This window comes from Puma concolor, chromosome A3 (assembly GCF_028749965.1).
Source record: "Puma concolor isolate L17-30 chromosome A3, mPumCon1.1.hap2, whole genome shotgun sequence".
Taxonomy (NCBI): Eukaryota; Metazoa; Chordata; class Mammalia; order Carnivora; family Felidae; genus Puma; species Puma concolor.
The window spans coordinates 35,720,118-35,784,700 of NC_141669.1; the positions used below are offsets into that span (position 1 = coordinate 35,720,118).

At 45.9% G+C, this 64,583-nt stretch overlaps 1 protein-coding gene and 1 long non-coding RNA gene across 3 annotated transcripts; one reads left to right on the plus strand and one right to left on the minus strand.

Annotated features, from left to right (window-relative positions):
* Nucleotides 1-2,349: 2,349 nt before the first annotated feature.
* LOC147582364 (uncharacterized) lies at nt 2,350-8,339 on the minus strand. The gene is made up of 3 exons (XR_015249024.1): nt 8,203-8,339; nt 6,957-7,214; nt 2,350-5,252 (listed from the first exon to the last, which is right to left on the minus strand). It is a non-coding gene; the product is annotated as an uncharacterized LOC147582364 (long non-coding RNA).
* STARD7 (StAR related lipid transfer domain containing 7) lies at nt 8,126-35,871 on the plus strand. Of its 2 annotated transcripts, none has more exons than XM_025927367.2 (8): nt 8,126-8,953; nt 19,414-19,622; nt 20,190-20,239; nt 21,714-21,824; nt 21,905-21,987; nt 22,430-22,529; nt 31,494-31,578; nt 32,432-35,871. In XM_025927367.2, the coding sequence occupies exons 1-8, from the start codon at nt 8,634-8,636 to the stop codon at nt 32,614-32,616; spliced, it is 1,143 nt and encodes a 380-aa protein (XP_025783152.1). In that variant the 5' UTR covers nt 8,126-8,633; the 3' UTR covers nt 32,617-35,871. The 2 variants fall into 2 exon arrangements, with proteins under 2 accessions (XP_025783152.1, XP_086556612.1); XM_086700486.1 differs by lacking the exon at nt 8,126-8,953 and adding an exon at nt 18,039-18,513 and having other exon boundaries at nt 19,328-19,622.
* The last annotated feature ends 28,712 nt before the right edge of the window (nt 35,872-64,583 follow it).

Genomic DNA, 64,583 nt, shown 5'->3' on the forward strand with positions numbered 1-64,583 from the left:
GATCCTGCCTTTAGTGTCCACGCCTCACGTGGCCACCCATCTTCCCTTCGTTCAGCCGACACACTAGGCCAAATGTATATCATGGCAGAAGGGTTTAGGGCTCCCTTTGAGGAGCAGCCTGTTTAGGTGTTCTTTTTTTTTTTCCCCCTTTGGAAGAATACACATCTTTCCTGAAAGCTAGGATGTGCTCTGTCTCATTTCATTTCAGATCTTTACAAATGGCCCGTGTTGTATACGAGGCGCCCTTAGGCACCATGAGAAGCAACAAGATGACCAGTGGCCCCCGTCTCCAAGAATTTTGTATTCTTAGTTCAGGAGATGGTCTTGTTCACAAACAGGCAGTGAAGTAAGTGGTCTAATGGACAGTTGGGGAAAGTGCTGTGTCAAGAGGGGAGGCTGGTTATGACTTGAGCGATTACAAAAGGCTTCACGGAGGAGGGCAGCTTGAACCAGGCTTACCGTGAGAATTTGGAGGTAGGGTGTGGGGAGTTGCCACTGAAGGAATGGCGAGCAGGAGCACAACTGGAGGCCCGGATGTAGTGAGAGAAGAGGTTAGAAAGGTGAGAGGCCCATTGAAGGCACTAAAAGCAGTGGGGAATCCTGGAAAGGTTTTGAGAAGAGACAGGAGGGATCCAGGTTTCTTTTAATGACTGGTGACAGTGTGACGGAGGCCCAACTCCTGTTAAGTGTCAGAGCCTGAGGGTGTGGGAAATGGGAAGTGGTGTGGGGGCCTGGAAGCTTGCGGAAGGGGAAGAGAGCAATCTCATGGCATGGAGGCAGAGTCAGCAGTGTGGGCTTAGAAGGGCTCACAGATGAGAAGATGCAGGATGTGAAGGGCAGCAAGGAGAGAACCTTGGAGAACAGAGGAAGAGGTGGTTGGGTCTTGGGGAAGAGCAGTTTTCTTAAAACAACTAGAGAATCTTCAGCTGACATCTCACCCACAGATGTCTACACCATCAGCCACTAAACTCATAGGTCACAAGGTTCTGTGGGGAGATAAAGGAACTAAAAAACTTTTTGGCCCTTGTTTCCAAAATCTTCTCCCCTGCATTTTTTTCTGGGAGTGGCATTTTAGTTACGTTTGGGAGGCACATGGAGGGGAGAAAATGACTCTTTGAATGGTGTACCTAAAGTGAAGGCACTCTATTAGGTGCCCACTTTGAGAATTAATGTAACAGTTCCTCACTTTGGGGAAAACGCTTGGCTTTGCTGCTGTGGGCAGGGGAAGTTTCCTCAGGAGAGATTTCAGCGGTTTCTTAAAGCTCAAGGATTTATGTTGGCCTGGTCTGCCCACTCAGCTGAGTGGGAAAAAAAAAAAACCCACAGTGAATGGTGAGGGGCTTTGTAACATGAGTTCAAGAAGACATAGAGGCCCCTCAGCCCTTTGGACAACCGTGTCTCTGGAGAGTTTGGTGATGTAAAACTTTCAAAGAGACATCTGTGGTTCCATCTTACTTGAGGGCTTGGAAGGCTCTGAGAATGGGGCTGGAGTTACTGGGCCTGCAGGCAGCCCTGTTTGGAAGCTTCCAGTTCTCTTGGTCTCTGTAGCAAAAATGGCAGCTAGCCTTGTAAAGGACCTTCCCTTAATGGCGAGGTCTGACAAGACCCTGTAACTCGGTTCTCCACCTTGGTGTTACCTTCCTCTTGGGGTTCTCTCACCCAGATTTCTGGTGCCCCAACTATTGGCAGAGAGGTTCCTTGTGGAATAACACTGGGGTGGTGGGTGGGTTTCGTTTTCAAAAGGGAAGGCCATCCCTTATTCATGCTTTCCCACCTGTTTGCTTCCTTGTGCTCTAGTAAGAGTGGTGAGAGAAATTTGTGCATATGTTCACTTGAACACACAGACTATTAGGTTGCACAGGCCTTATGTCTTGTTTTTTTTACATTAGTTAGGGGCAGGGAGGCTTGCTTTCTTATGCAATGTTCACTCACCAAATGAACATAGTGTGCTTTGTGAAGGATGCAAATATATGAATTCATACAATCCTCGTTCTTGAGGGCCTTCTAGTCCAGCTGTCAGGAAAGAGGAAATCTACAAGACCTGCAGAGACCTGACAAAAGCAGTTTGATGCCCCTTGAGACTAATGGTCTCGGAAGGCTTCATGAAGGAGAGACTTAATACAGGCATTGAAGAATGGGCAGGTTCTCATGAGAATAATGTAATCAATGGTGTGACGGTAAGAAAGGGACAGGCTTTTGCGGGGGGGGGAGCAATGAGTCAGTGTTTTGAAGTGATAACCCACAGGAGGAGAGTAATAAGGTGGAGGGACCCAGCCCGTGAGGGCCTGGAAAGCAAAGGTTTTGTCAGAATACTTACAGCTCCGAGATACAGAACTCTTACCACAGAACTATCTTAATTAAATGGAATTTATTGGTTTGCATAACTGAAACAGTGACTTGGCGGGATCCAAGTACTCAAATGATGATGTCAAGACACTATTTCTCTCTCTCTCTCTGTTCTTCTCATGGGCTCAGGTAATTTCTCCCCAAAGGTGGTGAAGATGGTCAAAGCAGCCCTAGGCTGTTACTAATCTCTTGTTTAAGGACCGGGATGTCTCTTTTGTCGAAGGGATTTTGATCTGGTTCTGGAAGACTTGACCTGAAGTGCTTTGGCCTGGCAGCTCAAGCTGTATCCTTGATGACAAGAACACATGTTTTCCTGAATTGTTTTTAGGTTGTGAATTAGGGGAAACTGCCTGCTATGAAAAGATCTCACATACGGGTGGATGAATAAGTGGATAAATATTGTAAATACTTTCCGTTCTAAATAATAGATGAATAGAGCTTTGGGTTACATACCATTTTGAAGCAAGGAGAAGGCAATTACTGCTGCCTCTTAGCCTGACCGTTGGAACCCAGGGTTTGCATCAGTCTTAGACAACTTACTTTCCAAGTACTGGGGAAAAGGGACCAAGGCATGGGCATCAAATCCTAATTAATTTAGAGTGGGCCCATTTAACTCTCTGGGGAGTGCCTGAGAAGTGATTTTTACAAATGCTGCTAAACCAATAAATTGGTGCTTCCTAACTGCCAGATCCCCAAACCAGGAGAGATTATGTCTAGTCTAGGACCTGGAGCCTGCATGAGGAACCTGCCACGAGGAAGGATGGGTCAGAGGGCAAGGGCATCTGCTAAGGGATACCAGAGAAAGACATCTGGAGAGGGGAGTATTCAGGGCCCCTAGCACTTTCTAGGCAAAGAGAGTCCATGAGCCGACTCCCAATACCAGTTCTCTGGACAGACAGACTCTATTGATCTTGAGGACAGAGTTGGGTTCCCTGGGCAGCAGACTGTGAGATAAAGATTAGCATGTGATGTGGTACTGGGGGTGTTCTCTGGTTCAACACCTATGGAGGAAGGGAAGGAAGCAGTCCTGGTCAGAGGGAGAAAGTGGGGTGCAAAGTCATCTCCACAAAGGCCTGACCCCACAGAGTTCTGAAGCTGGGATGATGGCCTTTTGAGTTGTCCTGAATTGGGGTGGGGGGACCAGGCCTTTATATGCTGGCTTCAGCAAGTCACTGGGTGCATGCCCCAGAGAGGAAGGTGTTACCTCGGGCGAGGAAGCTCCATCACATGAGGGCAATTCCTAGAGGACTGATAACTGAGGGCTGTCAGCCAACAACACTCCAAGTACCTAGGAACAAGAAGCTCTTCAGTCATGAAGGTGGACCTGCAATGGCATATCATGGTGTCCACTATTCCTTCTGTTTACTACTCAGATCCACTTCTTGTGTAAGTTTTGGGAGCAGCTTGATTTTTCTGCAGGAAGCTGATGGTTCATGGGATAAGCCACATTTCCCACAACAGCTGGTCTTGAAGCCCCAACTAGATAACATCATCTTCCTCTTCTATGCATTTTCGATGCTTCTCACCCCCAGGAAGCACTTATGCTGAGTGCCTAGTCACCGTGTTCTTTTCTGGCCATAGTTGCTGCACTTCTCTATTTACTCTCAACATTGAGCAATGGTGTAACAAAGACACAGCCAGCTGGACTGTCTGGGTGCTAACAAAGTATCTTCCTCTTTGCTCCCATTGTGTAACTGTAGCCCTGGCTCTTCCTGATAATCAGGGTCAATTACTGCTGCTAGGATGGTGACGCCTGCTCCTTGCCTGCTGGTCCCTTGGCATAAGGAGCTCAAAGTGTCTGGTGGCACCTGAAGGTTAAAGTTCAATAGGATTTTTGTTATAGCCCCTGATGAAAATACTTCCGTTTTGGGAACCAGGGCCTCAAAACCCTCAAAGTTCACAGGTGCAGTGAGCAATACCCAATGGGATCACTGGGCTTAATGGTACGTGAAGCCACTCCTACTTCCACCACTTGCTTCTGGACCTATCTGTTCTTATTGGGACATAGCACCATACTGACTGTTGACAGAGTGTACATGGTGTCATGGAAGGTGGTACCCTATCCTTAGTTGGTATCATCTCTGTGCTGGGACCTCAGCTATGCCTTTACAGTCTACTCCTTCTGTTCATGCTGGCATCTGGATGGTATAGAATGTGATAAGGCCAGTGGATCCCATGGTCACGTGCCACGGTCATGCCTCCTTTGCTGTGCAATGGGTCCTTTGGTCTGATGCACTGTTTTATGGGATCCTATGTCAATAGGTCAGACATTCAGTAACACTCAAAAGATACTGGTGCTGGCTGAGACCCTGCAGGCAGAAAAGAGCAAACACCCAGAATGTAGCAATTTCAGTCAAAATAAATTGTTGCCTTTTCCAGGATGGAGAGTATCCAACGCAGTCACCTTGTCATCCAGCCTGGTTGCTCTCCTTGAGGAATATTGCCATTTGGGGGGGCTCAGCATTGGATTAATTGCTGGTAGTTTGGGCATTCAGCAGTGGCCTCAGCTTTTGTGAGTGGAGCCTATGTTCTTGGATCCATGTATTACTCCCATTCCTGCTACCATGGCTGCTCCATTCACATACCCATTGTGCTGGTACTGAGGTGGCTGATAGCATCTGGGGGCCATCAACTGGCAAGTTATTCTTCCTACTTGTTCTTTAGGGCCTCTTTCCGGGTAGATACTCTCTGCAGGGCATCTGTACACTTCTTGTCTACTCAGAGTCCACCTATATACTCCCCTCTCTCCCAGACCTTTTGTTTTTTTTAAGTTTATTTTTGACAGAGACAAAGACAGCATGAGTGGGGAGGGGCAGAGAGCAGAGACAGAGAATCCCAAGCAGGCTTCATGCTACCAGTGCAGGGCCCAATGCGGGGCTTGACTCACAAAACCGTGAGATCACGACCTGAACAAAAACCAAGAGTCGGACATGTAATCGACTGAGGCACCCAGGCACCCTTCTCCCAGACCTTCTTGTCTTTTTTTTTCATGTGCACTTATTTTTGAGAGAGAGCAAGTGAGCGCATGTGGGGGTGGGGGGGAGGGTAGAGAAAGATGGCGACACAGAATCTGAAGCAGGCTCTAGACTCTGAGCTGTCAGCACATAGCCTGATGCAGGGCTCAAACTCATGAGCTGTGAGATCATGATCGGATGCTCAGCTGACTGTGCCACCCAGGTGCCCCTTTTTGTCCATCTTTCTTTCTCCTGCCAGGTCCCCAGGTCCCCAGTCAACCAGCCAAATCAACTGCCAGTGCTGTGAGTCCATATATATTTTAACTACTGCTACATTTCCACACAAAGTGAATGGCCAGATGCACCACTGAGGATTTATCCTTTGGGAGAATTTTCCTGGCCACTGTCTTTCAGGATCACCTCAGGGTAGGGCTATAGTACAGACACCATTCATTTTCTACTTGTATCCACGTACCATTCAGACCTATCAGCAAATTAAATTTTGCTTTTTTTCCTTGTTAGCTGATCAAAGGGACCTCACTTCCTATGTAACCATAGGTATGAGTTGAGGGCAGAGGCGCTGGTGCAAAAACGGTAAGTGACATGAATGTCTAGGTCATCTGCTGGTAGAGTTTACTTGTGCCCCTGATCCTGTCCATACCCAATTCTGGATGTACTACTTCTGTCCTGCTATGAATCATTGCTGGGCCTATTTAACTTTATGTTTTAGTAGGTCTAAAGGGCAGAACCTAACTTACACAAGAAAAGCTCACGATGAAGAATTTGGGGCCAACAAAAGTATACAAAGGGAATAGTTTTTCAACTTGTTCTGGGGATACACAAGCAAAAAGTTTGTGGATAATGGATTGGAAGGGAGGTCAGGCTAGAGAATACTGTTAGGGCCTCAACATAAAAGTAGAAGAGAGAATGGTGTAGAAGAAATTGATCTATAAAATTCTAAAGTGGAAGAATTGGTAAGTTGGTACAGAAATGGAGACAGCAAGCATATTTATGCCATCCTTTAAAAAAATTTTTTTTTTAACGTTTATTTATTTTTGAGACAGAGAGAGACAGAGCATGAACGGGGGAGGGGCAGAGAGAGAGGGAGACACAGAATCAGAAACAGGCTCCAGGCTCTGAGCCATCAGCCCAGAGCCTGACGCGGGGCTCGAACTCACGGACCGGGAGATTGTGACCTGGCTGAAGTCGGACGCTTAACCGACTGCGCCACCCAGGCGCCCCATATGCCATCCTTTTAAAAAACAAAATCACAGCTGTGAAAGGAAGGAGAGAGGTGGTCTCTGAAAAGAGGATGAGTTAAAGGTCTCTTTTTCTCAAAGCTTTTTTGAAGATGGACTTATGTTTATGTACTGAAGGAAGAAGCAGTAGAGATGGAGAACAATGGCTAGATTTGAGGGTTAGAGGGGCTCAGCTGAAGTTCTTGAGAACTCATTTTGATAAACAAAACAAAAACAGAAAAGAAAAAAAAAAAAAAAAACAACCAAAAAAGCAGAAGTGCTAAGCTTTTAATCAAGGGAGCAAGACAGTAGGAAGAGTCCAACCTCTCTCCACACAGCCCCCTCCTGGCCATCACTGGGAAAATCCTGACTCAAAGTTTCAAATACTATTTTCTGTTATATACCCATTTCTCCTTACCTGCTTTCTGGGGAAAATAAATATCAATACCGATCCCCGGAGTAAAAGCAGACAGTCTGGACAGGGTAGATCTAAACTTCAGCTTCCAGTAAAGTTTGATTTTTTTTCTCTTTTTAGAGAAACATTTTTTATTAATCTCTACAACGGTTCAAATAGCTACCGTAAGAGTAAAATTTCTAAATGCATTGTCTTGGAATGAGCACAACCCCTTTTGTAGCAAGACGTCCTTTTACATATTTTTTCTCGTCCCTAAGGTACCTGTAAGAAAAAAAAAAGGAAATAATTTAGTGTAAGGCTTTCCTACTGGACATCCAACAGTTGTATTAATGAGATGGGTACAGATTAGTAATTTGATGGCTTTCGAGATCGTTTAGCCAGGGTGTTCACGGGTGGTGCAAAGTAGGTTTTAGGAGACCTGTTTACCTTCTCACGCTAACATCTTTGAGTCAAAGAGAGTGGGACAGCTACTACGCGAACTAGGGCATCTGTCCCAAGTAACTCCATTCTGCTGCCCTTTTACCAAAAGGTTTTTCAATTTCCAGACTGTGACAGGCCACCTGCCCACGTAGCTCTCTGGAAAGTGTCCTAGGCTCTAAGGATGCCACATCGGCCCATTCTAGCGACGTGGGGTTCAGAGAGAAGATGAGTGCTACGACTCCGACCCTCGGAGACCATCCCGGTACCTTTGGTTATTAAAAGCGCTTCCGGGAGAGGCCAGCCGGAGAGATCGAAGAAGGTATTGATGGCAGCTGCTTCTAGGCTTCAGCAAGGTCTCCATTCACCAAAGGAGTCTACACCGTCCCGCCCTCTCCCCACCCGAACCTGGACACCCCCAACGTCCCGCAGAGGCAATACCAAGACCCCATTCCACCCAAGATTCAAAGTAGTGAAACAGGAGACGCTCCCCCGCCTCTCAAACCGATTGAGCACTGCGCAGGACTCTGACACCTGGTCGCGCCCCCCCCGCGGGGTGGGGTCTTTTGGTCGGAATATGGCGGCTGCGGCGGGGTCTACGGGTCACTCTCCGAGGCGCCCTTGACTGGCTCTCCGACGCGCCACCTACCTTGCTAGCTAGGGGCCCGGCGCGCTACGCGAAGGGGCGGGAAGGAGCGCTGACGAGCACTGGGCAGCGCCAATCAGCACCGAGGAGTCCGGACCGCGCCCAATCAGGAGCCGGGTGGCCACGAAGGGGGTAGGTTGCAGGCGAGCAGCGCATGTGGCGGACGCCGAGCGCCCGGGACCTCACCTGCTGCTGCGACTGAGCCGCCCACCTCGCTGCTTCCCGAGCGCTGCACATCAGGGCCCCGGTGCTGGCTTGACGACGCCAAGGAAGCAGGGAGCCAACAACGCTGACCGGCTGTTGGCCTGCCGCGTTCGCGGCCTGAGCCCAGGAAGGCCTCTTGCAGAGGTTGCGGGGCCACCCCCGCGACTGTGCCATGACCGATTCTCTCCGCAAAGGGGACTCTTCCTCAACGTTTACTGCAGAGAGAGATGAAAAGCCTGTTAGACCGTGAGACGAGCTCGGGGCCGACCGACTAGGGGCACTCGCGGCAGGCCGCCCGCGCCTTCCCGGACCCGTTCTTTTTGCCCTGAGAGGGAGGCCTAGTTCGCCTCCGGGCGCGCAGCGGGAGCCGAGGGGTGGGGCAAGAGGGTCTGGGCGGGGCGCGCGTCGGCGGCATGTTCCTGCGGAGGCCGCGGGCCCTGGCCGCCTGGCTAGCGGGCGCGGCGGCGGCGGGACGCGCGGGGGCGCGGGGCGGGGGCCTGCTAGCCCTGCTGGCCAATCAGTGCCGCTTCGTGACGGGCCTGCGTGTGCGGCGCGCGCAGCAGATCGCGCAGCTGTACGGCCGCCTCTACTCGGAGACCTCGCGCCGCGTCCTTCTCGGCCGCCTCTGGCGCCGGCTGCGCGGCCGCCCCGGCCATGCCTCTGCCTTGATGGCGGCGCTCGCTGGCGCGTTCGTGTGGGACGAGGAGAGGATCCAGGAGGAGGAGTTGCAGAGGTGAGTCCGGAGACGAGGTCGTTCGGTCCGGTTCGCTGGCGCGGGTCAGATTGGGAGATCGGCACGTCGATCCTCGGGGCCTGCCTTTTCGGTCAGTGTGTCCGGTTTACCCGGTGGTACTTGAAGTGACGATGCAGTAACTCGATCCTGTTTTAGCACACCATGTTTTTCTTATTGTCTTTCTGTGCTAATTTCATTTGTCTGGCTAGAAATAACGAAATGCAGATTGGTGTAGGTGGGAAGACTTTGAATAGGGAGCATCACGCCGGAGAAATAACGTTGTAAAAAACAAATTAGGTCTTGAAGGCATGTAACCCATTGGTTCACGTAATCTTTAATTCTTCCAAAAAGGTGCAAATTCAATGCAGGTTTCAAATTTAACCTAAGGATATGTAATTTACAAAATTACTGCATTCCAAATGGGATTTCGTGAGAAATGCCAGGAGAGCTCTTTTGCTGCTGTGACAGAATTATGAGGCTGGAAAGGCTTTTGGCTTCTCAAACCAGTAGCCCAGCCATTTTAACCTGCAAAAATTAGGTCAGTTTTTTGCTGCTTTAACTACAACTTAGGGAATAGTGTTTCATTAGGCTCTGAAGTTATGCTGTCATCATCATCAAAATTTCTGGGTGAAAAATGCAGTACCATTGGTTGACTTTGATAATCTGTGGTTCTGAATCTTAATCCTTATAGTTTTCAACTAATTTCATGGGAAGCCTTGATTTAGTTCTTGCTTTACAGTATCTTTGTGTTTTCTTTTTTTAGTAAACTTTTTTTTTAAGTTTATTTATTTTGAGAGACAGCATAAGTGGGAGAGGAACAGAAAAAGGGAGAGAGAGGGAGAGAATCCCAAGCAGGATCCGAAGTGTCAGCGCAGAGCCCACAACCGTGAGATAATGACCTGAGCCGAAATCAGAGTCCAGATGCTTAACCAACTGACCCACGCAGGCGCCCCTCTGTATTTTCCTTTTAACAGATATCCCCTCTCTCCCTCCACCCCCTAAATTTTTGTTTCCCTGTAAATCTTTACAAAATTAGGTGGTTGGCCCTAGGCTATGGTTTTTGATCCCTGCATTACTATGATATACATATAGAAAACTTACTAGTTACTAAATACCACCTTGAGGATATAAATGCAATTGAAAATCTTAATCTTATTCACAAAAATGTTAAGATACCAAAGCATGATAGGTTGCTTGCCTAGTTTCTGTTAGTATTCTTGTGCAACTTCTCAGTCTCAGGTATGGGAAATAAAAAGACTTATGGGAGGAAAACCTTTGTATTAAGAAATTATCAATTAACTGTTTGAATTTTCGTTTTCTTTTTGATGATGAAATACCCATGTTCCCCAGTAGTCAAGTTTGAGAGGAAAATTCCCAGTTGGATCTATTTAGGAAAGACAAGAAAACCAGAAAAGGGCTACCTGGTGCAAAAGAGAGGGAGATGTTTTGGGATGGGAATTGAATAGCATTGGGGGCCTGGGTGGTAGATGACGTTCTTTGGCTTATTTCATGTGTTTTTATGGACAGTCTGTCCTGGAGCCTTTGTTTAGTAGGCCTCCCATTAGCAGGAGCTAGAGAGGAAAACAAGATAAAAAATGCATGTGGTAAACATTTGAGTCCGTAGTCACTACCCACTGTAGCAGAAAGAGACCAGTTGATGGCCAGGCCCTGTATTCGTACCATTTCCCTTCTCTTTGAGCTGTCTGTGAAACCCGGGGGCATTTGAAACACTCTTGGTTCTAATCCAGCTCCTGAAGAGGTATTGCCCTCTGTTAACCCACTTGCGCATTTCATAAGCTTAGATGAAGGCCAGTCAGAACACTTAAGGTCCTTTCTGATTCTCCAGAGTTGTTCTAGTAAAGACCTTCATTTAACAATTTGTTTTCTAGTTCATGCTTGAATTCAGTCATATACCTAAAATTTGATGAAGGTGTCCATTTTGAGAACTAAAAAAAAACGTTTGTTACCTTGCTAGGGAGACGAATAGTAATGCTGTTCAACTATATGCCGATTGTACGGTGGTTCTATAGGTTTCTTATGTTTCTAATATCTTGTCATATATTTTATTTAATAAAATATTCTGGGTTCAGGTGAACATTTTTTGTTTGTCGTTTAAGTATTTTATTTGCTTTAAAGGAGGCACTGCTGAGGTTCTTATAGCTAGTTTGGAACATCTTAGATTTTGTTTGTTCTAGTGAAATGATTTTGGGTGGCTTCCATAATGGAGCGCGGTTGAATGTGCCTCAGGACAAGTGCATTTTTTTCATTGTTAATGGAAGAAGAGCATGATTGTCCCATGGCCCCTAAATCACAGCATTTGGTTCTTCTGTGCTGTTTTTGTACCAACTTGTGCTGGTACTCTTTGAATGTATGCTTTAAACATGGCGTGTGTTTTTTCTTATGTTACTTGAGTCTCCGTTCAGAATGAAAAGGAATAACCTGGCTTTCAATTCTTCTATGCTTGAGAACATCTTAACAAATAGAATCTCATTTATTTAGCAACAGCAAGAAAATTTGAGAAATGGAGTAACGTGTACAAAGTGACTCTGGCACACTGATGGGCACCAGGTGTAGAAATCGGGTCTTTTAATGCTTGGCCTAGTATTCTTACCCAGTGGCTTCAATTAAACAAATCAAACAAAATAATTTTCAATCATTGTTTTTGGTACTAGCTGGCATTCTGTGAGCCCAGGACAGATCTTATGGAAAAATACAGTAGTAATTTTTTATTGCTTTGGAACATTAAAAAAAAAATTACAAGAACAAAAGGAGGAAGGAAGTTAAGAAATATGAAAGGCTAGGGGAAAATGTTCTATTAACCCCTCCTCCTGTTAAAAAAGTTACAGTCCATTGCTCCAGAAATTTGAGTAAATAAGTGCCAGTAAAATTTCATAAAGAAATTGTTTAGTTTCCCGCTTTTATCTCAGGGCATTTAGAATAATTGTAACTTTTGTTACATTGTTTTGTGTATCATTAATTAGATAAATGACCAACGAAAGGTCCTTCATCTTTTTTGCCACTGTCACTTGAAGATTTTTTGCTGGCATACCCTTCTTAGATCATCAGAACTACATTAAACCTGACTTGAAATTTTTTACATTGTCTTCATTATTTTACCGTTAACCAGTTGGCCCAGAATTGCAGTGAGCTAGCTGATGTTTTGTTATTTGTAGATGTGTTGTCTCGTAACAGTTGTACTTGAAAGTTTCTAACTTTGACCGTAATTTGTAATTTAAGGAAGGGATTATGTGAATTGAGGCAGTTGTTTTACTGAAATTACTAATTTCGGGATGGCTAATTTCGGGATGGCTTTATTTGAATCATTTTGGGCCCTTATATCAAACCCTATACTGGGGCAGGACTTACGTGGCCAAACCTGGTTGTACTTATTACTCTGTTTTAATAGTTTTATGTCTTCATTTTCTTTCTATACCTCTCAATCCATATTGAAATGACTTTAGTTTTGGAGAAAGGTAAGCATTGGCTGTCTTTTTCTTAATCCTTTTACTAATCTGCTGGTTCTGTTACTATTTTGGGAATAATCTCTTTTGTCCTTTCTTCTTATTACCTGTTTAACTCTCTTAGATAACAAGGTTTAGGCACTCACCCTGTCCAAACAGGATTTGGCACAGCAGGCTAAAGAGATGTATGGCGAGAGGTTTTCCTTCCTCCACATACAGGATAGTGACTGACTTTGAACACCTGTGTGCTGCTAATGATGTCTGTCATGTCAGCATTTAGAAGTTGAGACTCTTCAGGGGCGCCTAGGTGTCTCAGTCCGTTAAGCGACTGACTTTGGCTCAGGTCATGATCTCACAGTTTGTGGGTTTGGGCCCCACATCGAGCTCTGGCTCAGAGCCTGTAGCCTGCTTCTGAGTCTGTGTCTTCCTCTCTCTCTGCCCTTCCCTCTGCTTGCAGTCTGCCTCTCTCTCTCAAAAATAAATAAACATTAAAAAAAAAAAAAGAAGAAGTTGAGACCCTTCACATATTGTTGAATCTGTGGACAAGAATCATTTGCATTTTCATGTCGCAGTCTTGTGCCAGCATTCAGATTGTGCTATTTCAAGTATGAATGTCAGGCCTTCACAAGACACTTCTCTCCCCCTCTGGGGACTTGGTCTCATAATTTTAATCAAGGTCACCTAGTGGCCTTTAATTATATAGGAGAGGTTGATAAAGCAATGGGTCAGAAGCTCTGTACCACCTTAGAAGGCCATTAAAAGTATTGCCTATAGTCATATAATTTTCTTAAAACCTTACTATGTAATTTTATGAGCCTCTGATGAAGTTTTAATAAGACATTCCTCCCCTTCTTCATTATGTGATAAGAATGACATTCAAGGGTGGTGCTTAATTTTTACTGAAGAATGCTTTACTAGTCCTGAAAAGTGTCATAATTGGTGCTGTGTGATGCCTGAATTGTTCTCTGAGCCAGTCTGGTTCTGGTTTTGCTTTTGCTTTTTTCTCTGAAAGATCTTACTGTATAAAGTTCCTTTCCTATTTCTATATGTGTTTGTAGTGGTAGCAGTGAATCCTGTTTTGCAATTTTTAATTCAAATTAAAACTTTTTAAAAATGGTTAAACTTTTTTCATCAGAACATCAGTATAAATTGTCCTGGCTAGGGTTCTTGGTTGCAAACAGAGGTGATATTGGTTAACTTAAGCCAAAGGGATTAATCAGAAAGATGTTAGGTCACTCAGGGCATTGACAAGAAGACCAGAGTACAGGTTGGCCAAGAGAACAGCCAAGACTTGCCGTAGGAATAATCAATCTCCTTAGGGTACTAGTGCTGATTTTGTTTCCCCTAGGTTGGTTGCACTGCTGGACTCTCAACTCCTTCAAGATCACTGAGAATAATCTCCAAAAGATCCCATGCCTTGTATTATTTCCTCAAGATTCACATCCTCTACCAGAAGTCTCTAATTAACCTCCTTTAAGTTAGGTGCTGTACTCCAACTGCTAGGGCTTGAAAGAGGGCTATATCCCACCTATTTTGGGATTCTCATCGAAGCCCAAAGTTTAAAATCCAGAGAAATGGAATTTTAGAGCTAATAGAAACCTTCAAGAAATAATGTCCTAACATTACAGGTAGAAAAAGGGAGGGATTTACAGGTAAAATGACTTGGCATAAGATCACATAGTTGGCAGAGTGAGGACTGGAACACAGGTGTTTACAGTCACCATCACTTTGGGTTGCTCTAAACTTTTAATCTTGGGCCACTAGTATAACTTTGAATTTTTGGCTTTTAAAGTAATGTGTTAATATAATCTTTTAATAAGAATTTGAATCATTGAGGCCTGCTTTCATATATACTCCATTTATTCAGTAAACATTGGAGTGTTTGATGTTTACTAGGTACTTCTAGATGCTGGGAATACAGACATGAAAGACTGATTTGGGGACATTAGGGAATTCATAGTTTAGTAAAGAGGAGGCATGTATAAAGATAGATTAATTATAACATGATATATGGCTGTAGAGGAATAAAAGTAAAAGAATATGGTTACTCTGCCTGGAAGTTGACCTTGAACTGTGTGTTTTTTTGAAGGTTGAAGAAGAGTGGGCATTTCAGACAGTCTATCAGTAGTTGATGTCTTCTTCAGTCTTGAATAACAGAAGAGTTGTATATGATGCAGACAGCCAGCAATCTTTCTTTCCATGGGCTATTTAAACGTTAAGGCGAAAATATAAGCCATGTTTTAAAAAACTATTATAAAATGTTTCAGATGTATAAAAAGACTTTAACATGAATGTTACAAATACAGTTATATTTAAGAAAGAAAATAAGATGCCATTAAAGACTTCTCTGTACTCCTGTCCAGTTGAAATCTCCCCTGTCCTCCAGATTATCTATCTCAGTTTGTTGTATTTCATTCCCATCTGTGTCTTTATACATAGGCATATGTTCCTAAATAATATATAATGGAACATAGAAGGTTATATGGTATTATCTTGGATGTTTTAAAGTTTCATGTAGTTCTGAACAAAATACTAACAAACTGAATCCAACAACATATAAAAAGGGACATGAAGTAGTGGGTTTTATTCCAGGAAAATAAGGTTAGTTCATCAAATAAAAATCAGTTTAATACATCGCGTTAATAAAGGCTAAAAAACCACATGATCATCTCAGTACAGGCAGAAAAGCATTTTGACAGTCCAACCTCCTCTCATGATAAAAAATCATTCAACAACTAGGAATAGAAGGAAGCTTCCTCAACTTGATTAAGGGCATCTACAAAAGACATAGCTAGCAGCATAGTTTAATGGTGAGGGACTGAAAGGTTTTCTCTTAAGATCAGGAATAAGACAAGTATGTCTGCTCTCACCACTTCTGTTCAACATTGTACTGTTCAACAACATTTTTTTTTAAACTGTGAAAGATCATTGCAAGAATTTTTAAAACATAAATGGGCAGATAAGCTGTGTTCATGGAATTGAAGATGATTGTGAAGATAGCAGTACTAGTCAAACTGATCTATAAATTCAATACAATCCTCATCAAAGTCTTAATTAGTACACTATTTTGTGCAATTTGACAAGCTGATCCTGATACTCATATGGAAATGAAAAAGACCCAGAATGGTCAAAACAGTTTTGAAAAAGGAGGACAAAGTTGGAGGACTCTCTCTTCCTGATTTGAAAACTTATTACCAAGCTATAGTAATTCAGATGATATGGGGGGTGCTTGGGTGGCTTAGTCAGTTAAACATTGGACTCTCGGGGCGCCTGGGTGGCTCAGTCGGTTAAGTGTCCGACTTCGGCTCAGGTCAGGATCTCACGGTTTGTGAGTTTGAGCCCCGTGTCGGGCCCTGTGCTGACAGCTCAGAGCCTGGAGCCCGCTTTGGATTCTCCCACTCTCTCTGCCCCTCCCCCACTCGCACTCTGTCTCCGTCTCTCAAAAATGAATAAATGTTAAAAAAAAAAATTAAAACAGGGGCGCCTGGGTGGCTCAGTCGGTTAAGCGGCCGACTTCGGCTCAGGTCATGATCTCGCCGTCCGTGAGTTCGAGCCCCGCGTCGGGCTCTGTGCTGACTGCTCAGAGCCTGGAGCCTGTTTCAGATTCTGTGTCTCCCTCCCTCTCTCTCTGACCCTCCCCCGTTCATGCTCTGTCTCTCTCTGTCTCAAAAATAAATAAATGTAAAAAAAAAAAAATTAAAAAAAAAATTAAAACAAAACATTGGACTCTTGATTTCAGCTCAGATCACCATCTCACAGTTGTGGGAATGAGCGCCGTGTTGGGCTCCACACTGCGTGTGGAGCCACTTGGGATTCTCTCTCTCACTTGCCTTTTCCCTTTGCCTCAAACCCATTTACCCTCTCTCTTAAATAAATAAATATTAAAAAACATATATGGTACTGGCATAAGGATGGATAAATAAATTGTTGGAATAAAATGGAGAGTTTTAGAAATAAACCCTTATATTTATGGCCAGTTGATTTTCAAAAAAAGTGCCAGACAATTCAGTGAGGAAAGAATAGTCTTCAGATGGGTCTGGGACAACTGGAGAGGCACATTCTAAATAATGAATTTAGACCCCCTGCCTCATACCATACACAAAAATTAACTCAAAATGGATCAAAGTGTAAACTAATACTAAAGCTTTTTTTTTAATACTAAAACTCTTAGAGGAAAATATAGGCATGAGTCCTTATGACTTTGGATTAGGCAGTAATGGTTTCTTAGCTGTAACTCCAAAAACACAGGCAATCAAAGAAAAAATAGGTGAATTGGATTTCATCAAAATTAAAAACTTTTGTGCATCAAAGGTCACTATCAAAAAACTGAAAAGATAACCCAAAGCAATGGACAAAATAGAAATTATATCTGATAAGGGACTGTTATTGAGAGTATATAGAAGAACTCTTACATTTCAACAATAAAAAAATGCAATAAAATAACAGTTTAAAAATAGGCAGAGGGGCGCCTGGGTGGCTCAGTTGGTTAAGTGTCTGACTTTTTTTTTTTTAACGTTTATTTTTGAGAGACCGAGTGCAAGCGGGGGAGGGAGACATGGAATCTGAAGCAAGCTCCAGCTCTGAGCTGTCAGCACAGAGCCTGAAGCAGCCTTGAACTCAGGAACTATGAGATCATGACCTGAGCCAAAGTCAGACGCTTAACCAACTGAGTCACCCAGGTGCCCCCAAATGTCTGACTCTTGATTTCGGGTCACGTCATGATCCCAGGGTTCCTGAGATCAAGTCCTATGTAGGGCTGACAGTACGGAGCCTGCTTGGGACTCTCTCTCTCTCTCTCTCTCTCTCTCTCTGCCCCGCCCCCACATGCGGTGCATATGTGCTCTTTCTCTCAAACATTTAAAAATAGGCAAAGAGTTCCATAGCTGTTTCTCCAAAGAAGATACGCAAATGGCCAATAAGCACTTGAAAATATGCTTAGCATCATTAGGCCCTGGGGAAATATAAATCAAAGACCATAATGAGATATGCTTCTCACACCCACTAGGATTGCTAGAACCATGAAGATAGACAATAACAAGTGTTGGCAAGGATGTGAAGCAGTTGGAACCCTCATACGTTGTTGGTATGAATATAAAAATGGTGCAGCTGCTTTGGAAAATAATTGGGCAGTTTCTCAAAAGGTTAAACATAGAGTTGCCATGACCCAGCAAATTCGATCCTAGGAATCTACCCAAGAGAACTGAAAGCTGTGTAGAACTGTGTCTACATGAAAACTTGTACACAACAGTTTATAGCATTATTATTTTAAACAGCCAAAAAGTAGAAACTTACTTAAGTGCCCATCACCTGATGAATGGATAAACAAAATGTGATGTATCATTCAGTGAAATAGAAGTATTCAGCCAAAAAAGAGGGGAACAAAGTACACCATGAATGAACCTTGAAATTATGCTGAGTGGAGGGACGCCTGGGTGGCTCAGTCGGTTAAGCATCCTACTTGAGCTCAGGTCATGATCTCGTGGTTTGTGGGTTTGAGCCCCACATCGGGCTCCATGCTGACAGCTCAGAGCCTGGAGCCTGCTTCAGATTCTGTGTTTCCCCTCTCTCTCTGCCCCTCCCTCCCTCTCTCTGTCAAAAATAAACATTAAAAAATTCATAAGAAAATATGCTGAGTGGAAAAAGCAAGACACAAGGGACTATATATTGTATAGTCTTTATATTAATTGTCCAAAATAGACAAGTTCATAGAAATGGAAAATAGATGAGTGGTTGTGGGAGGTTATGGGAGTAAGTGACTGCCAATGGGTATAGTTTTTTGGGGGGATGATGAAAATATTTTGGAATTAGTGGTAATGGTTACACAACCTTGTGACTATACTAAAAAACATTGAATTATATGCTATAACATGATGATTCTTCTGGAATGTGAATTATATTTTTAAAAGAGGAGGAAAAATATGTAATTATATAAGTTTTTATAATCAACCCTTTGAGGTAGGTGCTGTTATTATCCCCATTTTACAGATTAAGAATACAGACTGGTCAAGTAATTTAATGTTTTGGTGAATGAATGTTGGACTGGGATTCAAACTCAGGAAGTCAGGTTTTTATTCATTTTATACTGCTTTAAACCCACACCTTTTTTTTTTAAATTTATTAACAATTTAAGTTTATTTATTTATTTATTTATTTATTTATTTATTTATTTATTTTTAATATATGAAATTTATTGTCAAATTGGTTTCCATACAACACCCAGTGCTCATCCCAAAAGGTGCCCTCCTCAGTACCCATCACCCACCCTCCCCTCCATCCCACCCCCCATCAACCCTCAGTTCTCAGTTTTTAACAGTCTCTTATGTTTTGGCTCTCTCCCACTCTAACCTCTCTTTTTTTTTTTTTTTCTCCTTCCCTTCCCCCATGGGTTTCTGTTAAGATTCTTAGGATCCACATAAGAGTGAAACCATATGGTATCTGTCTTTCTCTGTATGGCTTATTTCACTTAGCATCACACTCTCCAGTTCCATCCACGTTGCTACAAAAGGCCATATTTCATTCTTTCTCATTGCCACGTAGTATTCCATTGCGTATATAAACCACAATTTCTTTATCCATTCATCAGTTGATGGACATTTAGGCTCTTTCCATAATGTGGCTATTGTTGAGAGTGCTGCTATAAACATTGGGGTACAAGTGCCCCTATGCATCAGTACTCCTGTATCCCTTGGATAAATTCCTAGCAGTGCTACTGCTGGGTCATAGGGTAGGTCTATTTTTAATTTTCTGAGGAACCTCCACACTGCTTTCCAGAGCGGCTGCACCAATTTGCATTCCCACCAACAGTGCAAGAGGGTTCCCGTTTCTCCACATCCTCTCCAGCATCTGTAGTCTCCTGATTTGTTCATTTTGGCCACTCTGACTGGCCTGAGGTGATATCTGAGTGAACCCACACCTTTCTTATGCAAGTCATTGTGTGGACATTTCATTTCACAGGTTAATTACAACCACCTGCACCATTCCTTTTGTTTTTCTTTGCAGATCCATTGATGAGATGAAGCGGTTGGAGGAAATGTCACATGTGTTTCAGCGCTCTGGAGTTGAACGCCACCCTTCAGAACCAAAATCCCAGACAGAAGGGAATGAAGATTTAGGGGGCAAAGAGCAGCCATGGGAAATGGTGATGGATAAGAAACACTTTAAGCTGTGGCGGCGCCCTATTACAGGCACTCACCTTTACCAGTACAGAGGTGAGCCCAGCTTGGCTGCCTTGTGTGTTCCGTGGTTGCCCAGGTGTGCAAGACTTTTGTTCCTTATCCTCTCTAAACTGTTCTTTTCTGATTCTTGATCAGAAAATTTACCATGGTTTCTTGTTTTTGTTTTGCCTCCCCCAGATGACAAGTATCTCAGTGTCTTCATTGCTATACTTTGCTGTAGGTTGTCTTTGTCTTACTTTGCTGTCCCAATATGATAATCTAGTTTTTGAATCTGCCTTTTATTTTTCTATAGCAAATGTTTTTTTGTTGTTGTTGATGTTTATTTATGGGGGGGGAGGGGCAGAGAGGGAGTGAGAGAATCCCAAGCAGGCTCCGCTGTGTCAGCACAGAGCCCCATGTAGGGCGCCATCTCAGGAACCCTGGAGTCATGACCTGAGCTGAAATTAAGAGTCGCCTAACTGACTGAGCCACCCAGGTGCTCCTGAATCTGCCTTTTAAGATCTGTCTGTACTCTATAATTGGAATGCAATTAAGTGATAGGAATAAGGCAAGTGATGGAGATGTGGCATTAATCCCTTATTCTTTGTTATGTCATTCTAGTTTTTGGAACCTACACAGATGTGACACCCCGGCAGTTCTTCAACGTTCAGGTGAGTAAATTTTTCTTCCCAGATTTGGAGCTTCTAAGCCTGGAAATCCACTGCAAACTGTCCACATGAATAATTTTTTTAACTCCGAAGACATTGGCTTCAGTACATCTATTTTTGTATCCTTCTCCTGTCAAATAGCATCTAGGTAGACATTGGACTTACTCTTTGTCCAAGGGGATGAGACTGATTCTATCCTCTTACAGGGCTGTTGGGAAGATCAATTAGAGGAACGAATTGAATGTTTTTAGTATTTTATAAGGCGTTACAGTTATTTTTTCCTAAACAATTTAAGGGTAAGTTACATACGTGTCCCTTTATTCCGAGATCCTTCAGTGTGTATTTCCTAAAACTAGACATATTCTCCTAACTGTGGTGCCATTATGAAAGTCTCTAAATTTAACATTGATGCAGCTCTTATACTCTTTTTTTTTTTTTTTTTGGCAACTCTTCTACTCTTGTTTGTATTCCAGTTTTTATTTATTGACCCGATAATGTTCTTTACAGCATTTTCCTCTTGAGTGCAGATCCAATCAGGATTTAGTAATGTGGAATATTGCCACAGTGAAGCTATTTATTTAGTAAAGATGAAGAGTATTCAAAGACTCCTTTCTTCCTTGGGTGGAAATGTACGAAAAGGGGAGGTGGGATCACCTAGAGTTGTATAAAAAATTTTTTTTCCTTCTTGGATTTTTCACTGTTTTATCAGGCTTTCAGTAACTAATTAATGATTATAATACTCACTAATAATATGCAAGTGCTCACTTCCCCCCAAACACTGAATTTTGTTAATTTATATGGAGTTTTTGTTGAGTTTGGATGTGCATGATCTGTCTTATTTTGAAATTTCCTAGTTACAAGTGGTGCTAGAAATTTAAAAATACGCTGCCTGCATTTCTTTTTGTGAAGTGTTGCTCATACTTTTGGGCTTTTTGTCTGTTTAAATCTTTAAAAATTTGTTTTACCCTTGTACATTTGTATGTCACTACCTATTAAATTTTCCCTAAACATGTCTATCACAATATTTTTTTCTTATATTTTCCTTTGCTTTGCCTTTTTAAAAAAATATTTGAGAGAGAGAGAGCGCGAGCGGGGAGGGGCAGAGAGAGGATCCGAAATAGGCTCCATGCAGTCAGTGCAGAGCCTAACGTGGGGCTCGACCCCATGAACTATGAGATCATGACCTGAGCCAAAATCAAGAGTTGGTTGCTTAACTGACTGAGCCCCCCAGGCGCCCCTGTGCTTTGCCTTTCTTTAGTAAGATTCACTTTCAAGATAATGCTGTTGGCCTATAAGAAAGGATTTTGAAAGACTTGTCTAAAATAAACATAGCTGTGTTTTTCATACTTTGCCACTTTTAGGTCAGGTTTCCATTTCAGAATAAGATCCTTGGGTCAGAGGTCCAAGCATCTGGAGAAGTCTTCTGCAGCTTTGTTTTGAATTTCTTAGGTCTTGACAGTCTCTTTTCTTTCTACAGCTGGATACAGAGTATAGAAAAAAGTGGGATGCCCTGGTAATCAAGCTGGAAGTGATTGAGAGGGATGTGGTTAGTGGTTCTGAGGTTCTTCACTGGGTAACCCATTTTCCTGTGAGTATTTTCGTTACTATTTTTACTTTTATCACATCCATGTGAGGCAGAACACTAATTCTGCCTATTCTTTCCTTTAGTATCCAATGTATTCCCGGGATTATGTTTATGTTCGACGGTATAGCGTGGATCAGGAAAACAACGTGATGGTGTTGGTGTCACGGTATGTGTGGTTACTTGTGGCTCCTCCTGAGATCCTTTAGCTGTGTCCTTCATAGAAGTCTGGTGGGAGTTTGCATGGTCTTGTTAATAGGGGTGCTGCTAGGACCCCATCCATCCCAGCTAGAACACGAGTGGGCTTTGACTGGTGACAGTCTAGGAAGATAGAAGGGATGTAAGCTTTTCATTAAACCATTTCTTTAACCTTAATATTGATAATTAGAAAAATAAGTGCTTTTTTCTTCAACACAAAGGTTACAAAGCCTAGGAATCACCAAGGAAACTCACTTTGTTTTTAGAACTTAGTTTGTATTCATTCATCTTGGTGACTCTCTGTTTTATTTTAAAAATTAGAGTCAGCTTTTTAGATTTTCCCCTTAACTTTAGCTCTTACGCTGTTTTGTATGTAAACATTACTGAGTTTCCTTAACTTTTCTCCTTACCAGTGCTGTGGAGCACCCTAGTGTTCCAGAGTCTCCAGAATTTGTAAGGGTCAGATCATATGAATCCCAGATGGTTATCCGTCCCCACAAGTCATTTGATGAGGTGAGTTTTACATCATCCGAGAGATCATGTGTAGGTGCTATGGGATTTTCTCAAGGAATGCCTTTTGTCTGAACTGGGAAGGGCAATGGTTCTCAAACTTGGCATGCATCAGAGTCCACTGGAGCTTGTTAACATACAGTGCTGGGGTGTGGCCCAAGAATTCTCATTTTTAAGAGGTCCCAATGTGATACTGCTGGTTTGAGAACCATTGCTGTAGGGTGATAACACCTGGAAGATCCTCCAGGACAAAGTTCTGATGACCCACGATTCCTGTTTGTATGAGAGACAGGAGAAGACGACGGCCTGTTAGCGGCATTCTTTGGGAACTGAAGGAGCATCTTTTCCATCAAAATTTCACCACAGTGGGCAAAACATTTGAAACCTTTCTGGATTTCTGTTTCCTTATCTGTAAAATGAGAGGGTTAAAATAATGTTCTCAGCTTTCTTTAAAATTCTGTGACCTTTCTTTGAGAAGAATTTTTTTTTCAATGTAGGGAATTGCTTTTTTTTTTTGTCAAATCTATTGAGTTTACTACGTATTGATTCCAGTGGTTGCTGGTTTTAGTTGTATTTCACTTTACAATTAAAGGCTTTGTTTCTTTCCATTACTTTTATTTTTGAGCTGGATGAACTGTGTGTTAGTATGGTTTTGTTTTCAACAAGTTGTTCTATTTATACTGCCTGACGTGGGACTTTAAATATGACAGAAATGGTGGTTCACTTCAGTTAATGTGGTGATTGACTCTTTTTAACTGGGAGATCTGTGTGTTTACTTGTATACTATTTTTAGAACAGTATTTTTCAAACAGATTGCTACCCATTAGTGGAAGACAAAATTACTTTAGTGCATTATGACCAGCTAAAAAAAAAAAGAAAAGAAAAAATATACGGAGTAGAAATCATCTAAGTGTAAGCATATTTCATGAGACTTGTTTAGGTACATAAGGATGTATGAATGTGTGTGTATGAGGCTGAGAGAGAACTGGTTGCAGTGTAAAAAGTTTATTTACAGTGTGTTGTAGTTAAAAAGTCCTTTAGAACTTTAGAAAATAGAAAAGAAGTAGTAAGGCTACTTAGTGTCCATGGCTAGTTGCCTTTAGGAAGGGGAGCCTGGGTCAGGCTGGAGACCGTGTGGGAGACAGACTTAGGTCTCACTCTTTTCCTTTAAAATTTTAACCTTGCCCCCCCATATATTTCCTATTGGGAAAAAACTGACTTGAGTTCCAGCATTGCTACCTTTAGACACCATGACCATGAAATAGCCAGGGCATCGTTTAGCACCTAGCCGAGTGTGTTGTATCTAGCAGGGGCCCAGTAAATAATTTCTTTCAATTGGGGTGGGGGAACAATAGAGATTATCTATATAATTCTTTTAGTATATTGGTGGCAAGCTCTTATGAAAAAGGTAAGATTTGAGTGGGGTCTCTTGAAAAGGCAGACTGGATAGAGGAAAACAGGAAGCGCCCTGGGAGCAGACACGGCATGATTTATCAAAGACAAAGACAAAAATGAGCCATGAATAGGTTCAGAGACTCACCACTTAGAAAGGAAAGTTGAGATTAGGGAGGAGTGATAAGTTAACATTGACCATGTAGATAGAATACTTGAAAACCAGGCAGCTGCATTTGGACTTGGCAGATGGAAAATAGATCCTTGAGCCAAGGTATGGTGTTTTATTTGTTTTACTTTTATATGTATTTCAGATTTTCCCTAATTAAAAGATAAAGAGGGGCACCTGGGTGGCTTGGTCAGTTAAGCGTCTGACTTCGGCTCAGGTCATGATCTCACGGTCCGTGAGTTCGAGCCCCGCGTCAGGCTCTGTGCTGACAGCTCAGAGCCTGGAGCCTGTTTCAGATTCTGTGTCTCTCTCTCTCTGCCCCTCCCCTGTTCATGCTCTGTCTCTCTCTGTCTCAAAAATAAATAAATGTTAAAAAAAAAATTGAAAGATAAAGAAGTAGAAAGAATCATGTTGATGAACCTTCTGTATCCATTCCCAGCTCCAACAGTGATCAACTCATGGACAAACTTATTTTATCTATATCCTTTCTTGTCCCTTTTCCTGCTCTCCTGATTATTTTGAAACAGTTTCTTGCTTTACTATAGAAGAACCCATAGAAGAATTCTTCTATAGATATTTCAGTATTTATCTCAAAAAGAAAAAACATTTTTGAAAATATAACCTCAGTGTCATAATGATCCCTAATATCAAATAATCTAGTTAGTGTTCATATTTTCCTGATGGTCCATGAATTTTTTTGTAGTTGGTTTATTTGAATCAGGACTCAGTTGGCTCAGGTCATGATCTCCCAGTTGTGAAATGAAGCCCTGCGTCAGACTCCGTGCTGGGCATGGAGCCTGCTTTAAAAAAAAAAAAAAAGTTTGGGCACCTGGGTGGTGGCTCAGTTGGTTAAGTGTTGAGTCTTGGTTTTAGTTTTGGTTGAGTCTTTGGTTTCTGTCTCTGTCTCTCTCAAAATAAAAAAATAAATTAAAAAAAAGTAAATACCTTTTTTTTTTTTCTTATTTATTTTGAGAGAGCACGAGCTGGGAGGGTCAGAGAGGATCCCAAGCAGGCTCTTTGCTGTCAGTGTGGAGCCTGGCACAGGGCTTGAACTCATGAACCGTGAGATCATGACCTGAGCTGAAATCAAGAGTCGATGCTTGAGCCACCCAGGTGTGCCAAAAGATAATTGTTTTTTTTTTTTTTTTTTTAATGTTTATTCGCTTTTTGAGAGACAGAGTGTGAGCAGGGCAGGGGGCAGAGAGAGAGGGAGACATGGAATCAGAAGCAGGCTCCAGGCTCTGAGCTGTCAGCACAGAGCCTGACGTGGGGCTTGAACTCACAGACAAAAAATATGATTCAGACTCTAGACATTTGAAACTTGTTCATATTATCTCTTGAGTCTTTTGAAGTCAGTATGTTTCCCCTCTTTTTTTTTGTTTTTTGTTTTTGTTTTTTTTGTTTCTTCTTGTTGTTGCTGTTTTGCAATTATATTTGTTGAAGAAGCAGGGGTTTTTTGTCCTGGATCTTGATGATTGTATCTCCATAGTATCATTTAATGTGTTCCTCTGTCCCTGTCCCCTGCCTGTATTTCCTGGGTATTGGTAGTTACTGTTCAAACCTCAGGCTTGAACAGATTCAGGCTGGTTGGTTGTTTTGGGCAAGACCACTGTATCAGAAGCCAGTTGATGACTGTTTCTTTCTTTGTGAATTTAGAAATGATTGGTGATCATGGCTCAGATCCGTTATTTCATTAGGGGTATAACAAATTGCTGGTTTTGTAATTCCTTTATTTTTCTTCATTTATTTCCACTTATTAATTGAAACACATTAAGGTATTTTCCTCACCAACTGTTTGGTTTTCTATAGTGCACATAGGAAAGGGAAGTAAGAGAAATAGTTGATTTGTTCCTTTATTTATGAGTTTCAAAATAATGCATTGGTCCTTTCAACCAGGGATCCTCCAAAGGTAAAGTTTTTATTTTTTTCGTTATAGACAAATACCATTAGTCTTTGCTGTAGAAGAACTGATAGAAGACTTCTAATGCTATTTTAGGTTTTTTTTTTGTTTTTTTTTAATTCAAGTTAGTTAACATATAGTGTAATAATGATTTCAGGAATAGAAGTTAATGATTCATCACTTACATATAACACCCAGGGCGCATCCCAGCAAGTGTCCACCTTAATGCCCCTTGCTCATTTAGCCCATACCTCCCACCTAGTAGCACCCCACCAGCAACCCCCAGTTTGTTCTCTGTATTTAAGAGTCTCTTGGATGGTTTGTGTCCCTCTCTGTTTTTATATTATTTTTGCTTCTCTTCCCTTATGTTCATCTGTTTTGTATCTTAAATTCCACATATGAGTAAAATCCTAGGATATTTGGCTTTCTCTGCCTGATTTATTTCAAACAGCATAATACATTCTAGTTCCATCCACATTGTAGCAAATGGTAAGATTTCATTCTTTTTGATTGCCAGGTAATATTCCAGTGTGTGTGTGTGTGTCTGTCTGTCTCTGTGTATCATAGCTTCTTTATTCATTAGTTGATGGACATTTGAGCTCTTTCCATACTTTGGCTATTGTTAATAGTGCTGCTATAAACATTGGGGTGCATGGCCCCCCTTCAAATCAGCACTCCCATATCTTTTGGATAAATACCTAGTAGTGCAATTGCTGGGTTGTAGGGTAGTTCTATTTTAAATTTTTTGAGGACCCTCCACACTTTTCCAGAGTAACTACATCAGTTTGCATTCCTACCAGCAGTGCAAAAGGGTTCCCCTTTCTCCACATCCTTGCCAGCATCTGTTGTTGCCTGAATTTTTAATTTTAGCAATTCTAAATGGTGTGTGGTGGTATCTCCTTGTGGTTTTGATTTGTATTTTCCTGATGATGAGTAATGTTGAGCATTTTTTCATGTGTCTGTTAGCCATCTGGAGGTCTTCTTTGGAGAAGCGTCTATTCATGTCTTTTGCCCATTTCTTCACTGGATTATTTGCTTTTTGGGTGTTGAGTTTGAGAAGTTCTTTATAGATTTTGAATACTAACTGTTTATCTGATCTGTTATTTGCAAATATCTTCTCCCATTCCACTGGTTACCTTTTAGTTTTGCTGATTGTTTCCTTTGCTGTGTAGAAGCTTTTTGTCTTGAGGGTAGTTCTTTCAGTTTTTAAACATGTTTGGTTAGTTTTAACCTATTGCAGTTATTCTTTTTCTTTTTTTCAGTTTGTTTATTTTGAGAGAGAGGTGCGAGCAGGGGGGAGGGGCAGAGAGAGGGAGAGAGAGAATCCGAAGCAGGCTCTAAGCTCTTAGCACAGAACCCAGTGTAGGGCTTGAACCCATGAACTGCAAGATCATGACCGGAGTTGAAATCAAGAGTTGGATGCTTAACTGACTGAGCCACTCAGGTGCCCCTACAATTATTGATACTCAGATTTGTCCCAATTTTGGCCATTAGGGGCCTCATCTTCCTGGCTTGAATCCTTTTGACTTGACCTCAGGGGTTCTTTTGTTTTCTGCTGTTATAAGATATCCTAGGTTCATCTTGTATAGGTTTATCTGTAAACCTGAAATTAGCATTTCTTTAGGGAGTCCTGGTTCCTTTTAAGAAAATGTCATTTATTTTTTTATTTTTTTATTTTTTTCAACGTTTATTTATTTTTGGGACAGAGAGAGACAGAGCATGAGCGGGGGAGGGGCAGAGAGAGAGGGAGACACAGAATCGGAAACAGGCTCCAGGCTCTGAGCCATCAGCCCAGAGCCCGACGCAGGGCTCGAACTCACGGACCGCGAGATCGTGACCTGGCTGAAGTCGGACGCTTAACCGACTGCGCCACCCAGGCGCCCCAAGAAAATGTCATTTAAATACCAGGATTTGGGGGTGATGACTGGCTCAGTCAGTAGAGCATGTGATTCTTGATCTCAGGGTTGTAAGTTCAAGCCCCAGGTTTGGTATAGGGATTACTTGAAAATAAAATCTTTAAAAATAAATAACCAGAATTTGGTTTCTAGGAGTAATAGCTATTGGTTTGCTCATTGTTTTTAGGTCTTTTCAGAAGATAGAACTAAGTAATAAATTTTACTTGTTTGTTTTAAAGATAAATCTTAAATACATGCCAATACTTTTAATTCAAATTTCAGACTGGAGAGTTGTTTATTATTTTGTGTCTTACATCTATCATCTTTTCCCATGATGAGAAATTCAGTTCTTACCACTCCAAACATAACTACTCATTTGCTTTAACCTGAAATATACACAACAGCTTCAGAGTAATACCGCAAAGATCACCAATAATGTGATGATTTTAAATTTGTGTATATATATATTTTTATCCTTAGGGTATGTACACAGGGTACAAAATAATTGAGTTTTAAAGTTACTTGAGAGGCACCTGGGTGGCTCAGTCAGTTAAGCATCCAAATTCGGCTTGGTTCATGATCTTGTGGTTTGTGGGTTTGAGCCCATGTCATCTCTCTGCTGTCAGCGTGAGCCCGATTTGGATCCTCTGTCCCTTTCTCCATCTGCCCCTCCCCCACTCTCTCTCTCTCAAAAAATAAACATTAAAAAAAAGTTTTTTATTACGTTTGTTTATTTTTGAGAGGCAGAGAGAGGGCATGAGTGGGGGAGGGGCAGAGAGAGAGACACACACAGAATCCAAAGCAGGCTCCAGGCTCTGAGCTGTCAGCCCAGAGCCCGACGCGGGGCTCGAACCCATGAACCGTGAGATCATGACCTGACCCAAAGTCGGTCATTCAACCGACTGAGCCACCCAGGCGCCCCCAAAAATAAACACTTAAAGTTATTTGAAATAGGTGTTCTCTTTGTGATTGTTCTTACTGACTCAGTTTGTAGTTGGGTTCCCTGTTTTCTACTTTACTTTTGATTTTTAGATACAGCTTTTTAAACTTAATTTTGTTTTATTAAATTATGAAAAAAATTTGTTTTTCCAAAGTGAAATTTATCAATAACTAGAGTGATTTTGCTTATATCCCTGTACCTTCCACCCAGTTCCTTCCTTCTTCTTATGGGTAATCATTGTTTTTGGTTTCCTTTTAAAACACAAGTAGTGGTGGATGAGAACCTGGGTCTCTTGACTTCTCAGCCCAAGTGTTTTATGGGAAGAATAAAGTCTTTTATATATATTAACTAATTTAGTCTTCTAGCCAACTTTGTGGTGGGTACTCTTACTTTTTCCACCGTACAGGTTTTACCTTTCCCTTCTCTTTACTTCCATAGTATTCATCTGTATCTCTGTTACGGCATCTATTCTGTTAATTGAAAGCTCCTGAGGGCAGGGACTAGCACATTTTTGTTTGCTCTGTCATACCCAGCACAGTGCCAATCACAGCAGACATTCAATATGTATTGAGTAAACGAATAAAAGATTAAACAGTCCATTCAGGAAAAAAAAGAACTTTGGTGTAAAAGCATGGGAATTTAGGGGCACCTGGGTGGTTTAGTCAGCTGAGCATCCCACTTTGGCTCAGGTCATGATTTCATGGTTTGTGAGTTCAAGCCCTGCATCGGGCTCTCTGCTGTTGGAGCAGAGCCTGCTTGGGATCCTTTGTCTCCGTCTCTCTCTTCGCCTCCCCTGCTTGTGCTCGCTCGCTCTCTCTCTCAAAAATAAATACATAAACATTTTAAAAAATTGGTTTAAAAAAAAAAAAAACATGGGAATTTAAAGTTGTAGTTCTGCCACCTGGAGTTGTGGCCACTCTGCTTTAAAAAGTACAGACATAGGAGCACCTGGGTGGCTCAGTGGTTAAGCGTCCGACTTCAGCTCAGGTCATGATCTTACGGTTCCTGAGTTGGAGTCCCATGTCAGGCTCTCTGCTGTCAGCACAAAGCCTGCTTCAGATCCTCTCTGTGCCTCTCTCTCTGCCCCTCTCCTGCTCACGCATGTACTCTCTCTCTAAAAAATAAACATTAAAAAAAAGTGCGACATAAGAACGGTTATCTCTTACCCCTTTGGATGGAGTATGATCGGTTACTTCTCCTAGGATCAGGACACTTGTAAATCTCCTTAATTTCCTGTCCTTCACTGGAGTTAGGCAATGAGAGTGCTGAGCCAAAAAGAGTGGTGGGTGCAAGGGCCCTGCAGTCAGAATTCTGGGTTCATCTTAGCTGTCATTGAGTATGTGGGTAACCTTGGGCAAAGCTCCTTTTTGCTCAGTTTCCCCCCCTATAAAATGGGGTAACAGTATCTACATTATAAGTTGAAATAGTTCCTGGCACACCATTAAGTGGTCTATAAAGGTTTGCTGGTAGTAGTAGCAGCAGCAGCAGCAGCAGTGTGGCACAGTTTATATCATTTTAAAAATAATTTTTAAAAATTAAAAAAAATTTTTTTACATGTATTTATTTTTGAGAGACAGAGCACAAGTGGGCGAGGGGCAGAGAGAGAAGGAGACACAGAATCCAAAGCAGGCTGCAGGCTCTGAGCTGTCAGCACAGAGCCTGATACGGGGCTCGAAAACTGTGAGATCATGACCTGAGCCGAAATTGGATGCTTAACCGACTGAGCCCCCCAAGCACCCCCGGGAGTTTTTTTTTAATGTTTATTCTTGAGAGAGAGAGACAGAGCACAAGTGGGGGAGGGGCAGAGAGAGGGAGACGTGGACTCCGAAGCAGGATCCAGTGTCCGAGCTGTCAGCACAAAGCCCGATGCAGGGCTAGAACCCATGAACCACGAGATTATGACCTGAGCCAAAGTCGGACACTTCACCAACTAAGCCACCCAGGCGCCCCAGAGTTTGTATCCTTTTGATAAAGATTAGGACCTTTAAACATTTTGGGATATGTGTTGGGATTTTCAAAACCACTCCCAAAATTCACAGGAAGGACTCCTAGGACTCAGCATGTAATTGTACTCATGACTAAGATTCATTATATAGTCATGTAGTAAGGATACGCAGCTGGATCATAAGGGAAGAGACAGGCAGAGTCTGAAGGAATCCATGTGGAGGCTTCCTCTTGCTGTCTCCCGTGAAGGAGAGCACATTCTTCTAGCAACAAAAACATAGCAACAGGTATGTGATGTTTCTGCCCAGAGAAGCCCATTAGAGACTCAGCACCCAAGATTTTTATTCAGGGCTGGTCACATAGGGATCCTCTGCATAGCACATACCAAAATTCCAGATGTCCCCAGAAGGAAAACAGGTGTTTAGCGCAAACTGTATGATTGTTTGCACAAACAGACAAGACACACAGGGAGTCACCCTTACACTTAACTGTTGACTGGGAATACTCCGGGAGCCGAGTTCCCGGACACCACCCGAGGGCCAACCTTGTAGGGTGGCCCTTCTACGAATGGCAACCTCTGAGGTCTTCAGTATTAACGCTTTTCTGCGCAGGGTAAAAAATGACACTGTCTGCCCCAGAGTCCGATCATGATCATTCTGGGGTACTGGATATGGAAGCTATGGTGGGTAATTCAGGTATCATTATTTTTGCTGTACTTCTTTTTCAGAATGGCTTTGACTACTTGTTGACCTACAGTGACAATCCCCAGACTGTGTTTCCTCGCTACTGCGTTAGTTGGATGGTTTCCAGTGGTGAGTGGGCACTTGTATACAGGGCCTGGAACCTGGGCTGAGCATTTTGTTTTTCTCTAGCTCTTAATGGCAAGCAAGATTAGTGCTTGTCTCATGGGAGCACTGTTGGAGAAATTAAATATCTTTCCTGGTCCATTCTTGAATACTATGAAGACATTGAAGCCTCCAGCTGGGGTTCAGAGGGATGAGAGTTAGGGAGTCCCTGAAAGCAACATGTGCGTGCCCAGAAGGGAGTTTTAAGAACAGTTGCTTAGCTTTTATTCCTTAAATATGGACTGTGTATGTTAATGTGTTAACAATTTTTTTCTTTTTAGATAGTGTTGGAGGCCATACAATCTGGTGGAAAAAATGTGGTAGTTATAGGACAGTAACCTTGAGAAAGGGGCTACCATGTATCTTGACAAAGGCTACATATCACAGCTGTAACTGTACCTTTTTCTTCCAATTCCTTGTTTTAAAAAGCATCCTCATGTGATTTTCTTTCTTTTGCTTCTCTGTAGGCAGCTTCTAATACCTCAGGGGGAGAATGGAGAGATTAGGTGTTTGTGTTTGATATTTGTCTAAATAAAATTGGCAGATAATTAGGCTATGCTACTGATAAGCGGTGTTTTAATCACCTAAAAGCCTTATGCGGCTTGATCAGTACCCCTTTCCAAAGGATCTCCGAGGTCATGGATTGTTTTCACTCTGTATACATTTTAGGAGGCAGCTGTCACTCACAGGTTGTTGATTAGGCTGTGATCTCTATAAGAAAGGAATTTGGCCCCTACCATGAAAGAAATAGGGCCTTCTAATTTTGAGCCTATTGTCAGTTTGTATTTCAGCCTACCCAGATTTTCCTCTCTCCCACCAGGCATGCCAGATTTCCTGGAGAAGCTGCACATGGCCACTCTGAAAGCCAAGAACATGGAGATCAAAGTAAAGGACTATATCTCATCTAAGCCTCTGGAAACGGGTAGTGAAGCCAAGGCTACCACCCCGTCTTCAGAGCGGAAGAATGAGGGTAGTTGTGGCCCTGCCCGGATCGAGTACGCTTGAAGGGTTTTGGGATAAGAAGGGACAGGCTGCTTTTAGCCCTGTCTCAGTTCCTTATCTGCTACAGAATGGGGACATGTATTAGAAAGCGTCTGCTGTAACCACCAGTGCAGGATGACTCAATAACTGGTGTCCGATTTCATTCAGAGCCCTTATTGCTCTTTATCAAAACAGGAGGAATCATCCATGAGGGCGTTGTCATATTCTCAGGCCCAGCATTTTGAAATTCAGTATTTCATTGAGCTAATCTGGAACAAACCTCTCACCTCAGGCCAGAAGGGGACAACTTCTTTTCGCTTCCTGAGTAGTTTCCTCTGCCAACATTCCAGTTCTCACCATCGGTTCTGCAGCGCTTGGGATTTCCTTCAGTTCTGAAGGTCCAGCTGGAAAGTACAGTTGGCCAGTTGAGTCTTCAATGAGGGGTCATTGGGAGTGCTCTTGGTAACAGTCCTAGTGTTGAATGGATGTGAACTATTGCTTGGCAGTGTAAGTGCCTTGTCCTCACCCTGCTTCTATCTTTAGGGACATCAAGTTTGTACCAAGGAATTTCTGCCTCCCAAATACCACCCCATTGACTCGCCATCCCCCAAAGCAGTTTCCTTTGCATTGACCAGTTCTTCTCTATTCATGCCCTATATTAATTTGGATCATCGCCTCCTTCCTTAGTCCATTTATCAAGAACACTGGGAAATGAATCCTTTCAGATGGTAGCTTTCTGTGTCATCAGTGTTTTGATAGGGTCAATGGTGATGCTCAAAATATCACAGGTTTTGGGGTTTTTTTTTTTTTTTAACCTTTGTGTCAAAACGTAGGAATTGGGAACTTGAGTAGGATTTCTCCATAGTCCTACTGTATAGAAAACACCATTTTGATTCAGGCATTATTTTTCACACTTCAGGTTTGACTGGATGCTGAGGACTTGTCCATCTTGGAAGGCTAAAGGCAGAGGAATGGGGGTTGGGCCACTCCCTTGGAGCTCTCAGAGCTGTAGACAAGCTGTGTGTGAAGAAATAGATGTAATCTTGCCCCAAATACTGATATAATGGGGATGTGGTTTATGTGACCCTTTTGTTCCTCTGCAAAGTTTTTCCTCCTCTTTTCAGAGTTAAAACGAAAGCAAACTACACTGTTTGGGTAAAGTCACAATCAGATGGTATCAGTTTGGCCTGGCTGATTTTGCTTATGGTCCTGCTGCAATCTGACAGAATAGGGATCAAGTTTTAAATACTCCCTTGTCTTTTTTCCGTAGAATTTAAACGGCTGGATTTTCCCCTTTTTTCCTACTTGGCTACCCTTTTGTGTTGTTGAAAAGGGGATCTAAGCCTCACATTGACTCAAACCTCTGGACATTTTTGTTGCCTGTTAAGTTTTGTGCCAAGGAAATAACTGCCCCCGTGTTTCATGTCTTGCCTTCTCTGAGTCATTGGCAGAACAGAGAGATGTGTTGAGTATCTCCAGCTTCTTTTCGTTGATCATTTCTCTCTTCTCATCCCCAGGACTTCACAGAAGCCAGGGAAAAGCTCCCTGGGCTATGTCTGAACTTAGCGCCTGTGATTGTTGGGGCATGGATGGTGGTGTGGGCAAGAGTGTGTGAGTGCACAGGTGTTAAGGAGCTACGTGTTGCTCATGTTCCTATTTTTGGCAACTTGACCCTATACTTGGGGTCAGTCTGTACAGTTACTTATGTCATTGTAATGATTTCACTTCTAACTGTGACATTTTTATCAAATGTGTGAATAAATACATAAAGATTGGTACAAGAGTGTTTGTCTTTGGACATGTGGTGGTGGGAAATCTTGTGTATTGGGCTTATGGTTTCTTCCTGATCAGAAAGTTGGAGTGTTTCTACTTAGGGTTGGCACATGGAAGCAGCAAGGTGTGGTCTGGGTAGGGGCTAACACAGAGCTAACCACCTTGCCTTGATTATGAGCCCTTTCCAGGTAGCCAGTTTGGCAAATGAAAACAAACCACCTGTTTCCACTTCGTTGTCTTGATCTACTCACCATCTCCTTTGCTTTTAAGGAAGGATCAACTTGAGGAAACAGTGTTTGAGCTTTGCTGACAGTGAAACTTGGGAGGGAGCAAGGAAAGGAGGAAAGGATTTGAGGAAGCCAGGTTTAGTGCGGGAGGCAGACCGGGACTTTGGCTGGAGAGGGAGGGTGGTGAGTTCAAACCCCACTTGGCCTGGTGGGAAGTAGGGTCACACAAGCAGTTCTGCTAGAGTGTAAATTTGTTGCAAGGCGATGGATAGATCGGAGACACTTAAGAGCGTAACGTGAACTTTGAGTTTATGTGTGATTCTGCCTGTGGGAAACACTACGTGAACACAAATGTACACCTGAAACATTAAGGCTCTTTTCTCCAAATTGTTCGGAGGTAATCACTGGAAAGCCATGCCTGCTTGTAGACTACTTGTTAGGTGTTGTATGCTTATGGGTGCACATGTGTTTTTATAATCAGTTTGGAGAGTTGGTGACTCTGGCCTCCGCCCTGCTGCAGAGGCCCCTACACGTGGCATCCTTGACATCGTTCTCCAGATTCTGCATTAACACTTCCACTGAGAAGCATTTGAGTTCTTACAGAAAGCAACATTTCCATTGTTGGACAGTTCTAGCTTTCAGGAAGTCCTTTATGTTGAGACTAAACGTGCCACCTCAGCGTCTACCAGAATCAGTGGGTCAAGCCCTGTCTTTGGAACAACACAAGGAAAACATTTCCATGGGATAGTACTTCACATTCTTGAAGACAGTGCTCATGTGACCTTTACCCTTCCCCAGGTTTTCTGTTGCTAGCAGCTTCAAAAATCCTTCCAACTCTTTATTATGAAAATGTTTGAAAAATTGAAAAATAATAAAACTTTGTATGCCCTCCCCCTACCTTTGCTGGTTGTTAACTTATTATGGTGTGTGCTTTGTCTTTATATATAAATACACTTTGCTGTGGACTGAACTGTCTCCCTAAAATTCACGTGCTGAAAGTCCTTATGCCCAATGTGATAGTATTGGAAATGGGGCCTTTGGGAGGTGATTTGAATGAGATGAGGTCATGAGGGTGGAACCCTCCATGAACGGATCTGTCCCCTTATGAGAAGAGACCCCAAAGGTTTGCTTGTTCTCCCCTTCCACCGTTGTGCAGACAACAAGGTAGCCTGGCAAGCTAGGGGAGAGTGTTCTCACCAGGAACAGGATTGGCCAGCATCTTGAGCTTGGACTTTTAACCTGCATAACTGTAAGAAATAAAGTTCTGTTGTTTAAGCTACCCGGTCTATGGTATTTTGTTCTGGTAGTCTGAGTAGTTTTCATGACCATTTGAAAATAAGTTTCAAACATCATATTTCACCCCTAAACACTTGAGTATGCTTTTTTTTTTACAGTGATGTTCTTTGTAACCACACTAACCAGTAGCACAGAGAATGTAATATCTAATAACTCACTCCATATTAAAATTTCCCCAGTTGTCTCCCCCCTCCCCCCCGCCAGTGACTTAACAGTACCTCCCCCAAATCCAGGATCCAGTTAAATATCGAGTGTTGTGTTAGTCAGTAGCCAAGTAGCTAAGTCAACGGTAGCCTGCCCTTTGTAATGTAGCTTTCTGGGTGCTTCAGATGTAGTGCAGTGGTTCTCAAACTCGAGCTTTGAAAACTCCGTGCCAGGATCTCACCCCAGACCAATTACATCAGAATTGCTGAGGGTGTAAGTATGGAATGTTAAAGCAATCAGAAGGATTAAAAATAGGCTGCAATCTCCCTTGATCTGCACACTTCTAATCCAGGCAAAGGTGTCATTAACTTGTCACCAGTCTTGTCACACTGTTGGCTTAGGTTGGGCTTGGGATCAGCTAATAATAGCCACCATTACTGAGCACTCACGGTGCCGGATACCATGCTTCATGCATTCATGCAAGATCTCTAATCCTGCTACAGCCCTGTGAGTATGTAGCTATCCTTGTCGTATAAGGAAGGAAATGGCATCAGAGGTTAAGGAATCTTCTTGCTCAAGGTTACACCGGAAGTGACGGCCAGGATGCAGACCTAGCTTTGACCTCTCCAAAGACCCCTCCAGCAGCATGTCTTCACACTTAGTTTCTCATAAATACTGTCCTGCTTGATTCCTTCCCAGGGTGGCTGACTTCTTTTGGAACCTGGATCATAGGCTTTCTTTTTATCTGTTCTTGTTAACTTTTACATGGCTTAAGCCTCCCCTTTACCCACTAGTTCCACCATCCAATTGCTGATTGTTCGGTGATGCTCTTTCTGGGAGTATCAGAAGCATAAATATTGGAGTGTCTGACTTGATTTCGGCTCAGGTCACGATCTCTCGTTTCATGGGTTTGAGCCCCGCCTTGGGCTCTGCACTGACAGTGTGGAGCCTGCTTGGGATTCTTTCTCTCTCTGCCCTTCCCCTGCGTGTGTGCTTGCATGCTGTCTCTCGCACCCTCTCTCAAAAAGAAGCATAAATGAAATTTCTATCTTGGAAACTTAATATATACCACTACAATGACATATGGGTTAATAAAGGGATAGGGGTGGTATTCTTGGGGGCATCTTAGGGTAGCATTTTCTAAAAATAGTTCCAAAGTAACCAATCTCTGTGCTCAGCATGGGAGCACAGGAGTCTGGAAATTTTCCTTTAACAATGAAAGTACTCTTCATAAAATCTGAGAATTCTGATTTCTCATAAACTTGAAAGAGTTAAAATTTACGGCACGTGGATGGAAGGGATTTTTTTTTTTTTTTAAGATTTTATATGTAAAGTAATCTCTACGCCCAACCTGGGCTCTGGGGCTGGAAGTCACAACCCCAGGATGAAGAGTTGCAGGCTCCACTGACTGAGCCAGCCAGGTGCCCCTGGAAGTGATCTTAGTGTACAATGTATTTGTTCCTACAGACCTCAGTGGATACTTGCAGAGCATCATTCTAAAAGAAACCCCAGGCCACACACTGTCAGTTACTTTTAATAACCTCATGGTTGATTCTGTTCCACAAGTGCACTTAAAATTTTTTTCAGATAACTTAGAAATGACCTAACTTTAGCATCCACTTTTAAGGAGCCCGACCACCCCTAAAAAGGTAGGGTGGGTGTTTGAAAGTACTAATATTGATGTTTTTACGGTTTATGCATTTTTTCGTGATCTTAAGACTCTGCTATGTGTGTGCGTTAGGATTATGTTAAGCCTTCAGGGACAGAAACCCACAATATGGCTGAAACCAAACTAACAACGTTCTCTTGTGAACATAGTCCAGTGCTGGTAGTTCCAGACCCAGGCTCCTGCTGTCTTGTCCCACCTTCAACATGAGAATGGTACACTGTTAACATCTGAATCTCTGAGGGTGAGACCCAAGCATTGTGTTATATTTGTGTGACTGTTTTCCCTAAAATGTGGCGCCCAGGACTGGACCTGACTCTGTTCCCCGGCAGGTGAGCACCCTGAGGACCGGGACTCTGTCTGCTCATTACCTGTTGAGTCACTGCCTGGGAGGGGCCTGCTCTCCCACCAGCCGCCATGTCTGTGTTTTGCTGGTGGGAAGGAGGGGAGGGGGAAAGAGAATGTCCCTTCCCTTGAGGACACTTCCCAGAATGCCACACCATTTCTGCTTATAGACCAGTAACCAGAACTTCATCAAAAGACCATACCCAGCTGTTGAGGAGTAGTCGCTCCTTGGAGCCGCCAAATGTCCCTTTTTGCAAGGAACCAGTCATATCAGATTAGAGGCCTTCTCTGTTCAAGTAAAACCTCATCTCTTTTTTTAACCTGTTTAAAAAAAATGTTTATTGAGGGGACCCCTGGGTGGCTCAGTTGGTTAAGCGTCCGACTTCAGCTCAGGTCATGATCTCACAGCTCGTGGGTTCGAGACCCGGATTGGGCTCTGGGCTGACAGCTCAGAGCCTGGAGCCTGCTTTAGATTCTGTGTGTCCCTCTCTCTCTGCCCCTCCCTCACTCACGTCCTGTCTCTCTCTCTCTCTCTCTCTCCCTCAAAAATAATAAACATTAAAAAAAATTTTTTTTAAATGTTTATTATTTTTGAGGGAGAGAGAGAGCGAGCGCAAGCGTGAACGAGCACACAATAGGGGGAGGGGCAAGGAGAGGGGGACAGAGGATCCAGAACAGGTTCCATGCTGACAGCACAGAGCCTGATGTGGGGCTCGAACTCAGGAACCACAAGATCATGACCTGACCCGAAGTTGGACCTTTAACTGACTGAGCCACCCAGGAGCCCCAACCTTTTTTTTTTTTTCTTTTTCTTTTTAAGTAAACTCTACCCCCAACACGGGGCTCAAACTCACCACCCTGAGATCTAGAGTCACGTGCTGTACCGACTAAGCCGGCCAGGTGCCCCTAGTGTAACCACCTCTTAACCTAATTAATTACATCTGCAATGGCACTGTTTTCAAATATAAGGTCACATTCTGTGGTCTGGGGGCTAGGACTTCAAGATATGAATTCTGAGGGGAAACAATTTAATCTCTAACAAGGGTAAATTACAGAGAACTCAATGTAAGAATGACTTTTCAAAAGAAATGGCCCTGTATGGAGTCCAGAAAGACTCCCCAGCCTGGGCAGGGTCACCTGTCCTGCAGCTTCAGTGTGGCAGCAGCAGGGGGCAGGGCTGCACCGCCTGCTGGGAGCCTCTTCTCTGTTTGCCCTTGGCTGCTGGAAGGATTTTACATCTCATAAAAGCCAACAGTTCAATGTGGGTCTATTTGGGCACCACTCCCCCTCCCTCAAAGCTTTGATGGACATCAAGACCTATGAATAAATGAGAGAGGAAGTAGGTCGGATGACCACAACCTGTGTGGGTGTATATAATAAGTTGGGAAGACGAGGCTGAGGGCCAGTGGGAGATTCATAGGCTCCCTGCCTAGTGACCAAGGGTTTGTGCAAGGGAAAGAGAGAGAGGTGGGGATAAAGAGGCAGTGGCTTTGATTTGCTGCTTCTTCCCTGACAGCCTGTGGCCAGTCCAGCCCCCGCTCTAAGGAGTTAGGTGCTGACTTCGGGCGCCAGCCAGAACCGATGGGCTAAGCAGAGGACCCCGTCCTCCTGTTATAATTCCTGCATTTCCTGTTATAATTCTTTTCTTTAAAAAAAAATTTATTTTTAGTGTATTTATTTATTTTGAGAGAGAGAGAGAGAGAGAGAGAGCGAGCACTAGGGGAGGGGCAAAGAGAAGGAGAGACAGAATCCCAAGCAGGCTCCTTGCTGTCAGCACAGAACCCAATGCAGGGCTTGAACTCACGAACCTTGAGCTCATGACCTGAGCTGAGATCAAGAGTCAGATGCTTAACCGACTGAGCCACCCAGGTGCCCCTTCCCTTCCCTTCCCTTCCCTTCCCTTCCCTTCCCTTCCCTTCCCTTCCCTTCCCTTCCCTCCCCTCCCCTCCCCTCCCCTCCCCTCCCCTCCCCTCCCCTCCCCTCCCCTTCCCTTCCCTTCCCTTCCCTTCTGTTTTTATGTTACAGGCACCTGGGTGGCTCAGTCAGTTAAGTGTCTAACTCTTGACTTTGGCTCAGGTCATGAGCTCACCGTTTGTGAGTTGGAGCCCGGCATCGGGCTCCACGCTGACAGGGCAGAGCCTGCTTGAGATTCTCTGTCTCCTCTCTCTCAGCCCCTCCCCAACTTGTGCTCTCTCTCTCTCTCAAAAATAAATAAACTTAAAAAAAAAAAGTTTTTCTTTTAATTACAGTGAGTTAACATACAATGTTGTATTAGTTTCATCCTGTTATAATTCTTTGTTTGCTGTATTTCTGTGCCTGCGAAAGAAGGCACGGTGTGGTGATATGTAGCAAGGAATTATTGAAGACCCACTATGTGCCTGATGACTTTCAAACGATTTATGAAGCAGCTGGGGAGTCGACATTGAACTAGACAGAATTAAGCAGTCCAACATGGAGGACCAAAGGAGTGTCAGCTCTGTGTGGGGATGAAGCGGAAACTCCATTCCTGAGACCCGCCCACAGTCTGGAACCTACGCTCCAGTGTCGTGCTGATTCACCAGTGAGAAAATTCTTGATTTTGCCTTCATATTCTTTTGTTTCCTGAAGTAATAATTGTGCGGTGAAAAAGTTAAAACATTTATTTTACTCACAAAACTATAAAGAAAATTATTTGTAATCCTCATATCCCAGAGAATCAGTGTCTTTTTTTTTTTAAATGTTTATTTATTTTTGAGAGAGAGAGAGAGAGAGAGAGAGCATGAGTAGGGGTGGGGCAGAGAGAGGGAGACACAGAATCCAAAGCAGGCTCTAGGCTCTGAGCTGTCAGCACAGAGCCCGACATAGGGCTCGAACTCGTGAACTGTGAGATCATGACCTGAGCTGAAGTCAGACACTTAACCAACTGAGCCAACAAGATGCCCCCAGTGTCTTTTTCTCTTTTTTCTATACTTATATCTGTATGTAACATTTTTGGCTTTCTTTCTTTCTTTCTTTCTTTCTTTCTTTCTTTCTTTCTTTCTTTCTTTTAGTTTTATCTAAGCATTTGTGCACATAATTTAAAAAGTCATAATTCTTGGGGCAGCTGGGTAGCTCAGTCAGTTAAGCATCCGACTCTCGATTTTGGCTCAAGTTGCGATATCATGGTGATGAGATCAAGCCCCGAGTTGGCTCTGCACTGGGGCTAGGCGTGGAGTCTGCTTGAGATTCTCTCTCTCCCTCTCCCTCTCTCTCTATTAAAAAAAAAAAAAAAAGGTCACATAATTCTTATTAAGCTTGTTGTGAAACCCTCTACGCTAGCATTTCCCCTCCCAGGACAGCCTCCTCCACCCTTTTCCCTCCTCCACCCTTCCCATCCCTTCATCTCCCAAAGAAATATCGAATTTTAGCTACGGTGGTTTTTTTTTTTTTATTATTATTTATTTTTGAGATAGAGAGAGACAGAGCATGAGCAGGGAAGGGGCAGAAAGAGAGGGAGACACAGAATCCAAAGCAGGCTCCAGGCTCTGAGCCATCAGCACAGAGCCCAACGCGGGGCTGGAACTCAAAAACTGCGAGATCCTGACCTGAGCCGATGTCGGATGCAAAACTGGCTGAGCCACCCAGGCGCCCCTACCTACAGTATTAAATAGCATTTATGTTGTTCTGAGCATGGAAATGGTATTCACAGGTGACAAGACACTATGACCACTTCTTTCTTGCACACCTCTTTATTTTTGCCTGGAGTGAGTACTTGGTTTCTCATTTGCTTTGTTTGTTGTGTTTTGATCACAAATTCACACCCCCGCCCCCCTCTGCCGACTGTGGTCTCTTGATATTCAGCCAGAGCAGGTATTAAGGATTCTCCTCCCAGGAGATGGCTGGGCAGGAGAGATCTCCCAGAGATCTCCCTTCTCCTTCCGCTTGGGAATGTCCATCCCCTGTTATGTGCCTCCCATTTTGACCTTGGTCTTATTTTATTTCCTCCAGGCTGGTCAAAGGAGAGAGGGTACAGAAGACATAAAAGTTTTCAGATCCTCATGGGCTAGATAATTCAGCTGACTACAGAAAGACCAGTTGGAAATAGTCTTCCTTTAGAATTTTGGCGAAGTCTCCAGATGTTTGGATTCCTGACCTTTCATCTGTGATATGTAGCCTCCCTACTGCCTCCAGCCTTCAAGTGTATGAGATCTGATTGTTCCTCGTATTCCCTGACTTGTTTTTATCTGTTGTGCTATCATTGGGCCCTCATTTGCAAATTCACATCTTTCAGTGAATTTGTCTTCTTGCTCTATCTACGGAAAGTTTCCTGCGTCTTTATCTTTCAACCCTGATATTGAGGGTTAAAAAAAAAAATGTTTTTTTAAGTTTATTTATTTTGAGAGAGAGCGAGCAAGTGAGCAGGGAAGGGGCAGAGAGACAGAGGGAGAGAGAGAATCCTAAGCAGGTTCTGTGTTGTCAGCACAGAGCCTGAAGTGGGACTCAGACTCACAAAACGTGAGATCATGTCCTGAGCCGAAATCAACAGTCGGACGCTTAACCAACTGAGCCACCCAGGGGCTCCTGATACTGAGTTTTGAATTTCTGCTTTCTTTTACTACCCAAGAGATCTGTGTTTGGAATGTTTATTTTTTGTAGTAACTGTCCTTGTTTTATGGGTGCGGTATCGTCCCCCTCTGAGGATGTTTTTTAATTTTTTTATGTTTTTATTTTTGAGAGAGACACAGTGAGAGCGGGGGAGGGGCAGAGAGAGACGGAGACAGAATCTGAAGCAGACTCCAGGCTCTGAGCTGTCAGCGCAGAGTGTGACGTGGGGCTTGAACTCACAGACTGCGAGATCATGACCTGAGCCGAAGTCAGGTGCCCAACTGACTGAACCACCCAGGTGCCCCGAGGATTTTTTTTTTTTTTATTATTAACGTTTTTATTAATATTTTCTTCTTCCTACATACTTTTGTTTAAGTTGCTTTTTCCTATTACATCCTTCTCCTGAATAATAGAGACATTCCTTGAGTGGCTAAAAGCCATTGGTTTAAGTTCATATTAAGAAACTCAGTCTGGAGGCGCCTGGGTGGTGCAGTCGGTTAAGCGTCCGACTTCAGCCAGGTCACGATCTCGCGGTCCGTGAGTTCGAGCCCCGCGTCGGGCTCTGGGCTGATGGCTCAGAGCCTGGAGCCTGTTTCCGATTCTGTGTCTCCCTCTCTCTCTGCCCCTCACCCGTTCATGCTCTGTCTCTCTCTGTCCCAAAAAATAAATAAATGTTGAAAAAAAAATTAAAAAAAAAAAGAAACTCAGTCTGGGGGGCTGTGAGCGTGTGAGTGTCGGCAGCTGGCTATGAACTTCATTGTGGGGTGGGCTGGCTGTGTTTCACACGGACCTTCAGCTGCTTCTTATTCTAGGCCCTCGCTTTGCTCCGCTCGGCGTCCTACTTATTCTGAGCCTTTCCTGGATTCTGCTGTGTAAGTGGGTTTGTCACTTGTCCCCACTACTGACTAGGAATTCAATTTTTTGTTTCCCCTAAGCCATGTACCATTTTGTGCACCTGCTTTCCAGTTCCCAAAACATTTTTCCTGTTGTTCCTCTTTCTCCTTGACTGTGTGGGGTTTGCCTTAAATTTTGCTTCCTTTAATTGTTGTTGAAGTGGGGTTTCAGGTGGGCGCAAAAGGTAACGGGCGTTTTCAATCTGACATCTACCTGGGTTTGTTTTTGTTTCTTTATGTAGTTTATTCTCCTAACTTGTTGATGTGTAATCAAAGTACAGTTAATGGCATGTATTTTAAAAAAAATTTTTTTTAACGTTTATTTATTTTTGAGACAGAGAGAGACAGAGCATGAATGGGGGAGGGTCAGAGAGAGGGAGACACAGAATCTGAAACAGGCTCCAGGCTCTGAGCTGTCAGCACAGAGCCCGACGCGGGGCTCGAACTCACGGACCGCGAGATCATGACCTGAGCCGAAGTCGGATGCTTAACCGACTGAGCCACCCAGGCACCCCTAATGGCAGGTATTTAAAATGCACGATCTAATCAATTTTGATGTGTGTGTGTGTGTATACCTGTGACCCCATCATCACAAGTAAAATAATGAATATTTCATCATCATTCCATCGTTTATAAAATTCCTTTGTGCCTCTAGCCCTGTCCCCAGGTAACCACTAATCTGCTTTCTCCATCAAATAGTTCACATATTCTAGGATTTTATATAAATGGTGTCGTACGGTATGTCCTATTTTTTTCCCATGGCTTCTTTCATTCAGCATAATGATCCTTGATTGGTCCACATTGCATTTTTAAAAACATTTTTAAATATTTATTTATTTCTGAGAGAGAGAGACAGAGAGCGAGCAGGGGAGGGGCAGAGAGAGCGAAAAACACAATCCGAAGCAGGGTCCAGGCTCTGCACTGTCAGCACAGGGCCCAGGGCGGGGCTTGAACCCATGAACCGCAAGATCATGACCTGAGCCGAAGTCAGTTGCTTAACCGACTTAATCACCCAGGCGCCCCTCTACATTGCATTTTTTAATAGTTCCTCGCTTTATATTGCTGATTGTTATTCCACAGCATGGATATACCACAGTTTGTTAATTCACTCACCTGTTGAGAGACATTTGGATTGTTCCCAGTTCTGGGTTACTACAAATAGGGCTGCTATAAACATTTATGTACAAGCCTTTGTGTGACTATGTTTTTGAGGTTTGCTTTTGTTTTTTAAGTAAATACCTAGGATGGAATGGCTGAGTCATGTGGTAGCTGTGCGTTCAAATATTTTTAAATAACTGCCAAACTGTGTTCCAAAGTGGTGGTGACATTTTGCATTCCCACCAGCAGTGAATGAGAGTTTCAGTTGCTCCGTCTTACTGCCAAGACATGTTATGGCGTCTTCTTGTACTTTTTGAAAATTGAAGTATAATTGACATACATCCTGTGAGTTTCAGGTGTAGGTCAGAGTGATTTGATGATTTTTATATCTTATAGAATGATCCCCACAGTAAGTCTACCGACCACATAAAGTTATCACAATATTATTGACAATATTCCCTATGCTCTACGTTATATCCCCATGACTTACTTATTTTATAACTGAAAGTTTGTAACTTTTAATACCCATCACTATTTTGCCTGCTTTCCACACCTCCTCATTCTGGTAACTACCAGTTTGTTTCCTGTGTCTATGAGTCTGTTCCTGTTTTGTTTTGTTTGTTCATTTGTGTTGGTTTTTATATTCTACATATAAAAATCATTCGATATTTGTCTTTCTCTATCTGACTTACTTTACTTAGCATAATACCCTGTAAGTCTATCCATGTTCTTGCTCATTAGCCTTTTAATTTGCATGTCCCTAATGACTAATGATGTTTAGCATTTTTGTGTGTTTATTGGCATTCATAAATCTTCTATGAAGTGTCATTTGAAATCTTTTGTTCAATTTTATTAGGTTGTTTGTGTTCTTATTACACTGTAAGAGTTTTTACAGTGTAAGAATCTTATTTTTTTCTCTTTTAAAATATTGAGTTGCATACAATTCATACACCATAAAATTCACCCCATCAAAGAGTACAGTCAGTGGTTTCTAACATATTCACAAAGTTGTGCAACCATTATCACTCTCTAATTCCAAGCACTTTTATTGCCCACCCCACCGAATCCCCAGACCCATCAGCAATCGCCCATCCCTCTCCCTAGTCCCTGGCCGCCCCTAATCTATTTTTTGTCCCTATGGAACATTTGATGTAAATGTATCCATACAGTATGCGGTCTTTTTTTTTTTTTTTTAAGTTTATTTATTTTGAGTGAGAACAGAGAGAGAGAGTGAGTAGGGGAAGGGCAGAGAGAGAGGGGGAGAGAGAATTGCAAGCAGGCTCCATGCTGTCAGCACAGAGCCCCACATGGGGCTCAAACCCATGAACCATGAGATCATGACCTGAGCTGAAAGCAAGAGTCAGACGCTTAACTGACTGAGCCACTCAGGTGCCCTATATGTGGTCCTTTTAACGGGCTTCTTTCACTTAGCATAATGTTTTCAAGGTTCACCCATGCCGTAGCATGTAATCAGTACTTCATTCCTTTATATGATTGAATACTATTCCACGGCATGGATATACCACATTTTGTTTATCCATTTATCATTTGCTTAACGTTTGAGTTTTTTTCCACTTTTTTGGCTGTTATGAATAATTCCATTACGAACATTCATGTTTAAGTTTTTGTAGGGACATATGTTTAAATAATTCTCTTGATTGTGTACCTAGGACTGGAATTGATGGGTCATATGATAACTCTGTTTAGCCTTTTGAGTTACTATCACACTGTTTTCCAAAGCAGCTGCAATTTTTACATTCGCACTAGCAACTTACGAGGATTGCAATTTCTGCACGTCTTCGACGCTTGTTACTGTTTTTTTCATTCTAGCCATCTCAGTGGATGGGAACTGGTATTTTACTGTGGTTTTGATTTGCACTTCCCCTATGAGTAATGCTTTGGGCATCTTTTCATGTGTTTATTGGCCATTTTTTATCTTTTTTTAGAAGAATGTCTATTCAATACCTTTGCTCACTGAAAAATTGGATTATTTATCATTTTATTGTTGAGTTGCATATTTGTATATTTTAGGTACAAGTACTTTGTCTGATACATGTGTTGGGAATATGTTCTCACTGGAGCTTGCCTTTTTTTTTTAATGGTATCTTTCAAAGAGCATACGTTTATAATTTTGATGAAGTCCAACTTATTAATTTTTTTCTTTTATATTTTCTGCTTTTGTGTTCTAAGAAATCTTTGCCCAACTCAAGGATGCAAAGATTTTCTCCTATGTTTTCTTCTAGACACTTTATAATTTTAGGTTTTACATTTAGGTTCATGATCCGTGCAAGTTAATTTTTATATATGGTATGAGGTAAGATTCACATTTAACGTTGAGGATATTTCCAGTTATTCCTTGTTCTATATTATTACATATATCTCTCACTGCAGATTATTTTGTATTTCATATGAGGCAGAATGCGAGTGTCATTCCTCTTCTTCCCTACCTTTTTCCCTCCTTGCCCTATTCTACCCTTTCCCACACTTCTTACAGGGAAGGTTTTTTTGGTTTTTGTCTTTTGTGCTTTTCTTTCTTTAAGAGTGAAGATACAGAGATTTTGCCAATGAAGTATACTGTTTTGACTAAATACTGCCATGTTTCTTTCCCTACATCTTTGCCAGCACTTGATATTATCTGTTTTATTTATTTTTAATTATTTTATCTATTTTATTTTTTGAGAGAGAGAGGGAGAGAGTGTATGTGTGTGCGTGTGCGTGTGTGTGCAAGCAAGGGAAAAGGAGCAGAGGGAGAGAGAGAGAGAGAGAGAGAGAGAGAGAGAGAGAGAGAGAGGGAGAGAGAGAGAGTCTTAAGCAGTCTCCATGCTCAGTGTGGAGCCTGACATGGGGCTCAATTCCATGACCTGAGCTGAAATCAAGAGTTGGATGTTCAACCAACTGAGCCACCCAGGCACCTCTGATTTTTAATTTTATTTTATTTTTAATTTTGCTAATCTGGATGGTGTAAAGGGATATCTCATAGTTTTATTTTTGAATTATCTAATTGCTAGGGAGTTTAAGATTTCTCTATATACTTATTAAACATTTAGATTTCCCTTATATGGATTGCCTATTATAGCTATCTCCATTTCTCTATAAATTCTCTATTTTTCTTCTTGATTTGCAAAATTTCCTTGTATATGCTGAATAAGGATTTTTAAAACATTTTTTTTTTAACGTTTATTTATTTTTGAGACAGGGAGAGACAGAGCATGAACGGGGGAGGGTCAGAGAGAGAGGGAGACACAGAATCCGAAACAGGCTCCAGGCTCTGAGCTGTCAGCACAGAGCCCAATGCGGGGCTCGAACTCATGGACTGCGAGATCATGACCTGAGCCGAAGTCAGATGCTTAACCGACTGAGCCACCCAGGCACCCCGAATTAGGATTTTTAATAGTTTATTTATGAAACAAAAGATAATATATATGCAATAACTGTTGTCAGTTTTAGACACTGCAAACATTTTCTTTTTTTTTTTTTAATTTTTAAATGTTTATTTATTTTTGAGACAGAGAGAGACAGAGCATGAACGGGGGAGGGTCAGAGAGAGAGGGAGACACAGAATCCGAAACAGGCTCCAGGCTCTGAGCAGTCAGCACAGAGCCCCACACGGGGCTCAAACTCACGGACCGCGAGATCATGACCTGAGCCGAAGTTGGACGCTTAACCGACTGAGCCACCCAGGCGCCCGCAAACATTTTCTTCCAATTTATCACTCATCTAGTACTATCTTTGATGTTGTTTATTGAGCTGAGATCTTTACTTTTTATGTAGTCAAACCCACTTTTTCAACTATAATCTGTGCTTTTAAAATCTTTATTCCCTCAAGGTAAAAAAGATGCCCTCCCACATGCTTATCGCTTAGCTTTACAGTTTAACTTTGTATATTTAGATATCTACTCCATTATGTAGGTGGTGTGAGGTAGGGATCAAACCTTGCTTTGTCCATCTGGTTTACCAGTTTTATGTTCTAAGCATAGCTTGCACAGAAGCTAGGCTGCCAAGGAGTGGGAGAGGGGCACAAGGATCAGGGGACCCACGAGTGGGAGAGAGGAGCAGAGAAGGACCCATTATGGTGGTTTTCTCCAGCAGCAGTTAGCTACCAAAGCTGAGAGCTGGACTGAGCCATTAGGTTTTTTTTCCCAGGCGTCAGGTTTGGAAGGACAAAAAAGGAAGGGAGTTCAGGACTTGGCAGGGGGCAGGAAGAGTAGATACAGTAAGCCAGGAAGTGCTGTGGACAGAAGCAAGTGTCTTTGGTTCTTGTGGGTAGGTGCTTGAGACATGGGGACATGCTTAGGTTATAATAAATGAAAAAACGACCAGGATCCTAGCCAAATGTGTGGTCAGTAACAGTGCCCAAATGTGATAGGAGGGGTTTCCTCCACCCCCTCCACCCTTGTTGGAGTTTGCACAGACCAGGGTAGACTGATGGCGGCGGTCAGAGTTAGGGCCTGTAACAGCTGCCCTTCCATGTGGGGCTGTCTCCAAGGTGCTGGCCCTCAGGCCAGATAGGCGAGAACCCCTCACTGTCGAGGATCCCCAGGAGGAGGGCGAACAGGATGTACATGACTAATCGTCTGAAGGCTGAGGAGAAGCTCAGGCCCCAGACGGTGGTGGGTGACAGGAAGCAGAGGGGTTTAATCGATGCGACATGGGAGCTGGGGGGCGGAGGGGCAGGGCCGCAGAGAGTGGGTTTGTCCCAGCAGAAACAAACGTGGGGCTTTCCAGCCAAGGCAGACTGCCGCGCGAAGCCGGAGAGCTGGGTTACGGTACACTGCTGCCCTACCATGCCTACCCACCGGACACGTTAACAAAGGTTCGGGGCTGGCTCACAGATCTCCCTCGTGTTGTTGCACTGCCCGCAGAACAGGACGCCCTCCCCGTTGGAAAGCCGGAGGGAGAGCGCAAGACTGGAAAAGCCCACAGGCCTTTTCAGCGCCCCAGGCCGGAAGTGACATTTCATTGGCTGGAGTGGGTCACGTGGCTCTGCCCTGCTGCTGGATGGCTGAGAAGGGCGGGACTCCGTGCATCGGGTAGGGGAGGTCTGGAGACCAGCCACCACCGGTCGTGTCCACCATAGGGTGTGTGATGCTGTGTTCCCGGTCAGGACTGGCCTCCTCCTCCGCCTGCCTGGCTTCCAGCCCCACTGCTGGACTTGCCCCGGAAGGGGAGATGTTGATGAAAGGGGAGGCTACAGGGGTCCTTGGAGGGCTGCCCGGCTGGTGGGACCAGCGGGTGAGGAGGATGGGGGCGGGGGGTGAGGGGCAGGGTCTCTCTGTGCTGCCAGAGGAGGGGCAGTCTGTCTGGGGTTCCCTGCCAGGCCTTGTGGGGCTAACGGCCTTGCTTTCAGTAATGAACTTCCCTCCCTGCCCTTTCTCACCAAGTGCAAAGGTCTCACACCTAGGGAGCCAGTGACTCCAAAAATGAACCAAGGTGGGTTATGGCCAATGCTTCACGGTCTTCTCCTTTCTTTTCCGTTTGTTCTCAGTTTTCTATAGTGGGGTAGATTTCTGGGACAACTAGGGAACATAGCAACTGTTGTGTGGTAACTGAGTGCAGGGTGGGGTGTGGCAGATGAGGTGCCTGTCCTGGGGGAGGTAGGACTTGGGGTCTCAATGGTATGCGGTGGGTGTCTTTGTTGCTGGCTTTCACCGGTGAGGACACCTGCTTTGGATTCCCATTTGGTAGCCAAGGAAACTGAGGCTCAGGTCATTTAAGGATCTCGCCCAAGGTCATGTAGTGTGTTGGTGAGAGAAATAGGCTTGGAGCCCAGCTTCCTGACCCTGACCTGACCTGACCTGACCCTTGCTCCTTCCCCTCCACCTTGGTGCTGTTCTAAGCTGAGCCTGCCCCATGAGACATTTGACACATTAAGACTGTTCCTTCAGGAGGGCGAAATCAAGTGCAAATTCCTTCAAGCCCCCAGGTGTTGAAAGCAAGAGGCTTGTGCTCCTAGAACGCCCAGGAAAGGCCGTGTGAAAACCCAGCAGGCGGGGGTGGGGGCCCAAGGCTTGGGGCCCAGGGTGTCAGAGGGGTGGAAACAGGATGTGAGCAGAGAGGGGCCGGGCCGTGAGAAGCAAGGTGGCTCCCAGCAAAGGCAGCCACCTGGTGCACTGTGTTCTGAGCCACGGAAAAAGACCCTGGGCTGCGTGGGAGTCATCACATCCTGCTCCCTGACAGGCCTCCCCCGCCCCACCTGGCTCCCAGCCAGGGCAGAAGCGGACCCCTGGGTGAGAGGTCAGGAACGGTGCCTTCTGGAGAGATGGGGATTAAATCTCCCCAGCTACCCCAGGGAGGCCTGGTATCCAAGGGCGAAACCAAACCTGAAGGAAGAACAGAGCAAAAATGTCACTTGTCCATCCCGTAGACCCCGATGGAGGACCTGCTCGGGCCAGGCCTGAGCTAAGATCGGGCAACGTGAAACTGCCAAGGCCCATTCCCTGACATCAGGGAGGCCTGAGTATTGGGAGGGGTGGAGTGCAGTGGTGAGCCTGGGCTCTGGGAGACCCTCGGAGAGGCCCTTGGTTCAGCCTGAGGATCTGGGAAGGCTTCCTGGAGGAAGTGAGGTGTAAGGGAACTCTTGAAGGAGGGGCCTGTGAGGGGTGGGTAAAGGCATCCCAGGCGGGGTCAGCCAGCACAGGGTGCTGGGGCACACCTGGCCTAAGGCGTGTGCGTCAGTGTCACGGGGGGCCTCTCTTTGCGCACCCGGCCAGAGCCGACCCACTTGGCCTGCTCAGGGCCTTCAGTCTCCCCTCTGGCCTGGCCTCCCACCAACACTAACACTGGCACTCTCTTTCCTTGTCAGAGCAACCCCTGCCACACGCCCCCGCAGCGGACCTCAGGGCCCCTTCCCCTGACAGTTCACTTGTGGGAGAATCCTAGACATTCGCTTCCTGGCCTGGCCCAGCCACGGTGTGGCCCCTGCAGCTCTTGCCACACCAGCAGCCACCTCTGGGTGCTTCAGTGCTTGTCCTTGGTTTGTAACCAGACTTTTTCTCCTAAAGCGTCTTCAAAAAACTTTCTTTGTTTTAATGTTCTAATTTATTTTTGAGAGAGAGAGAGAGAGAGAGTCAGAGCATGGCAGGGGAGGGGCAGAGAGAGAGGGAGACACAGAATCAGAAGCAGGCTTTAGGCTCTGAGCTGTCTGCACAGAGCCCCATGTGAGGCTCGAACCCATGAACTGCGAGATCATGACCTGAGCGGAAGTCGGACGCTTAACGACTCAGCCACCCAGGTGCCCCCCTCCTAGAGTGTCTTGATACATATTTACGTTTATATAGAATACAGAGCTTTCTCTTTTTTTTTTTTCAACGTTTATTTATTTTTGGGACAGAGAGAGACAGAGCATGAACGGAGGAGGGGCAGAGAGAGAGGGAGACACAGAATCGGAAACAGGCTCCAGGCTCTGAGCCGTCAGCCCAGAGCCCGACGCGGGGCTCGAACTCACGGACCGCGAGATCGTGACCTGGCTGAAGTCGGACGCTTAACCGACTGCGCCACCCAGGTGCCCCCAGAGCTTTCTCTTTTTTATAAAAATAGTATCATACCATACGACCTTATGGGCAGCTCCCCCTTTTCATATTCTCTTGCAGCTTGTTCTAGATCAGTGCGTGTAGATTTGCGTCATGATTCTTTTACAGGTGCTTGGTAGAACTGTAAAAATTGTGTATTCCATTTCCCCCCCGATACAGACAATGCTGCATCGGAAATCTTTGTACAATTCTCTTTCCAGAGTGATACCCACAAGAGGGGTTGTGGGGTCAAAGGGCATGTGCTTTCAACATTTGGATAGGCCTTGCTGAATTGCACGTACCACCCCCGCCAATGATACCAATTTATACTCCCACCAAAGGGGCGTGCGGTTACTCATTTACCTGACCCTCCCAGTACTGAGCAAATAACCCCATCACATTGTTCCTGTGGGCAGAGTATGTTTGTTGGACATTTGCATTTAAAAAAAAATTTTTTTAAACGTTTATTCATTTTTTGAGCGACAGAGAGAGACAGGGCATGAGCAGGAAAGGGGCAGAGAGAGGGAGACACAGAATGTGAAGCAGGCTCCAGGCTCCGAGCTGTCCGCACAGAGCCCAACGTGGGGCTTGAACTCACAAACCGCAAGATCATGACCTGAGCCGAAGTCGGATGCTCCACCGACTGAGCCACCCAGGCGCCCCGGACATTTGCATTCCTTGACCTGTGAATTCTACGTTGCTCTTCTTTGCCCCTTTTTCTATTGTGTTCTTTGACTTTTTTTTATTCTTGCTTTCCTTCCCCACACTCCCTTTCTCCTCCCTGTTTATTTTTTTCTCTGACCGCCACCTGACACCCAATTTACAGGGGTTCAAATGTATCAATTCTTCCACAGGTGGCTTTGTGTTGTGCATTTTGCTTATGGCTTTTTAACCCCAAAGCTTCCAGCGTATTCTGGTGGATATTTTCTCTAATACTTGCATATTTTGGTCTTATTTTAAGTGATTTATTCTCCATGCAACGTGTTTTTGTGAATTTGAGATATGGATCAAAAATTTTGAAGGAGTGGATAGCCAGCTGTCCTATTGCTGTATGTGGAAGGGTCCAGTCTTTGCTCTGTTGGTTTGAAATGCCGCCTGTGTCACTAAGTGGGCTTTTGGACCTTCTAATCAGTTCCGTTGTTCCATCTGCCTATTTCTGGGACAGAACCACACTTGAAAAATGACCAGACTTTTGGGGCGCCTGGGTGGCTCAGTTGGTTAAGCGTCTGACTTTGGCTCAGGTCATGATCTCAGTCCGTGAGTTCAAGCCCCGCATGGGGCTCTGTGCTGACAGCTCAGAGCCTGAGCCTGCTTCCGATTCTGTGTCTCCTCTCTCTGCCCCTCCCCGGCTTGTGCTCTCTCTCTCTCTCTCTCTCTCTCTCAAAAATAAATAATCATTAAAAACATTTTTTGAATGGTTTATAAAAAAAATCACTAGAGTTTTGTGGCTTATTCTTTTAAAGTTCATTTATTTTGAGAGAGAGAGAGAGAGAGAGAGAGAACATGAACAAGAGAGGGGCAGAGAAAGAGAGGGAGAAAGAGAGAATACCAAGCAGGTTTCCACACTGTCCACACAGAGCCCGACTCAGAGCTCGAATTCACGAACTGTGAGATCAGGACCTGAGCTAAAATCAGCAGTCGGACACTTAACTGACGGAGCCAGCAGTTTATTTTTAGAATAAGTGGGACAAGTCCTCCCTGTGTGTTCTTAATTTTCAAAAATTCCTTTGCTGTTTTTGTAATATTTTCTCTTTTCACATGAATGTAAAAAAAGTTTTGTCAGATCCCATTAGAACATCTCACTGTTTGGGGCGCCCGGGTGGCTCAGTTGGTTGAGTGTCCGAGTTCGGCTCAGGTCATGATCTCGCGGTCTGTGAGTTCGAGCCCCTCATCGGGCTCTGTGCTGAGAGCTCAGAGCCTGGAGCCTGCTTTGGGTTCTGTGTCTCCCTCTCTCTCTGCCCCTCCCCCACTCATGCTCTGTCTCTCTCTCTCTCTCTCTCTCTCTGTCAAAAATAAATAAACATTTAAAAAAAAAAGAACATCTCACGATTCTGATTGGGTTGTAATGCATTTATAGATCAAGCCAGGTAGGACCGCACATCTTCATGTGAAATATTCTTATTATGGGGCCTGACATAGTTCTCTGTATACTTAGCTTTACCACGTCCTTTCAACCAAATTTTACAGCTGTCTTCACACGGGTCTTGCACCTTCCTGTTAGGCTTGTTTCTTGGTTATCTTATAGTTTTTGTTAATATTTTGAACGGCAACATTTTATTATAATTTCCCATTGGGGTGTGTGTGTATGTGTGTGTGTGTGTGTGTGTGTGTGGGTGTGTGTGTGGGTGTGTGTGTAGGGAAGCAAGGATTATTGTGTGATGATCTTGTATCTGGTTACCTTGCTGATTTCCCTTCATAGTGCTAATATTTGTCAGATGATTCTCTTAGATTCTTCTGACAGGGAGTCATATTTCCTACAAATAACAATGGTTTAGGTTCTCCTCCTACATCTCTTTCCTGTCCCGTTGAAAGACCAGGACCCACAGGCCTCTGTCCGGCAGCTGTTCTAGTGGGCTAGCTTGTCTTGTTCTTCCTCCTAGGAGAATGATCCGGAAGCTTCGCTATTAAGTATGATGTTCGCTGGACTTAAGAAGGCTTCTATTTTTTTCTATTCCTCGTCTGCTAAGAATGCTGCTTTTCCGTTATCTTGAATGAGCGTTAAACGGGATCTGTTTTTTGACAAGCTTGCTTGGCGTGGTGGAGCCTGGGATTTTAGCTGGGGACGTGGCTGCCGAGGATAATGGGTCTTCCTTGCAGTTAGGTGTGGGCCCAGGTCTGGCCGCTGGGTCACGAGCCTATTGTTCCATAATCCTTTACATTATTTACACATGCACAGCCCTTCATAGTTTCCAAAATGCCTTTCCGGAAGGCGGCTGATTCAGTTCCCACAACAAGCCAGGCAGGCAGGCAAGGTGGCGCTGCTCTGGGCCCTTCCTCGGGAGGCGTCTGAGGCTGACTCACCAGCCACAGCACAGCACGAGGGGGCTGCCCAGCAGGGCTCACTGGGAAGGGGAAGGTGCCTCCTTGTTGGTATGCAAGCAGTTTCTGTTTCCCTTATTTGACTGGGGCTGTGGGGTCTCTTCCCCCCCCCCCCCCCCCCCCCCCGTCGAGATCGGTCACGGCATAGCACCAGTCTGGGGGAGCTGCCCTGGCCCCCTGAGGGGTGGGGGCATGGGGGAGCCCAGCCTGGCCTCACCTCAAAGATTTCAGGCTGGGGCGCCTGGGTGGCGCAGTCGGTTAAGCGTCCGACTTCAGCCAGGTCACGATCTTACGGTCCGGGAGTTCGAGCCCCGCGTCAGGCTCTGGGCTGATGGCTCGGAGCCTGGAGCCTGTTTCCGATTCTGTGTCTCCCTCTCTCTCTGCCCCTCCCCCTGTTCATGCTGTGTCTCTCTCTGTCCCAAAAATAAATAAACGTTGAAAAAAAAAATTAAAAAAAAAAAAAAGATTTCAGGCTGCTGGACACTGCCTTGCCCCCTGTCCCCCAGACCCACGTGGCCACCCCACGGCTCCAGAGTCTCCAGCAACTTATTCCCTCCCTGGCCAGGATGCAGTAAACTTCTCTTCCAGCCCTGAGCTCTGGATGGGGAAATGGGAGACCACCGAGGACAAGCCCAGTGGCTCCTCTGTGACCTGCCCCTGCCCCTTCCCCCACAGGAACCGCGGCTGTCAGCTGCCCACGGCCTCATTGCTCAGCGTGGCTCTGGCACAGGGCCTCTTGTGACAGTCGGGCAACTGCGGTTGGCCCAGGGGCAGGAGAGTTCTGAAAAGGGGTGGAAGGAAGGGAGTGCGTCTCTAGGAGCTTAGACGGGACAGGTCCTCCCCTCCACCAGCCCCCTGCTCTGGACCTGGCCTCGCAGGTCTCACTTCCAGGTCCTCTCTGGACCTCTTTTGTCACCTGTAGATTAGGGCTAATGAAATTCCCCGGGGTGAGGCCTGGGTGAGGCAAAGCAGGGAAAGGAAGAAAGGATGCACGAGAGTGCTCTGCACCCACCTCCTTGACTCCAGTCCTTTGCTTGGCACCGAGAGACAGACAGACAGAGTGGCATCTGAGAGGGGCAGGCGGCAGCTGAGTGCACAGAGGCTCCGGTACAGCCGCAAGCTCCTGAGGGCTCAACAGTGCTGTGGTGCTCCCGAGAGAGAGTCGAGAGACAGTCGACGCTCCATCAGGGCCGCCAGGGAGGCTTCCTGGAGGTGGAGGCAAAGCGAGCTTATCTCTCAGTCAAGGTGGTGAGGTTCCCTAGCCCCTGGAAGATGGGATCCAGTCCCTCTAATTTGTAGCTACTGTGGGTGGGTGGGGGGTTCGGGGCCCAGGTCCACCTTAGACTTGCTTCCTGTCGTTGGAGAGGCAGGAGCAATGCACTAAGCACAGGGACCTCACGGGGAACGGAAGGGTTGACATCGCAGCTCAACCTTGAACACATTAGGGAAAATCTCTGAACCTCAGTTTTTTCATCTGCAAAGTGGGGAGAAAAAGTAATTCCTGTCAAAGTTAAGGGAATTCCTATCTTTTTTTTTTTTTTTTTAAAGAGAGAGAGAGGTTGCAAGTGAGCAAGGGGCAGAGAGAGAGAGAGAGAGAGAGAGAGAGAGAGAGAATCCCACAAGGGGCTGAGAGAGAGAGCGAAGTGGGGCTCACCCAGGACTTGTGCTCAGCCAAAGCAGGGCTCCAGCTCACGAACTGTGAGATCATTACCTAAGGTGAAGTCCGATGTGTAACAACTAAGCCACCCAGGCACCCCAGTAATTCCTATCTCTTCAAGTGACATAAAGCGAAGAATGAGAAATGCCATAGAGTGTACCTAGCATCTGGTAGGTCCACAAAAAGTGTGAGTTTGAAAACATTGCTGAGTGTTTCTTGCTCTCAGCCAGTGTGAGGCACCACCCAGATGCCTGGGGCTCCTGGAACAGAGCTGAGCAAGCCCGCAGGGTCTGGGGTCTCCAGTGGGGCAGCAGAAGGCAGGCCCCGGCCCCCAGGAGCTGGGGAAGGTTGGCGGCATGTGGAGAGACCCATGGCCAGGCCCCTTAGCCCTAGACGTTCTGGGCTAGAGTCTGCGGCCTGGGCAGAGGGGCCTGGTGGGGGAAGGGTGCAGGGAACTGAAATTCTGGTGTGTGGGGAAGCAACCAAAAATCTTGTTCTACCTGGTGAGCATCCTGTGCTGGAAGGAGCTGTCTAGTTCACGTCTGCCACCCCCCTGCCTCGGCAGGGGCTTCAGTCCCCAGATGGGAAGATGTCCCCAGGCTCTGGGGCACCTGCTCTATTGGGGGGGGGGGCAGTTCTGCAATTCTGACTCAGAGTGCCGGCTTCCTCTCACTCCTTTGGCCTTGATGGACAAGAGCCTCAGGCTGGGGACGGAACTGACCCTCAGGTGGGGACACTCCACCGCTCCGGCACCGTGCAGGGGAGCGTCTCTGGAGCAGCAGCTGTGCCGGGCCTGGGATGGTGTGGGGCTGCAGGGCAGGATGGAGGAGGGCTCCCAGAGACACCGGCCCCTGAGGGGAAATCTTCGGGGCTGCACTAGGGCCTAGCAAGTTTTCCTGGAGACGGTGGCTTCAGCAATGGCGGGGTGTGGGGGGGGGCAGGTGGCCTCCCAGATGTAGGTCTTTCCAGCTGCTGCACCAGACACCTCCCAGGGCACTGCTCTCCTGCCCTCCCGTGGGTCCTCCTATGGGTTCTGGGCAAGGACAGCACACCCTCTGGCCCTCCTGTGTCTCTGGTGTCCCTTCCTCACCCTTAGTACCCAGACCAGCAGTGGGGAGGTCTAACCGCCTGGATTTCTAGCCTAACGACTCTTGTCTTTGGGGCTGCACCCTGGGGCCCATGGCCTCGTTCCAACCTCCTGCTCTTTTGCGCTCAGGCCAGCGTGATCTTGCAGCCTCAGCCAGCCAGCCCCATGATGGCAGGAACACTGGGCATCTGTGCCTACCTGGCCACTGCAGGCTCCAGGAAGGTGGGCCTGCGAAACTACCGGTGACCCGCCTGGCCTAGCCCCCAGGGCCCTTTCCTGTGTCAGACTAAATCGGAGGCCTGCCCCTGCCCCTGGGGAAACTGAGGCCGGCACTCCTTGCCCAGTCCTTGCTATGCATGAGTCAGGCTGGGGAGACAGGACAGCAGCTTCCCCCTGGGAAGAAGCAGGGCACCTTGGTTGGGATGCTCAAAAAAGGACCTGCCGAGAATACAGCCAGGCCTGGCTCCTTGGACATTTCTGCCTGTATCGCCGTCTCCCTGACTTGGGGTAGTGGATGGGCTATAAGGAATTGTGTCACTGGGGATGACAGCAAAGCCCAGCTCATAGTGAAGTGTCCCTGGGGCACCCAGCACAGGGCCTGACACCCAGGGGAGTCTTTGCCACTGTATTTGCAGAGTCCAACACTAATGCGGGCCATCTTGTTTAGCCTCGCGACCTCCCAGGGTGATCTCCCCTCCAAAGAACATGTGCGCGTGTGATTGTGCATGCACGTGTGTGTGGGTGTGTGCATGTGCACGCACGTGCGCATGGCCCTCTCTAGAGGTCCAGGGGCGACTCCATGAACGGTGAGGGCTTCAGCTTTTCTTCAAGGGCAGCATAATCCGATCTGTGGCCCTGATCCGCCTAATCCTCTCCAGACACTTCCTCTCTCAACCCCCAAGCCATCTGTGCTGCTACAGCCAGCCTCAGAGCCAGGGCACTCCTGGGCACCCTGTGTCCTCCAGCCCCCCAGCTCCTCTCTGGCTGTGGCATAGGTGGCCTCCCTTCTCTGCCCTTCTCCTTCACACGTGCTGAGTAAGCGGCCCTCTTCCAGACTGTAAAACCAAGTCCCGGGACGTGGTGAGCACACACAGCAGCTGGCGTCCCCTGGCTGGCTTCTGGGTCCCCTGGCTGGGGGAGCAGGTGCCCAGGCAGAGCTCGGGGTCGGGAAGGAGGAGAGGAAGGCCTGGCCTCATCCTTCCCTTAGACAGCTGTCCAGCCCTCTGCTCAGCCCAAACCCGGGAGCCCTCCTCCAGTGGCTCTGTCCACAGTCCCTGCTCGTTCTCCCCACACCTGATCTGGACACATTCTCCAACTTCTTTACCACCCCAGGTCCAACCAGTTCCCCTGAGCCACTGCAGCGGCCCCCGATGGCTCCCTGCACGGGTTCCGAGGACTTCTCTACTCATATGCTGGCCTGTTTCCTCTCAGGAACCATTCCCTGCGGTGGGGACCTGAGGGCTCCTCTTCTGCTCTGGAGCCGGGAGAAGGTCGGAGTGAGGGGCCTAGCAGGCCCCATCCTGACACTGACCTCTGTTCAACGGCGTGGATTTTCGACTTCCTATGTAATCAACTTCCCGTTTGAGGGCTAGCACAGAGACATGTTAACATATCTACAGAGGTGCGTCGGGCTGTGGCCGTGAGCTGAGCATCGGGCTGTCTGGGGCCCTGTGCACCCCGCATCCTCAAGGGCTTTGTGGCCGAGCCAGGAGATAGCGCTGATGCCCTACAAATAGCAAGGTCCTCCTGGATGGCCGCCTGCGTGCCCAGAGCCCAGCCGAGAGAAGGGCTTTGGGCAAGAGTAGGAGCAGATAAGGGGCGCCTGGGTGGCGCAGTCGGTTAAGCGTCCGACTTCAGCCAGGTCACGATCTCGCGGTCCGGGAGTTCGAGCCCCGCATCAGGCTCTGGGCTGATGGCTCAGAGCCTGGAGCCTGTTTCCGATTCTGTGTCTCCCTCTCTCTCTGCCCCTCCCCCGTTCATGCTCTGTCTCTCTCTGTCTCAAAAATAAATAAACGTTAAAAAAAAAATTAAAAAAAAAAAAAAGAGTAGGAGCAGATAAGAGGAGCCTGGGTGGGTGGGGTGGGGATCTGGATTCCGAGGGCTGGAGGGAGGGACACAAAATTGTGAGCTCCAACTCTGGCTCTACGATCTACCAAGCTACGACAGCTTGGGTAACTTAGTTAGCCTCTTGGTGCCTGAGTTCCCCCATTTGTATTTGAAGTACCAGTCGTTCCTACCTCTTAGGCCTGTCTGAGGTTTGAATGTGACCATTCCCGTACAGGTTTTAGGACAGAGCCAGGCTTCCCAGTTTTCGCATTTACGGGCCGTGTGGCCTTGGTTCCACCACCTGACCCCTTTGGGCCTGGGTTTCCCTGTCTGCAAAGCCTGGGTAATGAGGTCGGCCCCCAAGCCCTGAAGCTTAGATGCAGGAATGCCTAGGAGACCCCCAACGCAGTGCTCTTGTTTCACGAGGGCACAGAGAGGTTAAGTGACTTGTCCAAGGCCACACAGCAAGGAAGCAGCCCAGCTGTGTTTGAGCCAAGGCAATGTGGCTCCAGCGCCCCCAGGGCTCACTGATACACGCTGGGGCCATTGCCCTGCTGCTGGTGGCATCACTCGTCTTCAGGGGAGGGGACCGGCCTGGTCTTTGGTGGTGGTAAAGGTGTCAGGGGTGACAGGTGGGAAGGAACAGTCTCTGGCTCCTCTGGGCCTCCAAGCCCCCTTGCCACCCCTCACACTGCCCCCAGCCCTGGCCGTGAGGCAGCCCTGGGAGTCCTCTTATCACAGAGCCACGCACCCTGAGACCGCAGTGTGGTCACATTTCTGAGAATCCCTCGCCTCTTGCCTAACCGTTCCCACTGGTGACTGAGCTCTTCCTTAGCAACCTCTTCTTCCCTTCTCGGCCACTTCATCCTAAGCCAAGGGCACATCTGGCCAACAGGGTGGGAAGGGACCGTTTCACGGCTGCAAGAGGCACGCGCTGGGGGCCCAGCGTGTGCTGGGGGTGGGTGCCTGCCAAGGGAAGAGTGCCTCCCCTAGCCCCAAGCCTGGGCACATCCAGGGGTGCAGCCCGGGTCCTTTTGATGGATACGCCCGTGGAGCATGGCTCTTGCCCAGGGGAGCTGGCTCTGGCTTTGGCAATGGGACCGGGTCTCCCAGATGCCCTTCGTCATGGCTGTGGCCTGCTCTCGCCCCTGTCCTCCATGCCTCATGCTCCTCTCTTGATGGGGGACCATGGCAGGAGGGAGAACCAGACCCCAGAAACACACAGAAGCTGGAAGGGGCTGTGGGGATTCTCTCCTGGACAGTGAGTCCTGACTCTCCCACCTGTGTCACACTCTTTAACATCTTTGGGTCCCATCTGTACCATCCAACTATATCATTACTCTAGGTGGATAACTAGTCTCACTTGCCATGAATACGACATAATCACAAAAACAAATATTATTGAAACAATGAGGTCAGCACCCTGAGGGCAGTGGTTTGTGATTTACTGCTGTATTCCCAGCACCCAGAAAAGTACCTGACACATCACAGGTCCTCAAAATACATTTTTTGAGTGAGGGGCCGGTAAATGAGCCAATGCACAAGGAAAGAGTGATCTGGATACGGACGCTTGGGGAAGGCGCTAATGTTCGAGAGGTGTCAAAGCCACACCGGCTTCAACAGTGGAGACTTTCTTCTCGACATATCTGTTGTGGGGAGGAGAGCTTTCCCAGCAGACTGCCCGACTGTGCTCCTGCCCACGAATACATGTGACAATGTGCGTGGGGACAGATGCCAGCCCCTTCGGCCACAGGAGGACCCTCTTCCGAGTCGGGCTTTCTGACCCCTGGAGGCTCCCCGTGGTGCTGGACAGGGCCATCTTCGAAGAGCATGCAGTCACCATGCCCGCCTGGCAGGAGCCTGTGGGGGTAGCCGCCGTGCCTCCTAGGCAGAGGCCTGGCACAGGAAACCTGACGTCACCCTGACTCACTCCTCAGATGAGGCTGAGGGTGCCCATCACTCGTCACTCTCACCTTCGTGCCTCCCTGGCATAGAGGATGGTAACCATGCCATTCATTTCTTCCTTCCTTCCTGGGGCACAGGCTTGGGGTGTAGGTTTGGAAGGAGGAGGAAGGAATACGACACACAAGCCCACATCAGCACAGAGCTTCGAGCTTCGCGATTGTAGAAGGGAAACCACTTGGCGTGGGGGCTGGGTAGATGTGCTGGGGGGGGGGGCGGGGGGGGCAGGGAAAGACCAGGAATCCCAAAGGCAGGAGGTGAATGACACTTCACTGTCCGAGCAGGTGGTTACAAAGAAGAACACAGCGTCATCATTTGTTCCAATTAGATATTTTAATTAAAAAGAAAAAAAATGAAGGTGGGTCCCAAACCTACTTCACAGTGCCCGCTCTGTAACTGAGTATGGCACACCCCTGCTGTTGTCCCTTACGGTCTAGTGACGAGCGGGGTCCGCCCTCCAGAACCTGCAGCCTGGGGGGCATCCAGTCGAACTGAGACCCCTCCTCACTCTGTCTTCACCCGTGTGTGCCCGGAGCCCTGCCTCCCCTCTGCCAAGGGGGGACGGTGTTCCTTCAGGAGGTGGCAGAGGAGGGAAGACATCCCCTGCCATGACTCACCAAAGGTCTGGGCTCTTTAGTCAGAGCAGAAGTGGGGGTGGGACGTGGGTTTGCGTCTTCTTCTCCCTTTCTTCTTACCCCAGCCTTGGGCTTTCACCCTGTTGTTGGGGGTGGGGGTTACCCCAGTTTGGGAAGAGGGGGAAGGAGGCAAAAGAGAAGCTCCTCTTTCAGTGGTAAGTCAGGCCTCCTCGAGTCTGTGTTCCAGAGCTGCAAAAGGGACAGCCCCACAGCAGGTGGCTTCGAGGGGGGTGACAACACATATGCAGCCACCTCAGGCAGAGCGCTGGGCAGGGCCCCGGGGACTGTGTCACCAGAGCAAACCTTTGATAATGTACTCCCACTCCCGAGTGGAACTTCGAGTCCCTTTTTCCCAAGGAGGGCAACAGCCCAGCATGGGAGTCCGCGATCTGCAGCCCCTACCATCGAGCTGATTTTCACTCCTGAGCCAGGATCTCAGCGGGCCAGTTCTCTCTCCTCCTCCCCAAGGAGCTGGAAGGCTGTGGTTCCCAGCATGGCAGGTGACGCCAGCCCCACGGGTTAGCAAGACTGGACCTGACTATTCTTTTGCATGCTCTGTAATTTGCCCCTGGAATCAGCCATTAAGTCATTTGCCAGGCTGATGCCAAGGATAAGGGCCCCATATCAGCCTCTGGGATCTGTGGCCCAGACACCCCGGCTCTGTTGTGGGCTTTGCCGCATCAGCCTCCAGACTGGCCTGTAGGGAGGGACAGGACACTGCAGGGGCCCAGGAGGTGGTGTCACCTCATAGCCTTGGAACCGGTGTGGGTGAACAGCTGGTGAACTATGAGCTGCCATCTTACAGATGGGGACACTGAGGCATGAGAGAGTGACTTGGCCCCAAGAATCTCTGGAGTCCGTGGGGCTTCTGTTCCCTGGGTCCTCTCTTCCCCACAGCACACATAAGCTACAAACGGTCTCAAACACTGTGCATACAGACCATGCTCCGACATCTATAGACACGTAGACCCACCATCTCGAGGAGTTTAGAGTTTATAAGCCAAGTAGAGGGCTTGGGGGTTGACACGGGTCCTAGCTGCAGCCCTCCAAGACAGTCTGGACACAGGGAACAGCAAGGGAGCTGGAAGGATCTTACGCAGGGCACTGAGTAGTGGGGGCCTAAGGGTTGGGATCTGAAATCCCACACAGCTAGGGGCAGGAATGGGGGCAGCTCCCAAACATCTCTGCTTTGGAGTTCAGCGGCCAAAATTTCTTGCCCCCAACCCAGGGGCCCAGATCCTCCACCCCACCCCCACCCCCCACCTGGACCTCACCACATCCGGTCCCTGGGCTTGTGGCTGGGGTGGGGGCGGGCAGAGGGATGTAGTTGCTGAGCTCCCCATTCTCAATGCTCGCTGTCTTGCTCTGGTGCCAGTCCAAGGTCCCTGTTGTCCAGGGGGCCTGCTACAGCCTAGGAAGGGTTGACAGGGGGCGTGGTAAGGGGGTGGAGGAGGCAGATTCTGGTAGTTCTTCTCCCTCTTCCCCTCGGTGAGGCTCTTGAAATTCCCACAAGGCCCCAGGGAGAGCCCAGCAACGTCAGCCAGAGTTCCCCTTCCGAGTAGGCCTGTGACTTGGGGAAGTGCTTCGCCCTGGGCCCCTGGGGTTTCCCTGGGCCCCAGGGGAAGCCTTGCCCCACTCATAACTGGAAACTCATCATAGGCCCCCTGCCTTTCCCCTGGAAGGTCCAGGGGTCCTTCTCATGCCAATGTCCAGGGTCTTGGGCCCAGAGGATAATGGTCCGGGCTAGCCTGGCCACTAACCTGCTGTAAGACCCAGAGTGCTGATCTCAGCCATGCAGTGCGGGAGAGGAGGGAGAAGGGGAAATAAAGTTTCTCCTGTGCGAGATTTCTAACTAGAAAAGGGCCATCTCAGCATGGCTTCCCAGTCTTCAGTGTAAAAATCATCACAATGTCAATTTTTTTTGGTAACAAATTCCTAGAGGGAAGATCCTGGAAGAGAAAGGCAGAAGGCAGAGGAAGCTTGGCAAGGGGCACCGCTGGCGCCCAAGTCTCCGGGCACGGGGATGTGCACCTGAGAAGCCAGTTCCCAAGC

Coding starts and splice junctions, on each gene's coding strand:
- STARD7 (XM_025927367.2), top strand. CDS start 8,634: ATGTTCCTGCGGAGGCCGCGGGCCCTGGCCGCCTGGCTAGCGGGCGCG. Junction 21,988..22,429: donor GTGATGGTGTTGGTGTCACG/GTATGTGTGGTT, acceptor TCTCCTTACCAG/TGCTGTGGAGCACCCTAGTG. Junction 31,579..32,431: donor TAGTTGGATGGTTTCCAGTG/GTGAGTGGGCAC, acceptor CTCTCCCACCAG/GCATGCCAGATTTCCTGGAG.